Source organism: Bidens hawaiensis, unplaced genomic scaffold, assembly GCF_021521415.1.
Source record: "Bidens hawaiensis isolate Kalapana, Puna unplaced genomic scaffold, B.hawaiensis_p1.1 tig00025206_1, whole genome shotgun sequence".
Classification (NCBI taxonomy): domain Eukaryota; kingdom Viridiplantae; phylum Streptophyta; class Magnoliopsida; order Asterales; family Asteraceae; genus Bidens; species Bidens hawaiensis.
The window spans coordinates 105953-178041 of record NW_027494021.1 but is presented as its reverse complement, the minus strand read 5'-3'; the positions used below and the strand labels follow the sequence as shown (position 1 = coordinate 178041).

General features: G+C 37.5%; 5 protein-coding genes and 1 pseudogene across 6 annotated transcripts; 2 read left to right on the top strand and 4 right to left on the bottom strand.

Moving 5' to 3' along the window:
• The first annotated feature begins 17650 nt into the window (after positions 1-17650).
• LOC143571184 (serine/threonine-protein phosphatase PP2A-2 catalytic subunit-like) lies at positions 17651-22932 on the top strand. Its single transcript, XM_077056675.1, has 11 exons — positions 17651-17782; positions 19694-19750; positions 19842-19925; positions 20010-20081; positions 20321-20392; positions 20470-20510; positions 20653-20719; positions 21641-21832; positions 21906-21995; positions 22076-22183; positions 22758-22932. The coding sequence occupies exons 1-11, from the start codon at positions 17693-17695 to the stop codon at positions 22821-22823; spliced, it is 939 nt and encodes a 312-aa protein (XP_076912790.1). The 5' UTR covers positions 17651-17692; the 3' UTR covers positions 22824-22932.
• Positions 22933-23716: 784 nt separating this feature from the next.
• LOC143571176 (hypothetical protein At1g04090-like) lies at positions 23717-25718 on the bottom strand (annotated as a pseudogene). The gene is made up of 2 exons (XR_013142052.1): positions 25408-25718; positions 23717-25333 (listed from the first exon to the last, which is right to left on the bottom strand). The product of XR_013142052.1 is annotated as a hypothetical protein At1g04090-like (transcript).
• A 1719-nt stretch (positions 25719-27437) lies between these two features.
• LOC143571175 (hypothetical protein At1g04090-like) lies at positions 27438-29250 on the bottom strand. Its single transcript, XM_077056669.1, has 2 exons — positions 29129-29250; positions 27438-29030 (listed from the first exon to the last, which is right to left on the bottom strand). Exons 1-2 carry the CDS (start codon positions 29241-29243, stop codon positions 27475-27477), a joined length of 1671 nt encoding a protein of 556 aa, XP_076912784.1. The 5' UTR covers positions 29244-29250; the 3' UTR covers positions 27438-27474.
• A 33854-nt stretch (positions 29251-63104) lies between these two features.
• Positions 63105-65895, top strand: LOC143571183 (beta-hexosaminidase 2-like). The gene is made up of 3 exons (XM_077056674.1): positions 63105-63902; positions 64839-65823; positions 65858-65895. Exons 1-2 carry the CDS (start codon positions 63119-63121, stop codon positions 65789-65791), a joined length of 1737 nt encoding a protein of 578 aa, XP_076912789.1. The 5' UTR covers positions 63105-63118; the 3' UTR covers positions 65792-65823; positions 65858-65895.
• An 11-nt stretch (positions 65896-65906) lies between these two features.
• On the bottom strand, positions 65907-67460 carry LOC143571182 (uncharacterized). Its single transcript, XM_077056673.1, has 5 exons — positions 67397-67460; positions 67256-67305; positions 66372-66477; positions 66219-66277; positions 65907-66097 (listed from the first exon to the last, which is right to left on the bottom strand). Exons 1-5 carry the CDS (start codon positions 67448-67450, stop codon positions 66049-66051), a joined length of 318 nt encoding a protein of 105 aa, XP_076912788.1. The 5' UTR covers positions 67451-67460; the 3' UTR covers positions 65907-66048.
• Positions 67461-68523: 1063 nt separating this feature from the next.
• On the bottom strand, positions 68524-69966 carry LOC143571174 (uncharacterized). The gene is made up of 4 exons (XM_077056668.1): positions 69939-69966; positions 69144-69270; positions 68973-69045; positions 68524-68892 (listed from the first exon to the last, which is right to left on the bottom strand). Exons 1-4 carry the CDS (start codon positions 69964-69966, stop codon positions 68632-68634), a joined length of 489 nt encoding a protein of 162 aa, XP_076912783.1. The 3' UTR covers positions 68524-68631.
• Between the last annotated feature and the right edge of the window lie 2123 nt (positions 69967-72089).

Genomic DNA, 72089 nt, shown 5'->3' with positions numbered 1-72089 from the left:
AAAATATATCTGTGGTCCAGTGAAATCGGGTGATGGTTAAATTTTGGGATCTTATGGTCTCAGGTTCGAAATCCATTTAAACGGTTTTCCCATAGTATAGGTTTCCTCCTTGATGGTGTTTCTAGATGAGTCAAGCCTGAGGCGTTAAATTAGCATGGACAGTTGACATATCATATGCACATCACACATACATACCACGTATTTAATCTTTTTGAAAGTCACGTGGTATATATTGTTTTAAAGACCATTTTGTCTCTCGTTAACATGCTATAAAGGTAGCATATGAATCATTTAATATATTTGAAATTTAATAATTAATAGGCTCCATGAGTCATTAAGAGATGTAACCAAATAAACTAATTGTTAACGATTCAATTGTAGCCTTTTAATGGAATCATTAAGAGACTATCAACCAGCCTATGAGAATGAATTCTCAACGATGCTTTCACGAATGAGCAAGTCAACTTTGTATCACTATTTATGTGACAAATCAATGCACATAAATAGCAGTAATCGAACACTTGAAGTCCTACTACAATAATGTGCATTTAATGCCTATAATTTCAACAAATAGGCAAAGGGGAAAAATCAATTTTATAAAAACAAAATCTATAATTTGATTTTTATAAGTTTGCATCAAACAAAGTCGATAAAGAAAATTAAAAACATTTGGTTCAAGAACTGAGTCTTATAGTTTTCGTTAAATAGTTGATTTCAATTTTGTGTAGTAGGCCTGTGAAGAGGTAGGTCCCAGCAGAGCCCAGTTGGACCCGCAAGACTCACCTTGAACAGGGACGTCTGCGCAACGACCAACTGCTCCCGCAGGACCCACCATGCTCAGAGAAAACCTTACGCGCAGTACGCCAGCTGTACCCGCAGGGAAAGCCTCCCAATGGTGAAGTACCCCGCTTGTTCCCGCAGTTGCGGATACAAGCCATCAGGGAAGGCTACCCGCACTGACAGCAAGGCTACACGCACAAGGCACTAGCTACTTCAGTAGTCACATGAAGGAATGAGCAAGGCGGGAATACTCCCGCCTAAATGAGCCAGTCCGTATGCTTCTGGAAGATCTTTTGTACTATACCTACTAAGGTATGGGCAGAACAGACGATCTGACCAGAACAGCCCATGAACCAATCACAGGGTGACAGCTCACCGACAACAGTACGAGGAGGAGCACCCTCTAGTACTGTTTGTCACTATTAGCCGCTGCCTACTCACCAACCCTTACTATGGGACGTGCGCAGCCTACAGTTGGTGGAACAGTGCATAGCCGGCAGTAAAGGAACAGTGTACAGCCGACCTTGTTACTGTCGGCCGTAGTCTATCCACCAACTAGCATGGCCTGTGCGTAGTCCACTGTTGGTAGAACAGGAATACTATTCAGCCGGCTGTACCTTCTAGGAAACCTACATTCGGCTATAAATACTCCAACACCTTGGAATGGTAAGGACATCATCTGATATCTCATTCTTATCTAGCAATCTCTTAATATACACTTATATTCAGAGCAATCTAGTCTGATTCTCACGCCGAAGGGTGGTCACAAGGAGGAACCCCCCCCCCCTTCTCAGTGACGAGCTTACGGTGTCTGTTTTGCAGGTCACCTGAAGAACAACCTTCTCTGCTGGACCTCATCCTCGTGGGAAACATTACTTAACCCCCAGATTATCCGTAATCTGCCCCGGGTCACTTAGTGTTTCTTCATTGGCGCCATCCGTGCATAAAAGCTAGAACTAATTCTTAGTTTTTTCAAAAATTTCTGAAGAAATGGTTAACGTTACTCCGGTCCCAAGGCCAGTAAGCGACCAAGAAACCCCGGTAACCACAACCCCAGCAACTGGGGGGAACACCGGCGGTTATACAAATTTTACGAACACTACCCCGGTTACCCAAGCCGGGGCAAGTGCAGTAAACAATATTCCACTAGGGTTCACTGATGCCCAGTTGGAGAAACGAACGAGGGTCCCTCGCCAAACACTAGATCAAGTTAAGGCATGGGCCGAAGCACGTCAGAAAGAGTTCCAAGCTGAGTTGGATGAACGCTTGCGTTCAGTTCAACAGGCTGACGAATTCGGCAGTACTCGCCAACATCTCAATATGAACAGTGAGTGCGAGTACTCAGACGATGAGCGGGAAGAATCCGATACCGACGCAAACCCTCGCCATAAGGCAAAAGGGAAGCGTAAGGAAACGGACTTCCAACCGACAAGGAATTTTGGGGAAGCCTTTAAACCAACGAATGCGGAGAGAAACCCGCGTGACTTCTCCAAAACCTTTAGACCAACTGCTGCAAATGCAGGAAAGTCAAAGTTTGCAAGGGACATTGCGGAAGCAATCGCCCCGAGAAGTGCCAAACAAATGTCCAACATCGGCACTTATGATGGTCTATCCGACCCAGACGACCACTTGAACAGATTCATTGCGGGGGCAACCGTCAGTAACTGGACGGAACCCACGTGGTGTTATATGTTCCAGATGACTCTGGTTGGAGCGGCCATGGCATGGTTCGATCGTTTACCGGTCCATCACATCTATGATTGGGCGGGCTTTCAGAACAAGTTCAGCCAACACTTCAGCCAACAAAGGAAATATACTGAGGAACAGTGGACGATCCTCAACTGCGTTAGAGAGGAGGATGAATCTTTACTAGACTTCATCACTCGCTTCAACTCCAAAAAGCTAAGTCTGGGCAACATAAGTGAAGATCTTGTTCGCGCCGCTTTCATCCAGGGCGCTGAATACCCAGAGCTTATCCGCACATTGACGGGTAAGGACGGCATGCCATCCACATGGGATGCCATCATGACGGCGGCCAAGCGCTTTGCCGAGACGGAGAAGCAACTGGGAAGGGATCTTCCCCAGAGTACACACCTCTACACGCAAAGGACTAGAGAAAACAATGTTCGGATCGCCCTGCAGAACAAAAAGAGGAAGCTAGGTATTTGGCAGTTAAGGGTAAACTTTGACACCTCATCCAGCTCTCACCCTCTTGTTGGCGGAAGAAATAACACACACCCTTCAAGCCAAAAACACCGGTGGACGCCACTCACCAAAAGCGTCACGGAGATATTTGCCACTGAAAAACTACCATGGCCAAAAGCTCCAATGATCCGGCAGCGACCTAATGCGGATCAGAGCAAATCCTGTGACTTCCACGGGACAAAAGGTCATAGTACGGAAGAGTGTACATCCTTGAAGGATATTGTTGAAACATTCGTCAAGGATGGAAGACTTGCACACCTTGTGGCATCAATCAAGAAGGGAGGAAGGAACGATAACCGGTACCGAGGCAACGGACGAAAGCCCGTTGACATCAGCATCAACATGGTTCATGGTAAGATCAGAGGAAGAAAAAGGCGAACGACAGAACCATGCGCGTGGAAGGAAGCTGAGGTGCGCTTCCCGCGAGTGCCAGGAGGACCCAGCAAAGAAGGCCCTATCGTCATCAAAAGCCAGCTGGGGCACTACATCACTTCTCGCACTCTTGCTGACAACGGCGCCTCGTCAACGGTGATGTACAGGCAGTTCTTCGACAAGCTAGTTGACGAAGACAAGGAACGCCTGGAAACGATCTACGCCTCGATAGAAGGGTTCGATGGCAGCACAAACACCCCCCTGGGTATCCTATCTTTCCCCGTCACTCTTACGGACGGGAATCACTCACGCACAGAAGACGTGGATTTTGTCGTAATGAGGAAGCCACACCACACATACGACATTCTCTTCGGAAGAGACGGGATGGCAAGATTCAACGCCGTGGTATCCTCAGTCCACGGCATGATGGGATGACCAACAGCTGAGGGTGTAGCGATGATCACCGGCATTCCCCAGGTATGCATCGCATCTGTCTCATCTAAACCCAAACCAAAGATGGCTAAACCAACCATCACCGAACTAGAAAGATGGGCCTTCAACGGCAAATATCTTGACCAGGCCGTTTCAATTGGCCCAACAGTTGTTGATCCCACACGCACCTTACTCAAGCGCTTATTATAGAAAAACGCTGACATCTTCGCGTGGACACCAGCTGACATGACTGGTGTACCCCGAAGTAAGGCAGAGCATAAGCTCAAATGCGATCCGGCTGTTACGCCAATCGTACAAAAGCGCAGAGTAATGGGGCCAGAACAAACTAACGCGTGTAGAACCCAAGTCAAGGAACTCCTTGACGCAGGCATCGTACGCGTTAGTAGATATCAAACATGGGTTGCAAATCCCGTTATGGTACCGAAGAATAACAAACAATGGCGCATGTGCATAGATTTCAAGGACTTAAACAAAGCATGCCCCAAAGATTGTTATCCGTTACCCGAAATTGATCTTAAGGTGGATTCGTTAGCACCGTTTCGCCTTAAATGCTTCCTGGACGCGTATAAGGGGTACCATCAAATCCACATGGCCGTTGATGATCAGGACAAAACCGCTTTTCGGACGCCCGATGGCACATTTTGTTACCAAATGATGCCATTCGGACTTAAGAATGCCGGGTCCACATACCAACGCCTGATGGACAACCAGTTTCATGCCCAAATTGGGAGGAACTTGGAAGTCTACATGGATGACTTGGTCATCAAAAGCCCTGACGCAGAAGCGATGTTGAAAGACATCGAAGAAACTTTCAACACGCTCAGGAAGATAAACATGAAGCTCAACCCGAGCAAGTGTGCCTTTGGAATGGAAGAAGGGAATTTCTTGGGGGTCATCGTCACTAAAGATGGCTTCAGAGCGAACCCTGAAAAGGTCGAAGCCATTATCAAAATGGAATCACCTACTACCATCAAACAGGCTCAGACACTGAATGGACGACTAGTCGCACTTAATCGCTTTTTGGCAAACCACGCGGATAAGTCGTTTCCTTTCGTGTCAACGTTGAGAAACTGTTTAAAGAAAACGCACTTCCGCTGGACACCAGAAGCGGAAGCAGCTTTTCAGGAGATTCGGTCACGCTTGATCGAACTCCCAACGCTCACAGCACCAAAAGCGGGAGAGGAGTTAATCCTATACCTTTCCGCAACAGATAGAGCAACCGGGGCAGTCCTGCTAGTAGAGCGAAAAGGCATCCAGATGCCAATCTATTATGTCAGCCGTATCCTAACAGACGTAGAAACCCGGTACTCTACCCTCGAAAAATTAGTCTTAGCACTTATACACGCTTCACGCAGGTTAAGACGATATTTCCAGGGCCACCCAATCACCATTCTCTTCAACTTCAAACTTGCAAACGTTCTAGGCAAACCCGAGTTATCGGGACGCCTAGCCAAATGGGCAATTGAGTTGGGGGAGTACGCGATAAAGTATAAGCCAAGACCAGCCATAAAAGGCCAGGTTTTGGCCGACTTTATTGCGGAAGTGCCCGCATCGCGGGAAAAAGAGTGCCAGGAAGAGGCTCAACCCTCTCCAGCACAAGACATCAATGATGTCTGGCGACTCTACACTGATGGAGCAGCCAGTAACGAGGGTTCAGGCGCAGGGCTGAAACTAACCAACCCATCAGGCCAAGAATACACTTACGCTATTCGACTGGATTTTCCAAGTACGAATAACGAAGCCGAGTATGAGGCATTCTTGGCTGGGCTGAGAATTGCGCGTAAGATGGGAGTGAAACACTTGGAAGCCCACGTGGATTCCATGTTAGTAGCCAATCAAATCAACGGGACGTACACGGCCGTGAACGACACAATGACCCTGTACCTCGCACAAGCAAAAACCCTTATGCGCGATTTCAACGACTGCAAAGTCATACACGTCAAGCGTAGTGAAAACAAATCTGCGGATGCGTTAAGCAAGCTTGCATCATTAGCCTTCACCCACTTGGGAAAGGACATCCGCATTGAACTCCTCGAGGCACCTTCGGTCCCGCACAAGGAAATTTGTGTCATCCAAACCGGCACAGAAACGTGGATGACACCAATAATAAAATACCTCGCGACAGGTACACTACCAGAGTCAAAAACACAGGCAAGAAAACTACGCTGTAAAGCACTGAATTATCAACTCATCGATGACATCCTTTACAGACGTAACTTTCTTGGCCCACTCTTAAGATGCGTGGACAACCAAGATGCTGACTACCTCCTAATGGAAGTACACGAAGGCATCTGTGGAGTACACGCAGGTCCACGCGCTGTTGTAGCTAAGCTAAACAACGAGGGATACTTTTGGCCGGGGATGCATACGGATGCGCTGGCATACATCAGAAAATGCAGGTCTTGCCAGCTCTACGCACCCAACACGCACCGCCCGAAGAATGAACTTGTTCCAGTCACCTCTTCATGGCCATTTCAGAAGTGGGCCATCGATGTGACAGGCCCATGTCCTACAGCAGCAGGAAATGTTCAGTTCCTAGTGGTAGCCATCGACTACTTCACCAAGTGGATAGAAGCAAAACCCTTAGCCCAAACAACCGCGAAACATATCAAAAAATTTATTTGGGAATTTATTATTTGTCGTTTTGGACTTCCACAGAATTTGGTGAGCGATAACGGCACCAACTTTGCTGACAAGAAGCTACAACAGTGGCTGAAAGAACTTCAAATCACCCACACCTTTACTTCAGTGGCACACCCGCAAGGTAATGGTGAGGTGGAAAGAGCAAATAAGAGCATCGTCGAAGGCATAAAGAAAAGACTCTTGGAACACAGATCCGGCTGGGTGGACGAGCTTCCACACGTCCTTTGGGCAAACTGAACGCTGAAGAAGGCCAGTACGGGAGAAACCCCGTTCAGTCTCACTTATGGCACTGAAGCCATGGTCCCGGTCGAAATTGGTTTACCCTCACCAAGGGTCTTGATTCAGCCAGAAGACAATGATGCGGAAAAAACGGTTAGACCTTATGCTAACCGAGGAACGCAGAGACTTAGCCGCAGTGCGTGAAGAGAACTACAAGCGACAAATGCAAAAGTACTACAACACGCGGGTAAAACTCTGCAACTTCAATGTAGGAGACTACATACTGCGTAACAACGAGGCTTCGAACTAAGAACGCCCAGGAAAGCTGGCCCCGGTCTGGGAAGGGCCATACATTATCAAAGAAATTCTGGGAAATGGCGCATACCGGCTCGAAAGGCTCGATGGCACTCCCATCCCAAGAACATGGAATGGAGCTCAATTACGCAAATGTTATATGTAGATCAATTCCAAACTTGTAAAGAAAAGGCCTAGAGCCACTTCTAATGGAAATGATTCTCATTTCACAATGTGTTGATAGCCTTACCTTTATACTTATGAACTTCCCACACTGATGTGCCGGTATTCACCGCATAAATAGGGGAAGAAGTAAGTCGTTACGTGTGGAAGGCGGCAAAACCCGCATAAACACAATTTCAAGTTTTAAGGAAAACCTTCACGCAGGTTAGATGTAAGTAAAGTTTAGCCATCCTTGTAAGTGCAAGTGATGGTCTTACCCGCACAATCACGAACAAGGAGGCAAAACTTCAACCTATTATCTACCACGTCCAAAGGTTAACTTATTCTGAACACTTAGAAAATTTCAAAGGAAAAGATGAGGAAAACTTCCACGCAGGTCAGATATAAGTAAAGTCAAGCCATCCTACTAAGTGTAAGTGACGGTCATACCCGCACAATCATGAAAGAGGAAGCGAAACAAACTTATAATTTGCCACGTTGAAAAGTTAACTTATCTAAATACTAAAGAAATTGCTAAGTTAGATCAAAACATGCGTAAAATAAACAAGGCAAAGAATTAACACAATCTTTATTCCATCAAAATTCAAATATTACAAAGATTGCTGGGTGCATACCCGCATACAAAAGAAGCTATACAAAAACAAAAATCTACGCTAATGGTGGAAAGGGATCTTCAGGATCATGCTTCAGGACCACTTCCACTTGGACCCGCACCATCAGTAGAGCGTGGCGGTTCAAGGAAAGCTTTAAGAATAGCTAGCCCATCCGTAACCTTAGAAGTTACTATATGCATGAAAATTTTGTAGCAATTTTTATTTATTAAAAGACATGATGAGATACTACATGGTATGATCTGAAGGACTTGATGAGATTTTTAATATACGTGATTTTTATCAGGTTGAACCATATAATCCTTTTTGAGTGCCTTGTTGATGAGAAAAATCATAGCCTAACAAGACATGCTAAAGTCAACAATAACATGATTTATCATAGTCAAGGAAACATATTGTGTCTTTTTAAGTCATAAAACCAACCATAATCATGCCTTTCATATACTAAGTTTGACGACAACCATTTACTGAGATCTAGCATGTTGTTAAATGAGGCTGAGAGGCAACACCTCTCTCCAGTCTCCCCTGCTACACTTAAGCCCAAATAGATAATTACTTAAACCCAAGTATAAAATCGAATAACAAAACCCAAATAACATTATTGTTAAATGAGCCTACACTCCTGCGTTACCTAACTCGTTTAATCGGTAACGCTATTTCCTCGATCAACAAGTTAATTCAATAATAATATACTAAAATACATGTTGATAACATTAAAATTACCAACAACCCCTCCATCAAAGCCGCTTTAACTTGATAGTGAAAGATAATTTTATCTTAAGAAATTACTATTCCTATCCATTAGACCATTATAATTAACATATAGTACATGTATGCGTCTCCTGTGATGTTTCACCATCCTTGCCTAACAAGATGAAGAGCTGATTATTTTAACTCTAAACACAACTGCGTTAGCTTGATCTTCGGAAGTTGTTCTAATGCCTCCGGCTAGAACCATGGTTGGTAATATTTTATTTTTGCTTTTAAGAATTTTTTAGACATTAATTAAAAGTGTTCTTATATTCCAAAGTAAATGATGTTAGGAAGAAAGTAATACCTTAGAGGCTTCTCTTTATCTTATTTTTGGTCAGACGCCATTTTGTTATTTTCTTCTCATATATTCTGTAGTTTCTTTTTTATATGCTATTCTTATTATTTCAATATCTATATACTACTATCATTATTATTACTAAGTGTTATTATTAATTATATTACTGTTAAACTTTGATTGCCTTCTATATTCTCATGTACATATGATTTTTAGAGCTGAGGGTCTTTCTAAAAACCACCTCTCCATCCTATTGGATGGAGGTACGGTATGCCTACATCTCACTCTTCCCAGACTCTACTTATAGTTTTGCTATTGGTGAGATTTTCCACTTGGTACGATTGATTGATATTCCAAAGTAAAGTATATAATTAAAGCCAATGAGTTGGCAGTGGTCCTAGTGGAGTGGTAATAGAGAGACCTGGCGTTTCATGTGACCCACGTTCGATTTATGTCAAGCTAGTGAACACCACATACTCGTCTATTCTCATAAAATCTCCCGTTGCCACCGAAACTAAATAGTTGGTAATGGTCCTAGTGGAGTGGTAATAGAAAGACCTGGTATTTCATGTGACCCACGTTCGATTGATGTCCCTAACATTTTGTGAGACTAGGCGAGTATGTGACGTTCACTAGCTGGATCCTTGAACTGAAGTTTTATCTCACCGTATTGTCGTGTTTTCGGGCGAGTGCTCATGAGCAATGGCCTTAGGTGAGGGTTTTCCCGAATCGAAAGACGAATGTATCCCGATGTTTTAAATTTAAACAATAGTTTATCTGAAAGATTCGTTGGCCGCTTGAAAAAGAAAAGCAGGATATCATGGATATCATGCTATATAAAATGACTCGGATTGCTTATTTTAAGAATCCAAATTGTTTGGAGACAAATAAGAGATATTTTGATTTTGTGACCTGTCGCATGTCTGGATTCCACTTTCGGTTGAAAAGAATACGAAGGTTTGAGTGGTAGGCATATGATATGGCAATACTAGTAACCATAAAGTAAACCTTACGGCTTATGTGTGGGTATGTTGGCATTGAGTCACTTCTTATGCTAAAGGGTAACCATGTATACGTGTTTAATATATAACTATTTAATATTTACGGTTTCTATTAAATTTAATGCATCATTTCTCAAGCGTCGTAATATTATTATATATATTATTTTTGAAAGTTGTTCACACACACATAAACACTATTCCTTCAATTTTCTGCTTTGTGCTATTGTAATATATGCATGTTTTATTGTATATTTTGTGTTCACTTTACAGGTGTGCCCTTTATGTAAACTATGCAGGGCTTGCTTTACAGCTGCGTCCCTACGTAAATTATGCATTCTTTTCAACCCCTGCATTATACCTACCACCACCGGGTTAATTACCGTCTCTCTCTGGAGATTCTTTAGGTTCCCGGGGATGATAGGTGCGTTTTCTGTTGTGATCTTTTTCAGGCAACGACAATCATCGGGGCTTTAAATGGCGTCACAGACGGTGGCGTTTCGAGGGTTAGTGACGGCAGAATAATAAGGTTTTTAGAGGTTGTGGAGTCGGAGTTAGAGTACTGGAAGTCGTTGATATGTTGATGGCGGCTATGTTGGTTGACGAAAGAGCCATCGACATAGGAGGTTTAGTCCATCAGATTTATGTTGATCTGATCTCCTGATTGAACATTTGCAATGACATAAAATTGTATGTTTTTTATATTAAAAAATATTAATGCAATTAAGATTTTAAAAGATGATGTTTATTTCCTCATGTAAGGCAGCGTAGGATAAGTTGGCTTTATATTTGTTCAATTGTTCCCACAAACCGTATATATATTTATGGTGGTGGTAAGTTTTGGTTTGACCACTTTGACCACTACTTAGGCAAGATAACTTTTTAGAGACCACAAATAAAAAGGGTAGTTAGGGGTGATTCAAGTGCAACTTTAATTGTTAAGAGAAAATGACATGTTACATGGTGCTTTTTTTCTTATTTGTGGGTACATTGCTTAGTTGTTCTTCGTACTTTGATGCTTGGTAACGGAGTTGGTTTTCTTTAGAATCGATGTGTTGAAATTGTCATGTCTTTGTATTGCTTAAGTTGCCATCTTTGAATTATCATTTCCTCTCAGGCTTGCTTAGACACAATGGTTTTTTGATTTGGGGCCCAAATTTCTAGACACTAATGCGTCGCAAAGCTTTTCTTTAGCGAAAAAGTATCTTTGGGAGTTGTAGCAGCAGTTAGCGGTAAGCGAGTCAGTTTCATCATCACCATCGAAACCTTAAGCAAATATGTAAGTTGCAATGTGTTTGATTGATGCATGTCAAATGCCATTATATCCTCTCAGGTTGTTACGGACCCGTGCTACGTCACCTGCGCATTTGTTACGGACCCGTGCTACGTGACTCACGCGCGCTAAGTTGTAATGTGTTTGGTTGATGCCATGAGTTTGTATCCTCATGTTTTGTTACGGACCTGTGCTAGCTACGTGACCAGTGCGTTTGTGTTTGTTACGGATCCATGCGACGCGACCCGCACGTGTTTGTTTGTTACAAACCTGTGCAACGCGCGGGTCCTAAAAACTAGTTTAGGTATAAGGATGAAAATTTCGGTTATAATACGTATTTGACACAAAAATATTTGGCCCATAATTAGTCATAACAAGTTTGATAAGCATGTTTTGTTTTGAGTTCAACCTTTTCAGGATCATGTTCGAATTGTACTAAAATTATAGATTAATTTCATATATACTCTTCTAAAATTTATAAATATCATATATACCCAAACAAAATTCAAAATATCGTATATACCGTTATGTAATAACTTTTCACTTAGATGACAAATTTTACCTTTATTATGCCTATTTTACTTGTCTTTTATTTTTTTTTTCAACTTCCCTTTTACGTAGAATAAGAATTTTTTATGGTTATAGATTTGAAATTATTAACGACTGTGTGGAAACCATAGGCGACAATGGTGTTTCGGTATTTTTATGTTCATATTTTTGTGTTTGAAGAATGCATCCGTCGATTGAAAGATAAACACTCTTTTTCTCTTTGTAATTCTTTTCTTCTTCAATGATTAACTATATAAAACAATACGTTCACTTAGAGTTTACATATAAATGGAGTTTTTAGAATTTACTTCAAAACTGTTTGATTTTAATTTATTGGTTTCTACAGCAAATAAAAATAATTAAAATCATACAAGAAAGACATATGAATATGATATTAAAAAAAAAGGAATAATGTAAGGTAGTTAATAGTAATTTGATATTTTAATTTAGTTTAGAAGAAATGCTTTAGAAAAGTATGGGTAAATCAGCCATTTACTTAATTGTTTTTAGTAAATTGAGTATATATATATATATATATGATAATATTATTTTTGTAAGGGTTTTGTGGGGCTTATTTATATGATGAAGTCTTTTGTATTATTTTGTTTTATTATCGGTTATATTTTATGCTTTCAATTAATTGTCTATGTATGTTTGGGCTTGAAATCTTGTAAACAAAGCCCAAAGGGCAAATATAATGAAAGGTTGGATGTCATACTCAATCGCAGGAATTATCTTATCTTGACTGGATGAATCAAATGGGTGAGCTGATGCTGCCGACGAACTTTGCTAGGATGACGTTTGTGAATGAGAATGAAGCTTCAACAAGTGATGCAAATGGAAGCAGTCAAGCAAGCCCTGCCATTCCTGATGTACACACAAACTTATGCTCACAATTATGCATTGATAAAGTAGAAAACTATAGAGCCTATAATTCTAGCTTGTTAAGGGAGAACATTGGCATTAGGCGGAAAATGTTAATTAAAAATATTTACTTTCATAACAAAGGGAATTAAATACCCTTGATTGTTTTACAAAATTTACTTGTTTAAAAACAAGTTTAATATATGCATCATTACAAAATTAGCTGAGCCACCAGCTGCATTCTATGCCTAGTGATCCTCTATCTCCACTGGCATATCCATCTCTATACCTTACTCTTGATTACCTGAAAAAATTTGAAAATACGTCAGCTATATGCTGGTGAATACGCTGACTCAATAAAACATTTTCACAATTCGTAATGACACAACACCAATAGTGTTCAACGACTCAGTGGGTCTTAATCCCATCTCATCGGAACTAAGCATACGCACAAACCACATAATCGGACTTCACTCGCCCTAAAGACAGTCACTTGCCTCATGGTCAGTATGACTGTAGTGTGCCCACTACAGTACATATATGTAAGGATCCAGACACATGTGTATTTTAGTCTGAGTGTTTAGTACTACCTTGTATCAAAACGTTTTAGAGGATTTGAACCAACCCTCATGCAAATATTTCCATAACTCTTTTACATATGGATAATAGTCCATAGTTTTAAAGAGTAAATATCTTTTCAAAATATATAGTACATGGACTTATTCACGTCATAAAACATTTCACACTATAAAAAGGTTTGGACGTATTCACCTTTTGTTATATCACTGTATCTCACTGACAAATGCCTGCTCTTTATCTCGGACCTATAGTACGAGAATAATATTCTATAAATAACTAGATCCATGATCTAGCTTTAAACCTTTAGTCTATTTGCATAATCCTTACCTTTATATTTTATCTTATTTTACAAATCTATATTTCATTTATAGGCTGTTTATTCGTCATGAAGAAGCGTATATATCAAGTTTCTTCTTTCATAACTAATATCTTTATAAAATAAAGAACAACATTTTATCTATAATTTTAACTTATGAAAGCTTATATTTCACTTAATTAACTGATCAAGGTATAGACTATACCCTCGACTAGGGTCTAAGCTATATAAAATAATAATAAAATAATAGCTTAAGCAGAACCCCTACCTTATACGGGTATTTAATTTGCCTAAGCTTTGCACGGGCAGCACTTCTATTTCCTTATCACGTATTGAAGCTTAAACTGTCAGAGCCTTGTTTCGAACTCGCTTAACCACTCAACAGAGCGTTAGAACTTCAATTCATGCACGAATCACGAGAAGTCGGGACCTCGGAACCTCACAATGGTCGGGCACGCCTCCCAAGGTTGTGTGTGTGAAAGTGAGTGTGAAAATGGGACGAGAATGCTTCAAACCCGTAGCCCCCTTTTATAGGCAAAGTTTTGACCACCATCGCATAGCGCGATGGGGTTTCTCCCTGGCCATCGCATAGCGCGATGCCGCAATCCACCAGAGGTTGCCACGTGTTGACACGTGGTTGATCCGGTTACTTAACAGTGCAAAGTGCGCTATCAAAACGCCACATTACGCCCATCGTCCGAGTCCGAGTCCGTGTCCGTGCGCGTCAGGTGCTTCGCACCCTCCGCTAGGACTAGTGAGAGTGGTTAGCCCCATAAGAACATTACCATGGAAAACTCCTTCCTTATAAAGTGTTTTCAATTCTTTCCCACTTTCCATGTGGGATGGAGTTTACTTACTTATTCCTTTAACATATAATGCTTTCTTTTCTTTCTCTCATTTCTTCTCATTACTTATCTCATAATTATTTTTAGTCCTTTATCTTTATAAATTTGTGAAATTTGGGACCTAAACTTTGTGGGTGTTACAATCTATCTATCTATCTAAACCTAAACATCTGTATTCTCATCAACATTCGTATTGACGAACTCTATTTTTATACATGCCACAGGTTCAACTATGTGGTGTTATCAAGATCAAAGATAGTTAGTTTAGCCTTAGAATATTTAGTCAAAAATACAAATGTATGTTGTATTTGATTTGGTTATTGTAATTGTATACTTGTTTTAATGTTAATAAATTAAAGAATTATTATTGCTTTAATTAGTGTCTTTTGAGCTGCTGTTCGATCAATACGTTACGTCCCGGCATGTTCCGCCGCGTTGGTCGAGTGAGACCGCTGGTATCTGTAGATTTTTAGTTAACTTTAGGAGGTTGGCAGAGTAGCTAGAGCTTTTAACTGGTAATCATGTAATATATAATTTTTTAAAGTTAATGAAACTTTAGCAATGTCATACTCAAATTAAAGAGAATAAAATGCCCGTTTTTATGATGTAAATTTTTAAACAAAACATTTAAGTGTGAAAAGGTTACTCTTAAAAAGTCGTGGGGGTAGTTGGTTTTGAATAAATGTTAAATGAGTAACTATTATATGAATTAACAAAATATTATTGAAGTTCAAGTACCAAACTTTAACTATTTTTAAAAAAATTAATATTATATATAGTACATGTGTATACAATGACAAAAATGAGCATAACTAAAAAACATAATACTAAATATATATATATATATATATTTTGAAAGGTTATTTAAGTAATTTTAAATACTAAAAGCTTGTGGACTTTTTTTATTTAAACGCTACTATTAGGAGCGATCAAACATGGAGCACTTTCTCATAATCTAAAAGTTTCTAGCTCTTTAAACCAAACAAAGTTTTTTATTAAGCATGAATTTTTTCTTAAAAGCTTGAAACTAAAAGCTCCTAAAATTCCTACTAAACATGCCCTTCGCATGTGGAAAACTGTTGAGCAAACGAAACTATTTTGCATATGAATCCTAAAATTAATAATGTTGATTGTTATATTTCCTTAATCTATACATATGCATATTTATATAATAACAAAAGTGGAACTATGTATTGGTCTTTTGTACATTGTGCGCTCAAGGTTGTACCATGTAATATTCATTTTTATTTAACTTTCATTTTTTTAACTTTTGGTCCCTATACTTTCATAGTTTACAAATATGCCACAAAATATTTTTTAGTTTTAATCAATATTTTTTCACTTTCAACTTTGGTCCCCTATATTTTTCATCTTTTACAATTTTTTTTGTTTAATGTTTATGTTTGAATTTAACGAGTTAACGCGCTGCAACACATGTGTGTGGTTGAATGTTTTTATGTCTATTTTCCCGTTTAACGGCCCCATCGCAACGTGTAGATGTTAAGTTGACTTAGTTATTTTTTATATATTTTATGCTTCCGTCTAATTTTTGTGTGTTAACACGATGCAACAAGCGTGTGGTTCAACGTTTTTACGTCTACTTTTTGTTCAGTTTGCTTAATGGTTAACGTTAGTTACTGGCTGCGGGAGACGAGATAACGAACGAAGGCGGCGGCGGTGGTAACTTCATGCTTTTGAGCGGAGCGAATATGTATATGTAGATACACGGTTTTACACATCCGCCGCAACGCGGGGGTGTAAATACTAGTTATGCATATATGTTAAGATGCAAATTTAATAGTTCTGTTCTTTTGACTTTTGTCGAAGCACTTTTTTGTTTGAACCTTTCTCGCTAAAATTTCACACCCCTTTACCTTCTTCATACGTTTGTTCTTTTTTGAACTTTTATAAAAACTTTTAGACTTCTACAAATTGATCACAAAAAAACTTTTTTAGTTTTAGCAACACTTTTTTAAGCTTCAATTGCTTATATGGAGATAATTCAGTGATGAGGGCTAAAAACCTAACAAAAGAAAACATTGATTAGGCTTGTCGGATAAAGAGAGCCTCTTTTGCAATTACCGCCCGACTTGAGAGTCAATAGAGTGTACACGAGTTCCAAGCAGGTGAAAGTGTAATGAGTGATGTAAGTGATTAGCTCCCACTAGTTACTCCTAAAACTAAAATAAGTTTTAAAACAATTTCTTTGTTTACCAATTTTAATTAAAATAAACTACTATCTACTCACTATATAAGATTACACTATTAGAGCTCATCGTTCACACCGTTTCCATCATTTCTATCAATATCAGAAGCTTCTCTCTGCAGGTATGTAAGTTTTTCTCCCAATTTTCATTTAACAAGTTTACAATTACCTTTTCAATAATAAATACCAATAAATAAGGATTCTAGTCCTTTTATTATTTCACAGAACAATAGAGATTCAAACACATAACAAGAATGAAACTGACATACTCAGAACAACTCCATACACCATTAAGGTCCGAGTCTTATGGGTATGAACCATTAAAGATCGTAAACATGCCAATGAGGACTACTCTATTGAAGTGGTTGGTATTCATGGGTGAATCGACAATATTTTTAATCTTTGTATTTTGCTTCTTAACTTTTTATTAGTTATATAATTATTAAATCCGTATGTAAATTTTTTTATAATTATTCAGTTGTAATTAAAAGCAAGTTATCCCTTGAGTGAACTATGGTAATAAAAAGATTTTGTTATTCAAGCTTTGTGGATTGTTTTAGCATTGACATATATACTTTTAGTTGGTACATGCTTTCTTTGATCTCCTTCCCACAATCCACCAAGTAATATTTTATTTTTATATATGATTTAGTATACCGACACAAAGGGGTTTAGATGAAGATAATTATATAGTGCAGATAATCACAATTAAAGGACGTTGAGGACATAGAAGAAGAATATATACCTTTTAACCGCCGATGGAGTCAAAGTGTCCGTAGTGAGTAAGATTAAATTACTTCTTTGACCTTCTTGTTTGTCTTTGTATTTTTTTTTAAACAAAAACAACAATGTAATACCTTATAAATTTATAAAATTATCCATTTCTATATATATGTCATTTGCAACACATTAAATGTATAACGCATACGTATATATGGCGTTTTCGATAATTCCACCCGTGCTTAACACGGATAACTAACCTAGTTAACTAATATAACGCTTCCTCTGCCAGATAAAAAGAAAAACGAAAACACAGACGGACCGGAAGTGATATACCATTAAAACCGAGGGGCATGCACTTAAATATCCCCAAACAAAAACAACAATCTGGACCATTGGCGAGGGTTTCATTTCACCTTTTGCTTATTATTATTATTATTATTATTATTATTCAGCATTTGGATCGATTGAACGATTCATCGATATCGATCTGATTAATTATATGTATAATAATAATAATATCTGCAGAAGAAGATGAGTGTGGATCTAGCTTCGAACACTCATGGCAACCTGGACCAGCAAATCTCACAGCTCATGGAGTGCAAACCCTTAACCGAGCCCGAGGTTACCAATTAATCCATGTTTTTGGTTCATATTTTCAAATTAGAGTTGCAATTTAAATTATCTGTTACAGTTTTTCAACAATTGCTTTAGATTTTGTGATTTGGTTATGGATCTGAGATTTCATCTAATTAGGGCACAATATTATTATGTTCATATTTTCAGTTTGGTCACGTAAATGATGCGATTGGTGATTAGTTAATTACTTCTTTATTTATAAATTAAGAAACTGTTTTGAGTATTAGGAGTTAAATTATGATAATTTTGTAGTGTATTTTGTTAGTTTCTAAATGAACCTGTAAAAGAACCGAAATATTCGTTTGTGAGCGTTTGCTTGTGTTTATTAAAGTGTGTTCATTTATGTTTGTTTACGCTGGTTCACATATGTGTGTTTATTTTTGTTCAATTATGTTTGTGAACTGTTTGTTTAGATTTTAAACAAAGGAACATGAACTTGTTCGTTTTTTTAAACAAACGGGCATGAATTCGAATATTTGTTCGATTAAGTGTTCGTGTTCGTTTAAAGTTAAATGAATGAACATGCCCTTGTTCGTGTTCGTTTGGTTTGATTACAGGCCTTCGAACAAGTAGATTTATAAAATGTTACAAACAGAAGATAGATTGGTATGCGAAACTTTAAGCATGCGATTCCGCATTGATTTTACATTCTACAAATAGTCAAATACTAAATTTTTGGTAAGAAATTTAGCTAATGTTAGTTTTATACTAGAATTAGCTTATGTTGGTTTTATACTAGAATGACAGAGATATAAGATACTATCTTGAGCTTATATTTGTTGATCTTGATTGTACTTTGAATAGTCGTTACTGATTTAGTATGGAAGAACAATTCTGATAGTAATTGTAGTATAGAGTGTAAACGGGTGTATACATGAAAATAATCTACTATGGTGGTTCATCTATGTCTCTAATCAATCATTTAAACCTTGGACGCTTTATATTCTACTCCCCTGCTGAGTTGCTTCATATATGTAGTTATGTACTTTTGATAGATTAGTTTGATTCGGTGCTCTTTAAACATGTTGGAATGTGGTGTTATACTGTTATTGATATTTGGGATTTTCATTCAAAGCAAATTATGACTGCGTGAGAGATTTATAAATATGATATAAAATCACAAATCCCTGTGGCCTCCTGCACAATTTTGTTATATATTCATTTTAAATAACAAGGTTAGATGCTACTATGTACTATTCATTTTAAACTTGAACACTGTTTAAAACTTACTTAAAAGTTAACCGTGATGCACATGCTTAAGTTGTAGGTTCTTTAACTTAGATTTTAGACTTTAGGCATCCATTGGTCTTAATTACCCCAGAGAACTTTGTGATTTTCTATATGAATTGGTATTTTCAAAGGATTATTATTATACGAGTTCATTATTTTTAGACTTTTCTAAAAAGGTTTTTTTATGGTCATGTTTTATTGTAATTTGTTTGGAATGAGTCATATTATTAATTATAATTTTTACATACTCGTTAAATAAGTCTGAACATCAATATAGTTTTTATATAAACAATTGAGCTTTCCAAGCTGAGTTCAAGTCAATTTTGAACTCTAGAGCCAACCTTGCACTTGCAACATGTAGGCTCGTTGAGCCATTGACCCGAGCTTGAGCTCTGTTGGCCACTGGCTCGACTCATTTGCCAATCTATTTGCACAATCTTCCAAAAACTATGGTCGATACTACTGTGTATCTTTATAAGAAAAAAAGATATTCATGTAATATACTCTGTTATGAAAACTTAACTGGGTTCTACAAAGTAAACATGCAACCCACTGCGAAAATTCAAATAGGAAGTGGAAAGATTTACCGTCATGGAGTTTAATGGCAGTTAGATTTTAAAAAGCATTAGTATTAACTGTTAAATTACTTGCTATCTGTTCTTGTAGGTTAAGGCATTATGTGAGAAGGCGAAAGAGATACTTATGGCCGAAAGCAATGTTCAGGTATGAGTTAATATATCACATATATAAAATATGCTACTAAGATTTTAATAAATCAATTTGTCATTTTTCATTTTTTGGTTTTTTCTTGCAGCCAGTAAAAAGCCCCGTGACAATCTGTGGTGACATTCATGGGCAGTTTCATGATCTTGCTGAACTTTTCCGCATAGGAGGAAAGGTATTATTTGCGCCATCGTGTTATTTATTTGTTTCTTTCACGGTGTTACAATTTCACTTGAATATGTTGCATCTTCAATGACAGTGCCCGGATACTAATTACTTGTTTATGGGGGATTATGTGGACCGAGGATATTATTCAGTTGAAACTGTCACGGTAAGTTGAAGCTGAAACGTGTTATTTTCATATAATGTTGCATTTTATGTGGGACACAGGGAGTACAGTATAACATAGGGGAATCAAAGCTACTTGATTACTATGGAATTTATTCTGGTACCCAGATTGATTACAGTACAGTTTTAGTATCGACTTATTATACAAGCTTTTGGATTTTATTTGTACAAAAATATTTTATGAAATTGATGAAAATTGTTTTACCACTCAATTTTTTCCAGCTTTTGGTGGCTCTGAAAGTAAGGTATCCTCAACGGATTACAATTTTAAGAGGAAATCATGAAAGTCGTCAGGTATTTTATTTTGATTATGTTTTTATTTTTTAAACGGGTCAAACCGCTTTTAAAAAAAATATTATTTTTGTATACAGATTACTCAAGTCTATGGGTTCTATGATGAATGTCTTCGAAAGTGAGTTTCTTGCACTATAAAATAATTCAATATTTCATTGATCAAAAAAATGATACGTTTATAATAATATAAGTGGATTTTTGGTTGTTTTTTTTTCGTTTATTAACTATACTGTATAATTGTGGTTGTATCTGTCTCATAGGTACGGAAATGCTAATGTTTGGAAGACTTTTACAGATCTGTTTGACTATTTTCCATTGACTGCATTGGTTAGCATCCACATTCTTTTTATTCTATTTAATTTTAGGCCTTAAAATGAACCGAACGAACACTAATGAGGCTTGTTTGTGAACAGCCGTTTAACTTAACGGAATGGACATGAACGATAAACTAATCGATTTTCTTGTTCATGTTTTTTTATGTCCGCTCGATAATATTAACGAACGGTTTACGAACATAAAGCAACACAACACCAGTTAGAAGTAAACGTAAATATCTATGGTAAAGTTAAAAATACTCTCACCATTACGTTGTGTTCCCGAGTCTCAATTAAAGAGGGAAAAGAAAGGATTTGGAAGGATATTAGGATAAATCATGTTCCACAGTTTTTAAGGAAGAAATGGAGAGAATTGAAAGGAAAATTTATGTTTATTTTCTTCATTCCAAATTGAAGAGATTTGGAAGGAAAGGATTTTAAAACATAAAATCTTTACTTTCTTTCCATTTCCTTCGAACTCGGAAACATGGTAGCTATTTAAATCTTTCAATTCCACTCCCTTTTATTTCTCTCCTTAGTTCTCTTTCCATTATTTTCTTTTGTTTATTAAGGGAACAAATATCTAAACAAAAGGTTTCAAATATGAAAACTAAATTGATTTCTATATTAATATTAGTAATTACTAAAGTTGAATGAATATTTGAAAGAAAACATAAATGAATGTATATAAATGGACATAAATGAACGTTCACAACTGCAAATGAACATACGGCATGTGTATTCTGTTTAGTCAAATGAACAAAAATTTGTGTTCATGTTTGTTTGTTTATAAAATGAACAAACATAAATGAACTTTCCATTAAACAGTTCATTGAATGTTTGGTTCGTTTACAAGACTGCTATATTTATTATAAATTTAACCATTATTATATGTATAACATCAATGATTGAACTTATGTTTTCATCTATTTAGGTTGAGTCAGAAATATTTTGCCTTCATGGTGGTTTATCACCTTCAATTGAAACTCTCGACAGTATAAGAAACTTTGACCGTGTGCAAGAGGTTCCACACGAGGGCCCAATGTGTGATCTTTTATGGTCTGACCCAGATGACCGTTGCGGTTGGGGAATTTCACCACGTGGGGCCGGATACACTTTTGGACAAGTAACGTGTCTCATAATTTTCTTTTACTTTGAACAATTGAGTGAATATTTTATGACATGAAATTATTTTGTAGGATATTTCTGAGCAATTTAATCATACCAATGGTCTGAAGCTCATTGCTAGAGCTCATCAGCTGGTCATGGAGGGATTCAACTGGGGACATGTGATTACTTTGACTTTATTATAACTTGTGGTGTCTTTTGATTCGTGACGTATGATGATTTTAAATGGTTTTTATGACAGGAGCAAAAAGTTGTCACTATCTTTAGCGCGCCTAATTATTGCTACCGATGTGGGAACATGGCTTCTATCTTGGAAGTTGATGATTGCAAGGGCCACACATTTATCCAGGTTTTTTGTTCTTCTGACTAGGGCTGTAAACAAGCCGAGCCTAGCTGGTATGGCTCGTCTATCTTAACGAGCTGAAATGTTGAGCTTGGGCTCAGCTCATAAAAAGCTCGAACCGGCTTGTGGTTCGTCGAGCTTGTGTATTAAAAAAAAGTAACTTTGTATTTTTACACACACACACACACAAAACGGAAAAGTTATATTCTTCACATACAAACAAAGAATTATGATGTATATATTAAAATTTGTGTGATACTTTTAGGTATATATATTAAAATTTTTTTAAAACGAGCCAACTAGCTGGGCTTATTTTGGCTTGGACTTGGTTCGTTTACGAACAAGCCAATTTCAAGTGAGCCATGGCCTTTTTGCATAAAAAATGACTCTTGACCCATTTGACTAGTTTTTTTTTTTTAAATCTGTTCTTTTTAATAGTTATAAACTTTTATACATCAATTTTATAAATATGGTAGTGCAATATCTTCTTTTTAATAGTTATAAGCTTATACATCAGTTTTGTAAATTTGGAAATACATTCTCCAAAAACAGAGACTGAATAAAATTGTTTATTTTGCAGTTTGATCCTGCTCCTAGGAGAGGAGAACCCGATGTAACTAGACGAACGCCTGATTATTTTCTCTAGACGGTTCAGCTGAACGGATTTGTGGTCATTCATCAAAATTTGGGCCTTTTGATATAAAGCTGGGCCAAAGTTTGTCAGGTGAGTGCAAGAAAATGGCCGAATGGTTTGTAAAATGGATCTGTATGATTCATTTGTTTTAAGTAAGGGCTTTTATGTACCTGCAAAGAAAATGATTCAGATTTCAGGTGTTTTTGACTAGTTTTAATCTATATTAACATTTGTATTAAGCAATTACCCCTCTAAAAGGTTTGTTGATTTTGTTTACTTTGTTTCTATGCTTATTTTCTTCAAGATCACATTAACAATCCTGGGTTTCTATCGACCCGACCACTGTTTGATTTGGGATGAGTTGAAAGTGTATATATTCGGGTTTGTTCTGATAAGGGAGTTTTTACAATGCAAGTTTAATAAAGTCAAAAGGTAAAATGTTTGGGTGCACATGTGGAAACGTAACGTAATGGAAACAATTTGAATGTGCGCACTAACGAAATATGCTTTTAATCCTAACATTTGCTTCTTCATCCATCTAAGTTTGATTAAATATTTAGTATTTATATGCTTATTTAGTTCTTTTTTAAGCAAAAATAAAGTAATCAGTTTTGTGTAATAATTTAAGAGAACCATTAAAACATTGAATCAAAGACTGAATTTGATTTTAAAAGGGCTGCGAAAACTGAAATGTATTGGTTTTAGGCCTTGCGGGTATCAAGTTATCAAATAAGACTTTGCTTTTCCAAATAGTGATGGTTCAGTTCTCGTAGTCGTAAAAAGTGTAGTTTATGAGTATAGTTAGAGATGCGCGAGTTATCGAAGCGTATAATATGTAACTTAATATATTTATATATGTTTTGTATAATACATTGGTACAAGATTCAATATTTTGGAATAAAAAAATGTATAGAAGATAAATCATTTATGTTATTATGCCATCTCATTCTTAATTCTCATCTCCCGTCCAAGTGTTCTTCACTTTAGGCCCAGTGGGCCCTTCCTCACCCAACACTTCTCTAGGAATACTTTTCACAAACCGGTCAAAAGCCTTTTTCAACTTCCAAATCATTATCTTCTCCACTTTGTTAATTTCTTTATCAAGATCATAATCAATTTTTGGACCCCATTTTCTTTCATAGTTCAAACATGGTGGTTCGACCACGGCGGACCCTAAATACTCGACGGAGACCACCCCGCCCTGACTCCAGTGTCCATCACTTGACCGCCTTTAGCCGTATCATCTCTTAGTCCAATATTCACCCCTGAAGTGCCTATTAATACTAACCCGGGCTTTGGATAAGATGAGTGACCGTCTAGTGATGAGTACACAACCGGTTTATTACCATTTGCATACTCGAGACTAGAAGCACTCACCCATGATCCCCAACTATGTTGTGCGAAGAACATTCGGTTTAACTCACCATTAAAGTTACTTATCCTTAATGTCACATGTTCCCAATCACCAACATGTTCCCCTATCTTTCCCAATGAAATGTTAATGAACTCAACTTTGGCTCTTGATGCACCATTAAAAGGGTAAAATAGCCAAATGGCAATATCGGTAAATAACCCTCCATACATGGGTTTAACATGGAAATATGCACTTGCATCTTGCAAGTCACCTTTCTTGACCCTTTGCTTACTTGAACCATCTCTTGGAAGGTCTAGCCAATATGTGTCATCATTTGAACCACCTTGTGGGAGGTTTGAACCATTAGGGTCAATGGTGCTAGGGTTTGACTCATCCCCCTTGTGATAAAGCAATGCACCATTTTGAAAGAACCAATTAACAGAAGAAGGGAGGTATTGTTCATTAGGATGAAAATAAACCATAGGAGAATATGTTTGAATTAAGGTTTCAATTTGGTTCAAATTTGGCATGGAATTTACCAAACTACCCTTCAAGTTCTTCAAACAAGATAATGTTAATGTGTTTCCTCCCATCCCATTTTGAACCATAAAACCTCCTATAGATGCACCCATGGCTCCCACACCTCTATTTGTTGGCCTAGAACTATACACATTGAACCCATTAGCATTTAAACTTTTGCTCGGTCCCCAAATCCATTCGTCACTCTCAACAGTGTCCGTCAAGTCAGACCTGACACAACTGACCCTATTGAGAGCGGGTTTGTCAGACGAGCTTGTAACAACATACCCGACGGCCTTGTAGCCATTGGGTGGGTTCGGGAACCATATGTATCCATTACCATCTTTCTTGATATTAAGTGACACACTACTCCAAACAAGAGTGTAATCAATTGGTGACTTGAGAGTAGGGTTTAAAGAGTTATTTGTGACATCTTTCCCCACAAGAATGTGCCCAAATAGAGGCATATTGTTAGGTTGACTATAACACCCTAAAACCGAAAACCCTTGGGGGATTGAAACCGGATCATAAAACGTTGCACCGGCATTGCCTGGCCCTCCCTCGTTGGCCGACCAAATCTTGTTGAATGTAGTTACTTGACTCACAAGTAATCCACCTAAATCAATGGTTCCACCAGCAAAACCTCCACCTATAATAAATGATCAAGATTCTTGTGAACTCAAAAAATGAATTTTTATAAATATATAAAAAAAAAATACAAACCTGGAGGCCATTTTGGTAATGGAGAAGGAAGTTTGAAGGTGGTTTCAATCCCCGAAAGCTCTCTTCTTTGAGAAAAGGTTTCCGAAAACAACGATGATCGGTTCAATGATTCCACCATTGTTGTACCATTGAAGAGCAAGGATATAACAAAGAAAGTGAAGAAGATTATAAGGATTGAAGAATGCATCTTGAAGAGTTGGAAGAAACTATGAACTTGTTTTGTATATATGTTATGTGTGTATATACTAGGCAGGGTTTGTTGTGTGGTGTTTTGGATGTGCATGTGTGGTCACATATAATTATAAAGAGGGTATAGATGGGAAGTTGCCAGAACTTTGGGAGGGTGCCACTTTTATTTTCATGGGATAAAATATTTTATTGTTTCAAAGCTTACGTAACGTTTTTACGTTTGATATATCTATTTAATTACAATATTTAAACCAAGACTAAGTTTTTGTTGAGTACTATGTCACGGGTTATATTGAGCCTTGGGCGGAGTTCTCAAGCATTATGTCCCGTTTGTTGTTATGGTCTTGTTATGCATTGACGCATCAGTGAAGTGATCACAACTCAAAAGAAGTAAGAAACTTTGATGGTTCAATATAATTACATTAGATACAGTGTTTAAATATTTAACCTATTACTACTTAATTACTAGTTAGGATAGAAGTGTGAAACATTTTGTTAGTTCTGTAACTAATTGCTAAAGTTTATTAATTTAATTACATATTAATTATTATACTTTAATTTAAATCCTTGACCGATATTTTTTTTTTTTTTTTTTTTTGAGCCAAAAGGATGCATGAGTGCATTTATATGCTTTTTTTTTTTTTTTTTTTTTTCTTGCATATTTAATTTTATTTATTTCTACTGATGAAACATAGATATTACATCAATATAGCAGGTAGGCGGGCAACAAGCTGCGCCGCCACCCCTTTCTGAATTGCAAACCCTAACCTGCTAAAGACATACCCCTGCCCCTTTGGAGTCGACACATTGCTATGCACAACCTGTTGGACCCTGGTTAGAAAACGGATAGCTTCCGGTGCCAAGGAGCCAAATGTATCAAAAGCCAGAGGGACAAAAACATGTTGGTTCTCTTCGCAGGCTTTAGCATGTTTCTCCACCTTCTTCGTTTCAGCCCTTTTTATTGCTTGCCCAGCTACAAACCCATTATCCCTCAAACCAGCTAAGGGAGATACCCCTGTGAGGTCAACACAAGCGTGTTTTCCCCCGGCCCAACCAAAGACGAGCAAATCTGCCGGTCGTAGAGTGGATCTCCCTTCCGTGGGGTCTGTAAGGAAGTTTACGGGGGCTTCCTTTTTAGCTGATATCCCAGCTCGCCTTAAGATGTCCCAAAGAACGTCCCGCACCCAATCATGTCGTTTGAAATTTAAAATGTTTCTAGTGAAACCAATGTGAAATGAAAGTTCTTGTCAAAATCAAGGTTGAGAAACTTATAACTGCTACAACGTTTGTGGTATTAAAAGCTTAGTTATATGATGTATTAGTATTAATATATGGCTTCTAATTAAAATCATTAGACTTATAGAAGTAGGTATGATGGATTAAAAATCATGGATACAATATATTAATTAAAATGTGAACGGGGCATAAATGCATGGATTATAATTGATTTGTTATGTATAAAAATATTTGGAAATAATTTAGTTACAAATAAAAAAGTAGTAGTTATTATCAAATGAGTTGGCACGTTTCTCCCGAGCATGAGTTCAAACATTGTTTCGTAGGATCCAATGTTTAAGATTTTGACTTTTAGTCATATTCCAATTAGATGCCATTTCGTAATCATTGTATGAACTAGTTTTTAACAATAAAACAGAATACAATACCATAGAAACAAATTTTATTAATTATTAGATTAGTCGATCTAGCTGCAAGTTACAACTAAAATTAATAGAAATAGAAGTGAAAAATAAAATAAAAATGTATATAATTTTGAACTTCATACACAAATATAAGTATATAACCACACCATGCACCTTACATGACAAATAATTTTCCTTTTATACAAATACATATATGTTTTTAATAATTCATCATCAGTTAATATTTATCATCTCCATTCCAACTATTTTTCATTTTAGGACCAGAAGGACCTTCTTCCCCTAAAACCTCATTAGGAACACCTTTTACTATTCTCTCAAATACTTCTTTAAGTTTCCCTGGCAAAGCATTCTTCACTTTCTCTATCTCCTTTGCAATTTCATAGCTTAACTTTGGACCCCATTTTCTATTATAGTTCAACCATGGCGGCTCTACCGCGTTTAAATGATCCACGGCAACCACCACCGCTCTCACTCCAGTGTCCATCACCGCCTTCCCTTTAGCCGTGTCATTTCTAATGCCATTCCTCCCACTCCCTTGTAAAACAAGCCCCGGTTTTGAGTAAAATGCGTGACCATTTAAAGAAGCGTACGCGACCGGTTTGTTCCCATTTTCAAACTCTAGTTGTGATGCATCTAGCAATGTACCTCCACTATGTTCCGAAAAGTAGACACATTTTAAACTACCATCAAAGTTACTAACCCTTAGTGTCAAATGCTCCCAATCACCTACATGTTCTCCAATTTTTCCTAGAGAAATTGTGAGAAATTCCAATTTTGCCCTCGCTGGCCCGTTGAACGGGTAAAAGACCCATATAGCCATGTCGGTAAATGTTGCGCCGAACATGGGCTTTATGTGGAAATATGCATTAGCATTATCTAAATCACCTTTCTTGATCTTTTCCTTAGCCGAATCGTCGATGGGAAGGTCTAGCCAATACGAACCGTCGTCTGAACCACCTTGAGGGAGGTTCGAACCGTCTGGTTGGACCGCGCTAGGGGAAGTTTCTAGCCCTTTTTGGTACAACAAGGCTCCATTTTGGAAAAACCAATTAACCGTATAAGGAAAATATTTTTCATCCGGATGACAGTATATTATTGGTGAATATGCTTCAATTAAAGCCTTGATTTGAGATAAATTAGGCATGGAAAATAAGGTACTTTTGGTATTTTTTAAACAACAGGGTGACACGTCAGATGAACCACCTATATTTTGGACTAGAAATGAACCGGTTGATACACCCATGGCTTGAACCCCTTTATCCTTTGGCCTTAACCCATACACATTCAACCCATTAGGGTCAATCTCATCTTTTAACCCCCATATCCACCTATCAACTTCAACCGTCTCAGTAAAATCCGATCGAACGCATCGGATTCTTTCCAAAGACGGTTTTTCTGGTGAGGTTGTGACGACATAGCCGACGGCTTTGTAACCGTTAGGGGCCATTGGGAGCCAAATGTAACCGTTGTTATCTTGTTTTATCTTCTGAGACTCACTCGTCCACACGAGTGAGTAACTAGTTGGCAAGGCAAGTGACAAGGGGTCACTTGCACAAGGCTTAGCCCCTAGAACCCACCCGAATAGAGGATTGTTGTTGCATTGGCTATAGTGCCCAAGCAAAAAGAAACCGTCTGGCATTGAAGACGGTTCATAGAACGTCGCACCAACACCACCTGGTCCACCTTCACGGGTGGCCCATATTTTGTTGAACGTGGACACTTGACACACTTCTAGTCCTCCTAAATCAATAGTCCCCGTTGCAAAACCACCACCTATAGCCATATTAAACATAAAGCGTACATGATTAGCAACACGCCTAATGACCTAATTATCGACATATAAATTCATCACGATATAGAAAAAAAAATACCTTTCGGAAAGTCGGGTAGTTGAGTAGACAATCTTGAAATGTTTTCTATGGCTAATAATTTCTTCTTCTTCTTCTTCTTGAACATATTTGCCAACAGATTTCCCATTTTTGACATAAATGTTATTTGTGACATTTCCCAATTGGATATAGAGGTTCTTATGAATATATAATATGGAATTAAAGACATAAAGGAGAAGTGAATGGCGTGCAAGGTATCATGAAAATACTTATGTACCAGTCTAAGGCTTTCAACAAACCCCACTTGATAACTTTATTTTAGTACAAGTGTTATATGTACAAGTTAAGGTTTATATATAGTTTCATTTAATTGGATTTTAGTGGAAAATGACGAGTTTGTTGTTTACATCGGTCGATTCAATAGCTTTCAGTTAGTTACTCAAATAACTTTATTCTTTTAAATTCTCTACTTTAGGTATTTAGTCTATTAATTTTTTCTTCCTTTTCTTTTACGTGCGAAACCATCGAAACAAGTAATCGATAGCATAGGCTACTTAATGAGCTAGCATAGCCGAGCCAACTTCAGTTTGGACTTGCACTCAAAGTTATACAAATTCAAAGTCCGGCTTGTAAAATATTGAGTCAACTTATTACATTTATTTTAAATATTTTAAGTAAAAATTAATATTATGGTGGTTTCTAGAGAGCTCACTTACCATATTACGTGACCTTAAAACGTAATCGAGTTATAGCCATAAACATTAAAATGTGGGCTTATCTTGGACGAACAAACGAGAGAGCCAATGAGTTGGTTTAGCTTGGCTCATGCTCAGACTCAATTTATTGTGTGTATCCGAAAAAGCATATCCAATAAAGCTACATTATACTTTTTCACCTAAGTTTTTCTTTATGTAGCTCAACCTTAGGCTACCTGTTGTGAGCAGCCAACGAAGCCGCAAACGAGGGTGGCGCGACCACGTAAATCGTGAACACCGCAACGGGTGTAAGCGAGGGGTGGCGTGATTGGAGACCCGCGATCTGGCTAGTGGCAGTGAAGGAAAATTAGAAAGTGGGGAAAGGAAAGTTGGGTCTTGGATGTCGTGCAATTGGTTGTGTTCATCCCAACTTCCATTTTTTTTTAGTTTAATAAAAAAAAAATCAGAAAAGAAAAATGAAGAAGAAGAGGTTGTAGGGCACTGCTAGAGAAGAATGCATGCTTATGAAGAAGATGAATAAATGGAGTTTTTAAGTTAGGTTAAAAAACTTTAGATATTTTAATATATAACCTTTCCATCTTTACTAATTTACATTTTGTGTCTAAGCTAGTAAATTTACAGTGGGAAACACATGCTTTAGTAATCACGTAACAAATTTATGGGTGTTCATTGTTTCGCTTGAAACTGTGAAACCGTTTGCTGGTTTCGGTTTTACGGTTGAACTGAAGCTACCCGTAAATATTGAATGCATTTTGAAATTTTAATTATTTACTTATGCATTTTGAACTTTATTTAAGCTGGTTCGGTTTCACGGTTGAACTAAGCAAATTTTATTTAATACGAGTAAGCCTGTTTATTATAACTTTAGTTTAGCTTAAATTCTGGTATGATTTTTTGTCGGTTTTGTAATTGTTATGATTTTGTCTTCTATTTATTCCAATAAGGTTTATCATTTACGTGGCCAAAATTATCTTTGTTTATATTGTGATTCTCTTAAATAGCTTATTAGTTGCTGTTTAATTTGAAATGAATGAATAGATAGATTAATAATTCTTATTTTAAATTCAATTTATTATCGAAGTGCAAACCAAATCAGAACCTAACTATTGGTAATGGTTTGCCTTGGTTGGGTTTCAATTTTCAACGGTTCAATTTCGATTTTTGATGAGAAAAATGTTACTAACGGTTTGGCTCATGGTTTATTTTAAAACCATCAAAACCGGACCGCAACACGCCCAATGCAATTTTTGTTAACTTTGAAAACTAAAACAAAATGATAATCAAATTAAAGAGAATAAAATACTCGTTTTTATGGTGCAATTTTTTTAAAAAAATATTAACGTATGAAAATGTTATGACCGTTTAATAATCATGGGTAAAGTTGGTTTAAAAATGAAATTATAAGAATATATATGTAAAAGATAAATGACCAATGTTGTAACCATTATTTAAATTTATAAAATTTTAGGGATTAAAATTGTAACTATTTTGAAGAAACAAAAAATACACGTGAGATTTAAGATAAAAATGACTGTTATACCCTTAATGAAGATGATACCATATGCTTCATTGGTTGTAAAATAATTAAAATAACCTTCTTAATTTACCCTTTAGTTATATATTATACTAGGTTAGAACTCGTGTGACACACGGGTTGGTCAAAAGTATAATAAAACAAAATAAAAAAACATATATATACATAATGATATAGATAATGGGTTCATATTATAGAAACAATTATAGTACTTAAGTAAAAATATAAATTATAATTCTCTAAATATTTCCTTGAATTTGGTTTACAGTCATTGTAATATATGTATCAGAAAATTTTAATGTATATCAATTAAATTTCAATAAAACTATTTACAATTATTTTGAACTAAATATGAACCCAAGCCGATCATTTAATTACTTACAATTAACTGTATGATAAGGGTGATATAAAGTTGCATTACGATGTGCAGACTGGTAAGATATTTGGGATTCTTCTTTTTGTTATCACAAACCATTTTTCTTATCCTACGATTTTCCTTTAAGAAAGCTAAACTTTAATATATATATAATATAATAGTGATAGTAACAAGGCCACTTAAAGAAACTTACAATTTGTGATCAATCTTTATTGTGTTATTTGTTGTTTAAAGACTAAATTCTCATTGGTGATACCTATATAAAAAAAATAAAAAATTAAAGACGAACTAAATAAATAAATAACTATTATGTAATCAGTAACAAAATAGAGTTTAAAGAAATATACCATCATTAATATTAAATAGAGATATTCGCAAGGTAGTATTGCTAAATGTAGAACACACAATCTCCTTAAAAACAATAAAAAGTCCGTAGTTCTTCAAAAACAATCAACTAAGAATAAAAATAATTCAAACATTGCATATTCGAAACACTTACTCGTTAATCTATTAGATATTGAATCTTGTATTATATCAACTTGCTTTTTGGATATTTTATTGTGTGTTTTTAAATATTTAAAAACAATAAAAAGTTCATTGTTCTTCAAACACAGTCCACTAAGAATAAAAGTAATTCAAGCATTACATATTTGAAGATATTTACTCGTTAATCTATTAAACATTGAATTTTGTACTATATCAACTTGCTTTTTGGATATTTTAATGTGTGTTTTTAAAGATAATATGTACGTATTTAAATAATACTTATCGATAACTGATGGCATACTTTATTTTGTTTGTAATATATCTTTAAGTAAAAAAGTGATGTTATATAATGATCAAAGAATTAGAGTTTCAATTGAAAGACAACGGATTACATATAAACCAACTACGTGAATCAGATTACATGATTCGGATTAAATAAATCGCATTAAGAAGATTGATCAATTGAACCTATGAATTGATTGAATTCAATTGAATATGTGAATCAGATTACAAAGGTTTGATAGTTACCTTAAATACTGATGAATTTTAGTGTAATAGGTAGATAGTGGTTGCTATGGTTAACATGTGAATTGGGATGAAAAATAATTTGAATTTGATAGGCATTGCAAATTTGATTTTGAAATTGAATTAAAGTAATTAAAAATAATTAAAAAATGTCATGTAGGACTTAAGAAATTGTCATGTGGCACTTTGAAGCCTCCTTATTAATTATAAAAAAGGAAGGTTTCTTAAAAACCCACTTTTTTATTATATAGGTAGATAACTATAAAGTAACCTATTTACATATATATAAATTTATATAAATTTGTAAAATTATAAACAAAAAGTACTCAAACCACCATGGCACATCATCAACCTACAAATATTAGTTAACAAATTTATAAAAAAAAATAAATAAATAAAATCAGAAAATTCGTTGAAGCCATTGTTTGTCTGAATCACAACAGGCTTAGGTGGCTTCAGCAGAGTCTTTAACGAGTGTCCAGTCAACATCTAGTCAGCACTGCATGGCACAATATTATTGGATGAATTCATGAGATGACTTCAACGACAATATGCAGTCTTAGTGTTAAACATTTTGAGTTATTATAGTCCTTCATCACTAACATTCACTCGCAATCAATAATTACAACAAAATCTAAATGACTTATCTATAGAATTATCAACGTATTTCTTCTTCCCCAACTCTAGCAAGACATAATCTCATTTTAAGTCTTTAGAAGGTTCTCAATCCATCATCAATGTGTTTAAAGGGCTATGGCACATTACTCAAACCACCATGGCACATCATCAACCTACAAATACAGTGCCTCTGAAAAGAATACTCTATTGATTTTTATTAATCTTAACTATTATTTTTTGGTTCATGCTGGCCCCAACTAATGAATTGGCTGATAACGATCCCATCTTTTATCATGCTAGTTCCCAACGGTCCACGACTAACAGAATTCAAATGTCGTTAATTGTAGGTCTCCAGAAAAAGTTTATTTTTGCCAAAAAAACACATATTTTTTGGGAAAAACTCAACATTTTCGTCCCAAACATCTTCGTAACCATGGATTAGACCTTTAGGAACCTTTTTCTATTAAAGCCCCAATTATCGAGGTCGCTGAAACCCTAGAGCCATCATCGGAATCGATTGGTGGTGCTCAAGTGGTGACGGTTGGTTGGTGGTGTTCAGGTTGAGTTTTTCGGCAAAAAAATGTGACTTTTCCGGCCAAAAGCGTTTTTCCACCGACCCCTGAGCAACGACATTAGGATTCTGTTAGTCGCCGACCATTGGGAACAAATACGCTAAAAGATCCAATTCGTTAGTTGGGACCGACAACAACCAAACTGATAGTTGAGATTAACAAAAACCAATATAACAAATGAATATGCATATTTTCTACAATATGGTATTGTTGCAAGTTAGATTCTTGGATCCTTGTCCCGACCCACCCATTCCCGATCGCTCTTTGTTTTGAGCAACACGACAATCCTTCTTGAAATGTACAAGTTTGCCACATTTCTGATAAGGCATTTTGGGTTTCGTATTGGTGTACTCAAAGTTCTTTTCTTGTCCTTGAGTTTGTTATTTTCTTTCAAGTGCCCATCCTCTTTATCATATTCACTAAAGAAGACCCAACCATGTCTTTATTATTGGGCTTATGCCATTCTTGAGTCCTTAAAATTCATCAGTAATAATATTACTTACAAGTTTAATCAAAGTCACTTCCTCATTCATGTTTTCCATTCCAACATGTTCTTTAAATTTTCCAAGATGGAGACTGTTTATCAATTATATTCAAGACCAGGATGAATACGCCCGTCTTCATGTTATATTAAGCAAACTGTCCAATAGAAGAATTCATTTACTACTTCACATTTTCAAATAAATAAGGAAATTTCAATAAGATGAATTTTGTAATGTGATTCATTAAGATTTTATACAATATAAATAGGTTGTTATTATGTGTAATATCATTTTCAAAGTATTTTTATATATATGAACTTATGAATGGGACATTAACCCAACAGATTATATTGGTAAAAAAGTGAAATAATATAAAATTGGGTTAAAGAATCTCAAAAGACTCAAACTGTTGGATATACTAACCCAAGGTCGCAAGTTTTTTATAACTCAATTGGTCTATATGACCCAATTAAGAGCACAATTTGAGATGAAAATACAATCAACAAGTCAATCACCTGTCTAGAGACGAGAAAACTGTTACCAAACCAGTAAACCGGTTTAGAACCCGACCCGGGACCGGTTTGGGCCAAACCAGTCTCCAAATCGACCCAACCCGATAGTTCGTGTTGCGGTTCAAACTTTGAATAACCAAACTTATATAAATTATAGATTATATAGAAAAAAACCCAAGTTTTTATATATGACAGCCCAAACATTACAAATTATAATAAAACTTGCCCAAATCAAAATGAAAAAAAAATGGCCCAAGTCTAAGCCCACTAAAAATTAGGTTAAAAAAACTTTTTTTCTTTTTTATCTTTCTTCTTCTCCATCATCTTCTTCTTCTTCACTTCTTCACCAATTTTACAAAAAAAAAAAAAAAAAAAAAGACAAGACTGGCAACACCATTCTCCCTTTCAGCAGTCGCTACCCGGCTCGCCATGGTTAGCGCCAGGCCCGTCGCGCCACCTTGTTGCAGTGTTCATGGCCGACGTGGCTCTTGCCAGACCGCTCGTGGCTGTGGTTGGGGCCACAACGGACAGTCTTATGGCTAGGCTAGGAGGGGGTATTGTTTAAATTTTATGCAAAATAATTATATTTGGTATCCATTTGATGGGTTTTCATAAAATATCAACTTTATTGGTGTTTTTATGTTAAACTAACTTAACCATTAAATTCCCTACAATACTAGCCAAAGATATAAATTTTTAGATATGGTTGGGTTTGGGCTTTTAGATATGTATCGGCTTCTAATAACTTATTTTCAACTTTCTTGGCAAAGTACATTTTTAATGTATTTTTTTCTTCTTTATTTTATATAATGGCTACCCCGGAAAACATTTGTTCTAGCCTGCACTACACCGTCAACTTTTATTCTAGATTAGTCACTAAAGTACTCTGTACAAAAGTGAAAAAATAAGATAGTGTTGCTTTTTATAAGGCGGTCCCATGGTAATTCAGTCTGCAATTGGTGGGACGTTAATCTACTAATGTAATAAAACAAACTTGTTTTTTTGGCAGGTGTCATGCACACAAAAGCCCCTCCTTTTATTTTCACCGCCCTATTATTATTATGACATGTCTTCACCGAAGTACAAAACGTAAAGAACGGGTTTAAGCAGAGGTTGAGGATGATTTATAAGAAAACCTTTTCTAAGTCAGTTTTAATCCTCCACGCCTCATTCTTCTTTTATCTGCTGTTGCAACCTGCATCAACACACCATTTTAAGAAGAACATAGATCGAATTACCTTACTCAAATATAATCACGCACAATTCAGTCATCAATTGGCGCACGTGGTTCTTCAATCGTTCATCATTGTCCATGGGTTGTCATTCATCATCGTCTTCCCTAATATGCAGTTTCTTTTTTGCGTCAAGTAGTTGCAGACGGTTTTGTAGAAAGATTCGGATTTAATTTATTCAATCGAGAGGGAATTCAGAGGTTAATTATGTGTGCCAACTCTAGTTCCAATCTATATTCTAGTCTATGTCGATGATATCATCATTACAGGTCCTAATTCTTCCCTCATTAACTCCTTTATCTCAACTCTTGCTAATCGCTTCTCCTTAAAAGGATTTAGGCAATCTCTTTTACTTCCTTGGTGTTGAAATTATTCACCAATCTAAGGCTTATTTACCAATCTAAATACACCCATGATTTTCTCCATAAGGCCAACATGAGTGAACGTAAACCAGCATCCACACCTGTGTCAACCTCGGTCCATTTAACCACCACTGACGGCACCCCTCTACCTACACCTACTGATATTTGTGGGGGCACTACAATATTTGGCATTAATCCGACCCGATGTTTCCTACATCGTAAACAAACTATCTCAATATATGCATAACCCTACCGACATGCATTGGGCTACCCTCAAACGGTTACTACAATATCTAAACGGTACAATCCACCATGGCATTCTTATCTGACATGACTCCCCATTACAGCTTCACGCCTTCACCGACGCTGATTGGGGTGGTGACAAACAAACTTATTGGAGTACCACAGGTTATATCGTTTATCTTGGAGCAAACCTGGTAGCTTGGAGCTCAAAACAACAACCCATCTTAGGTCGTTCCTCCACCGAAGCCGAATTTAGAGTTGTTGCATCAACAACAACCGAAGTTTAATGGACCATCAATCTATTGTATGAACTCGATTTTATTGTGATAATCTAAGTGCTACTCAATAATCTGCAAACCCAATTTTTCATTCACGAATGAAACATTCAGCAATGGATTTCCACATTGTTCGTGAAAAAGTACAAGAAGGCTCTATACGGGTTACCCTCATCAAAGGTGATGATCAACTAGCGGATGCTCTAACCAAGCCTCTACTAAAAGACTTCTACCAAAATCTTCTATCCAAGATTGGACTTATTTCAAGATCGTCCATCTTGCGGGAGTATATTAGCAATAATAATATCCCTCCAAAGAAATAAATCAAATTATTTCAAATCCACAATCTGTAACGGTCACACCCCAACCTAAGGCAGAAATGCCGGGGTGTGAGCCGATTGTTCACAGCTCAAAGGTACCATCATAAATAAAATGACAATATCTATTAAATTAATTATTTCAAATTACAGTGCACAAATATTCATAACACAAAACAAATAATTTAAAACAAATAATCCAATCAAGATTTAAACAATGATAGTCTTCATTAAATTCCCTATGGTCTTTTCTAGACGTCCTTCACGTCAAACTTCAATTCAAAAGGCAACCTGCATATGGTAGAAAATAAATAGAGTTTGTCAACAACACATGTTGAGTGAGATGATCACCAATTTTCATGAATTATAATAGTATATATATAATATATGATAAATGTTAAATGCGCAAACAAACATATGCTAGTAATAATCAATCAAACCATAGACATATTAGTGTGCCATTTAACTGCTGCCTTGCGAAATGGGCATTGGTTACAATAACTGACTGAGATTGTCGATTTACCATCGCCATGCGAATGGGCTTTGGTTACTACGACGGCATTTGATCATACTGACTTGCTAGACTTAAAATGGACCTCTTCGAGACTTGATAGAATATAAACACATAAGCACATAAACAAATAACAAATAGCAATTGATCGAAATACACACAATCATTCGTTTGCTAATTTTGTGTAAGTATTTGATGTAAAATATGAATAGGTACGCATATGTCCCCAAAACGTTTAAAAACAGTCAAATAAAGGGGAATGATCAAACTCACCTTATTGCGTAAGCGAGTGAACAAGAATATGAATAAATGATAAACAAATAAGCAAGTCGTCTTCTAACGCGTCGAACCAAGTGAGTCAAATAAACTTGAAACTTTGAGATAAAGAAACATGAGAAAAACCGAACTCGTTTCCACTGGAATCGTTCCAAACGGATGTCTAGAACTCCGGTTATGATAGATTAAACGTTTAAGCGAGCTGGTACTGACCAGAATCCGTACAGCGAGTCGGAAGTCGGGTTTTGGTCAGTAGCCTTAAAATCTCGTTACGAAATAAAATTCTTCTGGACCGAACGTCGGTTCCGACCAGAAGCATGAGAAAACGAGTAGTCAAACTTGTTGACTATTTTGCCCTTGAACGGGTTTTAATCGATTTGACCAGTCAACACCCTTCAATCACAGAAATTGATTGAAGGTTATTGACTAGGGAATATGTATGAATAACTTTACAGAATACAACTTACCCGGGTAATGCTTAAATCGATGAGAAACGGAAGTCAAAGGTTGAGAATGCTTGAAAGTCAAACACTAAAGCTTGATTATTCGAGTAATAAAGCAAAAACGTAGAAGATTATGTATGGCAGAGGTAGGTGACGGCTGAGAAGGTATAATTACAATTTACGAAAGTTTGTGGCAGAAGAAATAAGTCTTGTTTATATAGAATACTCAAAAATGAACCAAATATAGTTAATTTACTCGTTTAAGAAACCAAATCAAGTTTTAATGACCAAATCGATATTATATGCCGTAAAATTCGTTCTTGGGGAAGGGGTAATGAATATGGACATGTACTTATGTGACATTTTAGCCAAAACAAGGTACACCTCAGTACGTATTTACCGATTAAGCAAATAAATGCCTTTTGCGTAACAAACGAACGATTAACCGAACGGGTCGGGTTATGACCCAGATATCTCGGTGGGGCCATCTATAAGTGATATACGTTTAATACAAGCTAAAATATTAGTAATATGGCCTTAGTTCGATAACAAACAAGTTAAATGAAAACATGCTCGTTTAACTACCCGCTATAGATTTAAACGCGAAAGATAGTTACAAACCAAGCATTGTATCATCCGTTAAGCCGAAAAAGACTTACCAAACACTTATTTGAAATGTTTTAAGCGATCTGCGAAAATATTTTTGATTTTTACAAACATATAGTATGTTTTTATAATTTTACACAAAACTAGCCGAAAAACACTCGTTTTTCGCGCTGTTTGTCGCACCCGATAAGTTTTTTGCGCCAAAAACCAAACCCGAACTAAATTTGGACTGGGCTTTTCGTGTTTGGGCTTGTATAACCAGATCATTGGGCCAAAACAGCCCAAAATGGGCCCATAAGGAATTCCGATCGGCCTAGTAAACCCCACCCCCATTTTTTTTTATAAAACTTGTTACCTAAGCTTTTTATTCATTTCACTTGATAAAAAACTGGAGTCCAAGCAGCTGCAAGTCACTTTTCCAGAAATCTTCCAAAACACTAAGGTAACAACTTAAATAAGTAGCTTTTAAACTTGCTTAACCTTGATTAATACCATAAAAACATGTCTTAATTGCTAAAAATCATTCCTAACCATGTAAAAATCCTAAAAATGGTCCATAAACATGTTTTGATCATACACATGGTAAGGAACCTGTTTTGATAGTTTTTTTGGCCATAAACACGGATTAAAGGGTTGAAACGGCGTTTTTACGGTTCAAAAGTTCGTTTTTGTGCACTAGCCGAAACCCTAAGTTAAAGGGTTGTTCTATTGATGAAACCTGCTTGGTTTGTGATATTGGACCTGTACCTAGCCTACATAGGAGCACAAGAGCTTGAAAAGTTGATTAGAAAGGCGGAAACGAACCAAAACCGCTAAGGTAATGCCGAAACACTCGCTTAAAGGCTGTTTAGGTTAAGGTTGTGATGTGCATATTATTAGGCCTTGAAATTTTTCAGGGACATCAGGGACCATGTCAATGAGTCCCTATTCAAATTTGGTAATTTTTCCGACCATCCGAGAATATTTGGCGAATTTATTACCGAATTGGGACGTTTATCTTGGAAAAAATAGCTAAAATACTTCAAAAATTATGAACTTTTTCTGCGAACTCAGATTTGATGTATTTTGATCACATATGAATTTTGGGATCATTTGGAGAAGTCTAAAGGTGTTTTGTGTATATGCGTTCGTGTGAATTTTTATAGCCGAATTTGGGTTGAAAAGAATATCGCACGAGTTTTTTATATTCTGGAATTGATACAGGTTGTTTTGGGACATTATTTGAGCCTTTGGGATTTTTGGTGGAATTTTTGGAAATTGTTTGGAATAAACGGATGATTTTCAGGCGGAATATAGCTGATAAAATGAATTTTTATAAATTAATAAATCAGTAAAAAAATTCCAAAAATATTTTTATAAAAATCTACATATTTTAATTGATAAGTGGCTAAATTTTCATAATTTAATGATTAACGGTTAATTAATTATACTAATTTAAAGATTAAACAAATTTAGTTTTCATAAAAACCGGCAAGTTCGCGATTAACGAATCTGCGGGAATATCAAAACACCAAGAGTGATCAAAAATCATATTTTTGGACTAATTAAGTAAAAAAAAATTTTCTATGAGAAACCTGGACAATCCGGGTGGATTGTGCGCGTTTCTTCTCAAATCAAACTGAATAAACGGAAACGGGCCCCGTGGCTAATCTGGGACCCTAGTATGTGATCCTTCTTTAGAACTTAATCATTTTGTTGACCAATACATTTACCCAAGCTTATTTTCCCATAACTGTTTTCTGAACGCGTAAACGAACAACTTGGCCCAGCTGGGAAAACGGGAATCTGAGCCAAGTTCAGTTCTAAGTATTAGACATTGAACAACATCACAACCTAAGTCTATTGCCACTTTCTTGGCATTCCAGCTATACCCAGATTAGTTATACAGCCCAGTTTAGTATTGAGATTATAATAATATTAAAATATTAATATTATTATAATATTGATTATAGGAACTACTGATAGCGGACCGAACAAACCACGAGCTGATACAGTACTGATTATCTACTAAACCGTGAGTTTCATGACCCCGCTTCTAAACTGTTTTACGAACTTTTGGGGTGAAAAGCATGTTTGATTACATATACATACCTGAAACTTGTAATGATGTGAATTATCTAAGTGCTAACATACGAAAGTCCCCACGATCATAGTGATTAACTTCGAGCCGGTGGCTTGTGAATAGTACTATTGGTTTGACAAACCCAAACGGAATCGGCCTGGTTGCCGTGTCACATAGCGCCGTTTGCACATGACCATATTTATACAAACAGGCTATGTAGTGTTAGACATAGCTACCAGGGCATGTTGTGGGCGGAAAGGGGCCACAATGGTTGATTGAGCGTGGGAAATGAATGCACGCAGTACATACAGTCAAGGCTTCACTGTAGCTTATCATAATTACATCATTTACATACATACATACTTATTTCATGATTACAAGTGTTAACTTGTGAATACTCATTACTGTTTTCTTGAAACTCGTGAAACTCACCAACTCTAGTAGTTGACCTATTTTAAACTGCTTTTCAGGTGTACCTAAATCGGAATGATTTGGTGATCTGTTACTTGCCCAAGGTGTGTGGTTGATGCTATATGAATAGAGGCAAGGGTGTTGGTAGTAAGAACGTATAGTTAACGAACTAGTTTTGTTTGTATCACCTAGACTATAAAACAATGATAGAACAAAGAAATGTAATATATTGTAAATTAGTTTGTAATGTTTCTTTATAAACAATGTGTTGATACCAGAGGTGTCTGTTACATTCCCGTTTTACGCTTCCGCATTGTGCTAGTCGGGGTGTGACAACTTAGGCTATATTACTTTTCTTGGGGCTTAAAACACTCTATATAGTCAAAAAAAATAAAATAAAAAAATAAAACGATTTTGTGCCAAAAACGAACTAGGAAACAATAATAAACAAAACGATCCGTGTAAGTGGGTGAAGGTGGTGCGTGACCACAAGGGGTGGTTGCCACCGTGCAACGCCCCAGGTCCAAAATGGAAAAGTTTGGTTTTTGGAAATTTAAGTCCTTGTATGATCAAAAGTGTCTATTTCTTGTTTATTTTAAAGTTTAAACAAAACATGACAACTTTAAGAACATAAAGGGTATAAAATGGGTCGATGATGTGGCAAGTTCGGATCGGATAGGTTTTGGCACAAACGGATTTTGGATTGGAACTAGTTCTGTTCAAGTTTTGGCTCGGAAAAGGTTTCGCGAGATGGGTTCATTCGGTTTTGGTTTCGTTTTCGTCGATTTTTTCGGTTTCGGCTAATTTATCGAGTTTTACTTTTACGAGGACAACGGATAAAACATTTTAGTTTTTTTTTTTTTTACTTTTTTTTGTTTTTAATTTATATTTTGAGTTATGATTTTTTTTATTATTTTTTTAAAATCTTTTTAGGGGTTTTTGATCTTAATAGAAACCTCTCAAAAAAATAATAAAAAAATCATAAGTCAAAATACAAATAAAAAACTAAAATTCTAAAAAAACTAAAATGTTTCCGCCGTTATCCTCGTTAAGAAAAAAAAATGAAACCGTCTGACCCAAACCAAAACAACCTTTTTTTTAAATTGACACGTTCTGACCCTTAACCCATTCCGACCCAAACCCGTTTCAACCCATGACCTATTCGACCCAACCCAACCCATTTGCCACTTTGATTTTAGTCATATTCTTAACCAAAGGTAACGAGCTGAGCTGCTCGCGAGCTACTCGAGCTCGGATCGATAAAAACCTTGAAATGAGCCGAGCTTTTTCAGCCCGAGTCTCAAATAAAGCTATTTCAATTATCGAGCCTGAGCTCAATCCTTATATGAGAAGCTCGTTTAGGCTCGTCGATTTTGTTCGATTAACGTGTGATTTCAAGTTGATTGGTTTCGATTTTGTTCGATTAACGTGTATGTATATCATGTGCCACTGTATCATACCTGGTCTGTGATTCTTCTTTTCATCTATGCATCTCTGTATTAACATGTAAGTTGTTTGCCAATTTTTTTGCCTTGCCGCCCAAGGTATGTTCACATCTGGTTATAGTTTCATGTCCGCATGAATCATGCCATTTTAGCTTCAATCATTATCTCACGGCATCTGAACTAACTTTCCTTTCTATACCTTGAATTATCAGAACTAATAAAATACGATAAGGAGTCATGTTATTATTTTCAGGTTTAGATGCATATTCTAATGTGAAGGACATTTGGATTAACCTAGAAATATCAGCTGCATGTGTAAGTGCACACTTTTTTATGTACTTGGGTTTATACATAACATGTATTTTTTTTTTATCATAGTCACTTTCTTTGAGATTTGCAATGCATCACATGTGGGTTTCTTTTATAAAACCACAAAATCCTTATAAACACAATGTTCAGTGGAAGCTTGTGTAGTTTTTATCTTTTGGTAAGAAATGATTATAATGAAGTCTTTCCCCCTTTTTTCTCCCTTTTATTTTAGGTTAAGCCCATTCCAAGCCTATATGCTGGTAACTATGTAACCTGTTTGTGGCCTATTTGTAGCCTATGTAACCTGTTTGTGGCCTAAAATCATTTTTTATCCATGCCTTAAAAGTAAAATAATCAATGTGCCCTAAAAGGTTAAAAAAACCTTTTATTAAAACCATTTCGAGTGATAAATGACTCACTTTGCACTACAGCATTTGGAAGACATGATTAAGTCTTGCATTTCAGGTATTCAGTTATTAATTAACAAAACTTTAGCTGATCTTGAAGCTGAATTGAGCCATCTTGGAAAGCCTATATCTATTAATGTTGGTGTAAGTTTATGTCGCATCTATTGGATAAAAAAATATATCTAATGATCTACTTTAGTTGGCCTTGATGGTTCACTACAAAAATGCAGGGAAAGTTACCTTTGATAATTGATATATGCGGGACTTTTGATCGCATTCGAAGACCATCTAGATGGGACGTATGTATATGATCCTAACCGGTCAAGTAGATTAAAAGTAGATAAATAGGGAACAAGTTAAAATCACCATATGTGTACTTTTAGGTGACCCTTCTATATTGCTAATTATATGTAACATACTTTCAAATATGGTAAAACTTTTTTTTTTTCATTTTTGCAATAACAAAAAGGTTTTACATTTTGCAACTCGTGTTAATTTCTTTCTTTCATGCCCAATGATAGGATGGATGATTCAACTGTCATGATGAGTCTCACTTGTGGTAGTCTTTTGGGCATTGCTTCATCTACAGGTAAGCATGTTTAATTACAACTAACATAACCGTATAATTATCTTTGTTCAACAGCCACATTTTCTTTGAATCTTGTGACAAGAAGAAAGTAGTTGGAATGAGGCGGTGGACGGGTCAAACCACATTTTAGTAAACGGGTCAAGGTTACCGACTGATTTTAATTTCTGTTAACCTGTGATTATTGAAGAAATAAAGAATCATTATGAAGAGGTAGGTCCCAGCAGAGCCCAGTTGGAACCCGCAAGACTCACCTTGAACAGGGACGTCTGCGCGGTTGGACCCGCAAGACTCACCTTAAACATGGACGTCTGCGCAGTTGGACCCGCAAGACTCACCTCGAAGAGAGACGTCTGCGCAGTTGAACTCGCAAGACTCACCTTAAAGAGGGACGTCTGCGCAAAGACCAACTGGATCCGCAGGACCAACCATGCTCAGAGACGCGACGTCCTTACGCGCAGTACGCAAGCTGTTCCCGCAGGAAAAGCCTCCCAATGGTGACGTACTCCGCCTGTTCCCGCAGCTACGGATACTAGCCATCATGGAAGGCTACCCGCACAGCAAGGCTACACGCACAAGGCACTAACTCTCAAATAATTCAGTAATGTCACCTGAAGAGGGAATGAGCAAGCCGGGAATACTCCCGCCCAAAGCCGGGAATTCTCCCGCCCAAATGAGCCAGTCCGTACGCTACTGGAGGACCTTTTGTACTATATCTGCCAAGGTATGGACAAAAGATCTGACCAAAGCTGCGACAGCTCACTGACAACAGTACGACGAGCAGCACGCTCTAGTACTTAATGTCACTATCAGCCGCTGCCTACTCACCAACCCTTGTCGTGGCACGTGCATAGCCTGCAGTTGGTGGAAAAGGAATAGTACACAGCCGGCCATGTCACTATCAGCCGCTGCCTACCCCCCAACCACCAGCACGGCACGTGCGTAGCCCACAGTTGGTAGAAAAGGAATATAATACAGCCGGCTGTACCTTCTTGGACACCTACCTTCGGCTATAAATACTCCAACACCTTGGAATGGTATAAACACATTATCTTCTCTCTAGCTATTTCTCTTAATATACACTTATATTCAAGAGCAATCTAGTCTGATTCTCACGCCGGAGGGTGGTCACAAGGAGGTACCCCCCCCTTCTCAGTGACGAGCTCACGGTGTCTGTTTTGCAGGTCATCAGAAGAACAACCATCTTTGCCGGACCTAACCCTCGTGGGAAACATCTATTTAACCCCCAGATTATCCGTAATCTGCCGGGGTCACTTAGTGTTTCTTTATTGGCGCCATCCGTGCATAAAAGCTAAAACTTATTCTTTTTCAGTTTTTTCAAAACTTCTGGAAAGATGGTTAACGTTACTCCGGTCCCGAGGCCAGCGAGTGACCAAGAAACCCCGGTAATCACAACCCCAGCTACTGGGAGGAACACCGGCGACTACACAAATTTTACGAACACTACCCCGGTTACTCAAGCCGGAGCAAGTGCAGTAAATTTTACGAACACTACCCCGGTTACCCAAGCCGGGGCAAGTGCAGTAAACAATCATCCCCTGAGATTCATTGATACCCAGGTGGAAAGACAACGGACGAGGCTCCCCCACCAAACACTTAAACAAGTTAAAGCGTGGGCGGAAGCACGTCAGAAGGAATTCCAAGCTGAGTTGGACGAACGCTTACGTTCCATCCAACAGGCTGACGAATTTGGAAGCACTCGACAACAGCTCAACATGAGCAGTGAGTGCGAGTACTCGGACGATGATCGGGAGGAATCCGACACCGACGCAAACCCTCGCCATAGGGCGAAAGGGAAGCGTAAGGAAACGGACTTCCAACCGAGAAGGAATTTCGAAGAAACCTTCAAACCAAGGAACGCGGGGGGAAACCAACGTGACTTCTCCAAAACCTTTAGACCAACTGCTGCAAATGCGGGAACGTCCAAGTTTGCAAGGGACATTGCGGAAGCAATCGCCCCGAGAAGTGCCAAACAGATGTCCAACATCGGCACTTATAATGGTATATCCGACCCAGACGATCATTTGAACAGATTCATAGCGGGGGCAACCGTCAGCAACTGGACGGAACCCACGTGGTGTTATATGTTCCAGATGACGCTGGTTGGAGCAGCCAGAGCATGGTTTGACCGTCTACCGGTCCACCACATCTACGATTGGGCAGACTTCCAGCAGAAGTTCAGCCAACACTTCAGTCAACAAAGAAAGTATACCGAAGAGCAATGGACGATCCTCAACTGCATCCGAGAGGAAGATGAGTCTTTACTAGACTTCATCACGCGCTTCAATTCAAAGAAGCTAAGTCTGGGCACTATTAGCGAAGATCTTGTTCGCGCTGCTTTCATCCAGGGCGCGAAGGACCTAGAGCTCATCCGCACCTTAACGGGTAAAGACGGCATGCCATCCACGTGGGATGCCATCATGACAGCAGCTAAACGCTTCGCGGAAACGGAAAAGCAACTGGGTAGAGATCTTCCCCAGAGCACAAACCTCTACACCTAGAAAACAAGAGAAAACAATGTCCTCACCGCCCGACTAAACAAAAAGAGGAAGCTAGGCATTGGCAGTCAAGGGTAAACTTTGACACCTCATCCGGCTCGCACCCTCGGTTAGGCGGAAAGGATAACATGCAGTCAGCGAACCGGAATTCCAGATGGACGCCACTCACCAAAAGCGTCACCGAGATATTCGCCACCGAGAGGCTCCCATGGCCAAAGGCTCCAATTATCCGACAGCGTCCAAACGCTGATCAAAGCAAATTCTGTGACTTCCACATGACAAGAGGCCACACCACCGAGGAATGCTTAGACTTGAAGGACATCGTCGAAGCATTTGTCAGAGATGGGAAACTCACGCACCTCGTGGCGTAATGAACGCTGAGCAGGCTAATGCGTGTAGAACCCCAGTTGGGGAAAACACGAATGAAACTGCAGCTTCAATGTTGGAGACTACATACTGCGTAAACAACGAGATTCCGAACCAGGTGAATATCGGCTCGAAAGGCTCGATGACACCCCCATCCCAAGAACATGGGAGTTCAATTACACAGGTTGCATGTAGATCAATTCCAAACTTGTAAAGAAAAGGCCCAGAGCCACTTCTAATGGAAATGATTCTCCTTACCACATTGACGCTGATGGTCTTACATTTATACTTATGAACTTTCCAGACTGATATGCCGGTATTCACCGCATAAATAAGTGGGGAAGTAAGTCGTTGCGTGTGGACGGCGGCAAAACCCGCATAAACACAAAAAACGGCAAACCTTCACGCAGGTCAGTTATAGGTAAAGTTTGGTCATCCCACTAAATGAAAGTGACGGTCCTACCCGCATAATCATGATAGAGGAAACTGAACACTAACCTATTGACAACCGCGCGTCGAACGGTTAACTTATTCAAAACACTGATGCCGGTATTCACCGCATAAATAAGTGGAGACGTCGTTGTGTGTGGACGGCGGCAAAACCCGCATAAACACAAAAAACGGCAAACCTTCACGCAGGTCAGTTATAGGTGAAGACTGGTCATCCCACTAAATGAAAGTGACGGTCCTACCCGCACAATCATGATAGAGGAAACTGAACACTAACCTATTGACAACCGCGCGTCGAACGGTTAACTTATTCAAAACACTTGGAAAATTGCTGTTAAACTAAAGTATGCACGAGCGAATCATATATTGTTTATGCGGCAAAACAAGTGCCAAATTAAGCTATAATATGCATGAGCAAGTCATATAACGTTTATAAAGCAAGTCATCCAGTGAAATTGGCGGTCCTACCCGCACAAACATTTATATTTCATAAAAAATTCAAGCATTACAAGAATGGCCGGGTACCTACCCGCCTACAGAAATATAAATCTATCCTAACGGTGGGAAGGGATCTCAAGGTTCAAACTTCAGGACCACTCCCTCCAAACCCACTTGTACCCGCACCATCAGTTGGCTGTGGCGGTTCAAGGAAAGTCTTGAGAATGGTTAGCCCATCATCAGCAGCAGCAATTTCGTTCACCTTCTCCACCACCAGATGCGGGAAGGCAGCATACTGGTTCACTGCTTGGTCATAGGCAGCTTCAATGTCCATGTCATAAAGAGGGAAGTTGGAAGGCGGGATGCCCTTCTCAACAAACCCCAGACCAAGCAAGAAACCAGCCTTTTCCCCATCCTCATGGGAAGCGTTGAGGGCTGCGCTCATGGCATCGTCATAAGATGTGTTCGTGAAAATCCGATGCACAACCTACAACAAAAAAAAATACAAAGTATCAAAACCTTTTCTAAGTACAAAGAAAAGCGTAAAGATATTACGAAGCTACGCATACCTGCGACAACGCTTCTCGTAGAAGCCATTCCTTGGTGATCAGAGCCTCCTGGAGGGCAGCTTGAGCTTGGTTACGGGCGCGTTCGGCTTCATTTTTGTTAAGGTTGGCAAGCAACACTTCCTTAGCAGCAGCCTCTTCAACGCCCTTTAGCTTACGCTCAGTATGGTCAAGCATACCCCTTTGGTCCAAGATCTCTTGAAGCTTATTGGCGTCTTCCATGGCCAAGGCATCATGAGCCTGCTGGAGCCTCTCTAGTTTGGCTTTAAGCTCCTCATTCTCGGCGCGCAGAGGTTCAGCAACAGCTTCAGCCTTGGTGGCCCTCTCGGTCGCGTTCCGCGCAGTTTCCTTAGCCAACCGAAGCTGTTCGTTAACAGCTTGGGCATCCTTGGAACGGGCCTCGAGACGGGCCTGAACTTCAACCTCGAGGGCCTTGAAGGCCTTTTCCTTCTCCGCAGCAACGGCGGAAAGTCTCCTGTTCTCCTCTCGGATGGCCCGCGCCTGAGCCACTTCTTGGATACGCGTCGCCTTTAACTTGTCGTTTTCACGACAAAGCAACTCGACGCGGCTGCATCCGGGCAAGGAGAATCCGAAGCTCATTTGTCAGCCTACCCTCCTGGTAGCTGGACATGGCTTCCCCAACGCGCCACTCGGGGCCGCGTGACGCGCCCACTCGACGCGGTCCACAGCCGTCCGAAGGGTTGTTCCCCGGCGGATGTTCCACCGTGGAACATACACCTCATTGGAATCCGACATTGTAAAAACAAAAAACAGTTAGGAAAAGATGATAAAAAAAGAGGCCAAAATAACCCTACGCACCTGTAGGGTCGACAACATGCCGGTAGCCGCCGAACCCATCACCCGAACCTAAGGGATATCCATCCAAGAGGTCAGGCAGATGGGAAGGAGGCAGAGATTGGCTAGAAGCCCCAAACATACCTGCTGAACCGGCCGGAGACGAGGTAGTCACCGGTGTCGGAGGCACGGTTGAAGCCGCCGCGGTAGAGACCATCGGAGGTGAACTCACGGGAGGTGAACTCACAACCGTGGCCGTCGCTGCGGAGGAGCCCGCAGAAAAAATCACCGCCGGCTCAGTGAAGGATGCAGTGAAGATGGCACTGACAGCCGGCGGAGATGACGTCACAATTGGAACAGTTGCCTCAACCGGGTGAGCAACTGAACCAACACTTGAAACAGGCGCGGCCGCCTGGGTCATCGCCTCGGGTAGGTTGACCAAACCTACCGTCATGGGTCGAGAGACGCTCCTCCCCGCTCCACTCTGGAATGCGGTAGCATCCACGCCTGCATGAAGACGAGATATTAAAAACAATGGCAGAAAGAATTGCGGGTAAGATTAATTTACACTTACGAGTTTTCTTGAGATTGAAGGTTCTGACAGGCGGGGACGAACCCGATGGAGCCGGCCTCTTCACGCCGGTCACTGTCTTCGTACTGGGTGGATCGGAGGTGACAGCTGTCTAAACCTCCGGGACAGTTGTCTCACCACCACCAGGGTTCCCCGCCACCTCCTCACTTTCGGTCTCCGACTCAGACCGGTTCCCCTGATCGGCAGTGGAGGCAACCTTCGCCTTGCCCTTCACGCCGGCAGCTTTCTTCTTCCTCACGAAGAAAAGACCATCTGTGGATTCCTCATCAGAAGATGACAAAATTAGAGGAATTCCAGCAGAGGTTTGAGCATTGAGAGGGCGAGGGTTAAAGAGTCCCTTACCGGGCCGCCTGGCGCTCAGAATCTCGTGGCCCGGCGGGTAGACCTCCACAAACCGATCCGCCATTTGCTCCAAGATGGGCAACTCGTTCTCGTCGAGAGCACGAGTACCCAGCCGAGCGGGACCACCGCTCTCACGCGGTTGCAGAAGCGACTGCAAATTGTTCCCCTCTGAAAATAAACAGAAAAGCAGTTAGAAGAAAAACCCTAAATCAGCAAAAAGATATGAAGCATACCGTAAGGGATAGAGTTCAAACCGTATTCGAGGACGATGGGAATCTGTGGCGCCTCTGCCCCAACATCCTTCCATACCCGGCTCATCCCAAGCATCACCAAACCAGACTCCGCAAAGCGGTAAACCGGAGTCTGGATCTGGGAAATCATGGCGAACCATTCCGCCTCTTGGTAATTGGAGGCGTTAAGGCTAGGGAGCGCCCTCCCGTTATTGAACGTCATCGCAATGGGGACGACGCGAGCAGAGACATATAAAAACTCCCGCTTCCAAGAACGAAGACTGCGCTCGGTAGCGCAGATCTTCAAACCCTTGATCCGATTGACCAAGGTATACCAGCCCTGGATGCACCTCCAAGAGTAGAAGGTCATCAGGCGGTCGACGCGGGGCTCAACGCCCAGAATATGGCACACCCATTCAAAATGACGAACCTTTGCGATCGCCATCGGGTGCACCTCCGTTAGGTGTACACCGTGTCTCTCCAAAACACGGTACACAAACTTCGTCAATGAGAATCTGAGATTCCCATAGATGAAGAATGCAGCATACACCCCTATCTTGCCCTTGGGGGCATCGTACACCGTCTGGTGAGGCTCAGGAAACTCAGGCTCGAGGGGCTCGAGCATGAACTTCATGACGATGTACTGATAAACGTCGACGGAAAGAGCACACTGGCACTCCCCAGCAGTACTCTTATCGTCCTTGTCAGACGTCGGGTTCTCGATGTACACGTCGGACTCCTTGGCAATAGCCTCAGGATCACGAATGGAAGACATGTTTCGGAGGATGGAAAGAAGAACGATTTCAGGAGAATGCTCGACAAAAGTTAGAGTATTCGCCGGAAATCGCTTAGAAGATGAAGTGAAACTGTGAATTGAGATGCATCCTCTCCTCCCTTCATATACTCATCGCAATGAATGCGATGAATTTAATGCGGGAGAGACGGAAAAGCGCAGGTGCAATGAAACTATGACATGTGGAATATGCAAGCTGGCAACAACTGTCGACAGGACGCGCGCCGTAAACTTCGCGGCCACGCGCCCGAAAACTCGCGCCCACGCGCTTGAAAAAGCATCTGGAATGACCATATACTGTCACGTCGCCATAACTTCATGCACGTCCTGAAACTGTCAGAAGAAACTGTCAGACCACGCTGACGTCCCTTCAACAGTTGGACTGTTCTTATCCTTTCACCAACTCTTCGAATTTCAAAAAGATTCAAAAAGATTCAAAAGTAAGCGGGACTTTACCCCCTTACCTTGGCAACCAAGTAACTATAAGACAGGTGCGGGTATAGTGTCAAGGCAAAACCCTTCACATACTTAGCACCTGCAGGGAATTGAAGCCAAGAATACCTCGGCAACCAAGTAACTATAAGACGGGTGCGGGTACAGTGTCAAGGCAAAACCCTTCACATACTTAGCACCTGCAGGGAATTGACGCCAGGAATACCTTGGAAGTAAAGTAACTATAAGACGAGTGCGGGTACAGTGTCAAGGCAAAACCCTTCACATACTTAGCACTCCGCAGGGAATTGAAACCAAGAAGGATCTTCTGGGCCATGCTTGCGGAAACGGAAATAACATCCCCGCATAGCGGGAACGTTGACAACTAGATTGTTTGAAGCTCCAAGATGGAATTGGTTGTTTAACATAATTGATCACTATGTTTAAAACTACCAAAACCTCATGGAGAATCTACACAAGTGGAACTCAACGCTCCTGACTTGCTAGGAGGTTACAGACCTACCCGCATCATACCCAAAGATCAAGCAGAAAAGTCGGGAATTTCTGCACGTGACATTAGGACTTCCGCGGGAAGAATCCCAATGGAAAACCTTAAAACTAAACCCTTTTCAAAACCCCTTGCTTAAGTCCAAAAGTTCACCTCACTTATTAACAATTCATGAGAAGAACATTGGACTGGGGGGACTTGAAGAGGTAGGTCCCAGCAGAGCCCAGTTGGAACCCACAAGACTCACCTTGAACAGGGACGTCTGCGCGGTTGGACCCACAAGACTCACCTTAAACAGGGACGTCTGCGCAGTTGGACCCGCAAGACTCACCTCGAAGAGAGACGTCTGCGCAGTTGAACTCGCAAGACTCACCTTAAAGAGGGACGTCTGCGCAAAGACCAACTGGATCCGCAGGACTAACCATGCTCAGAGACGCGATGTCCTTACGCGCAGTACGCAAGCTGTTCCCGAAGGAAAAGCCTCCCAATGGTGACGTACTCCGCCTGTTCCCGCAGCTACGGATACTAGCCATCAGGGAAGGCTACCCGCACAGCAAGGCTACACGCACAAGGCATTAACTCTCAAATAATTCAGTAATGTCACCTGTAGAGGGAATGAGCAAGCCGGGAATACTCCCGCCCAAAGCCGGGAATTCTCCCGCCCAAATAAGCCAGTCCGTACGCTACTGGAGGACCTTTTGTACTATACCTGCCAAGGTATGGACAAAAGATCTGACCAAAGCTGCGACAGCTCACTGACAACAGTACGACGAGCAGCACGCTCTAGTACTTAATGTCACTATCAGCCGCTGCCTACTCACCAACCCTTGTCGTGGCACGTGCATAGCCTGCAGTTGGTGGAAAAGAAATAGTACACAGCCGGCCATGTCACCATCAGCCGCTGCCTACCCACCAACCACCAGCACGGCACGTGCGTAGCCCACAGTTGGTAGAAAAGGAATATAATACAGCCAGCTGTACCTTCTTGGACACCTACCTTCGGCTATAAATACTCCAACACCTTGGAATGGTATAAACACATTATCTTCTCTCTAGCTATTTCTCTTAATATACACTTATATTTAAGAGCAATCTAGTCTGATTCTCACGCCGGAGGGTGGTCACAAGGAGGTACCCCCCCTTCTCAGTGACGAGCTCACGGTGTCTGTTTTGCAGGTCATCAGAAGAACAACCATCTTTGCCGGACCTAACCCTCGTGGGAAACATCTATTTAACCCCCAGATTATCCGTAATCTGCCGGGGTCACTTAGTGTTTCTTCACATTATCTATTGACTTATTACAATAAATAATAATGTATCCCTAAAAGTTTTACATGTCTCAACTGCTGTTACATGAAAGTTGTGATATCACTCATTTGAAAGTCACTTGCATAGACGATTGCATCGACTTTCTTATGTTTCTCATTGTAACCAAATAATGTCTTTCTTTATTGCAAAACTGAAGTATATGTTGTGAGGTTTAATTATCAAAATTACATGAACAATTAATATTGACAATCACCTGTGTTGCAAGACCCCTCTTGGTTCGCCATTCACCATTTCGTTTGTTTATTTGGATCTTGTATTGTAACTTTAATTGTTAAAGTGGTATAAACTGTGAATGGAAAGTAGAAGTGGATGATATGACAGCTGATAGCGAGATTTTTTTAAGTAGCATTCTGATCGAAATAGGAAAAGATTTTGAACAATTTAGTATACTAGCTAGTGTTTGTAAGTTGGAAATGTAAATAAATACGGAAATAATATGTATTTGTTTGTTATTAAATTTTATTAATTTTAGCATTTTATACAACATTTTTTATACTCAACCCCGTGTAGTACACGGGTTTATAACCTAGTTTTTTTTAATAATGTAAAGTATGCCTAAAATTTATATATGAAAAAAAAACTGCACTGGGGGTGCTTCATGCTTGAGTAATTTAATTCAACTGTTCGCCGGCACCCTCCATTTAACAAATGCACACTCCTTGTGCAAATTTGACTTATTTCTCTTTTAATGTCATCAAATACAAGACATATATGGTTTTATATAGCAAACAAACTTATAAAGACAGTGACGGGTGCCCGATGTGGTACAGAATTGGCATTTAGCATTGGCATTTATATTGTTTGGATTGATGAAAAATCGAATATACTTTTCGTTTGTTTGTTATGTCTAGGTTTTGACGAGAACGTCGGGTGATGGTGGGAAGGGGGAGGCAGGGCCATCCCTGGCCCTCACTAAGCTTCGCCCATATCTAAGACCGTTCATTGAGCGGGTTAGAGTTGAGGCAGCACCAACCCAAAATCCCAAATCAAGCCGGTAATTATTCGAGCTATGCTAGCTTGACTCGGTATTTCCTACCAAAGTTAGAAACTGAGCTCGTTGAACTTATGACTAGATGAGTTAGCCATTTTTTCCTAGTGTTGATTTTGCACGCATATTTCTTTTATATATATATATATATGTATATGTGTATATATATATATATGTATATATATATATATAAAGGCTAAGTATAAAATGAAAACCCACTTGAATTGTGAAAACTCTAGAAACTCATTCTCAACCACATATTTTTAATTAATGTTTAAATCTTGTGGTCCACAATTAAAGTGAATAAAAATGTAAATATAAATATAACTTTTTCTCTCTCCTGAAAACATATATAAAAATTAGTAAAAAAATGTTAAAAAATAACAAAACATTTTTTTTTGATGTTTCGATGTTTTGTATTAAATGTTACAACATATATTACATGTAACAAAAAAAAAAAACGATGTTACATAGGGTTTTCGCAGGTTTTCACAACTCAAATAGGTTTTCATTTTAACCTTACCCTATATATAAATGTCTCAAATAACAAAGCAGCTTTATATAACCTAACAAACAAGTTATTCAAGATAAATCGCTTTGAGTTTTTATACGAGTGAAACGCCTTAAACTTCAAATAGGCGTTATACGGCCTAACCAGCGAGCTACAAACATAAGCTATCTGCCTGTCTATACTACAGTTGATTATTGACATCTTTCCTGTGAGTAAATTATATTCAAACCGAGTTATTGATTTGATTGAAATGTAAATGTGAAATAAAAAGAAGAAAAGAATAATTTTTTGTATAAGATCTAAGAGTAGTCATATTAAGTATCGAAATGTTATGTAATACAGATTTATTATAAGGAGAATATAGGATTGACATAGAACTTGAGGAATGACTTGTCATACATGTGCACGTCACTCTTTTTTAACTGCTTAAACTGTACATGTTGTTTGTTTTTTTTTTTGTCTCTTATGCGATTTGAACCGTCATCACGTGAAAATGAAAAGGGTTATCCAAAACCTTATACTGCTAGGCCAAATTATTTTTATTTTTAAAAATTATTAGCAAGTGCAGGATTTTTATTCAAAATGATGAATTTTTCGATCTTATTACCCTACCATTTCATCGTTGGATACAAATTCCACAAGTCATTTTCTTAACATTTAATAGTTTCTTATACTCTTAGCAACTAGATTTTAACATATACTAATCTGGTTTATCTTTCTTTATATTATAAAATATAACTTCTATTTGAACTTGTAACATAGGAATTTTGATTTGTAACATAAGAATTTTAATTTAAGGAGATTTAAAAATGTTAATCAAAACATAAAACTAATAAATTTGGTCATGAATTGGATTGAATGCATGACTTGAATAAATAACAAAACATGATTAAAGTTTGTAATATGGAACTTATGATAAATTAAGAGAAGTAAAGGTATAAAATGCATAAAAGATAAAAAAACTATGAAATGAAACTTGTAATTAATTAGATTATAATAATGAATTTTAACATCATAAATAAAATAAACAAATCCAACTTTTATTAATAAAAACGGATCTGGATTTTATTGAAATTTTAAATGGGGTAGGTTTCGAGTTTGAAAAATGACGAATGTCACAGTGATGATTTTAATGTTTGGTTTGGAGTTGTACAAAGAAAGCGGCAGATGTTTACCTATAATCTAGGGTTCATGAATTAAAAGTGCAAAAATAGTCCCTCATGTTTGGTTTAAGTTCAAATTGCTACCGGACCATTGAGGTTTTCTAATTGTCTAAAATAGTTTCAATCCTGTTTTTTACTTGAGGGGTTACCTATAGCAGTTCCAGTGCCAGTACCGCTCGTGGTACTTGTAAGGCCCGAACCCGAGCACCTTGCCGAACGTTGGATTTACTCATGAACTCAGTTTAACATCAGAGATTTACACTTTCAAATGCAGCAGAAACTAAAACTTTTACATAAACACTTTATTTACTAATCTATTCTTCAATATGGATAGTCTCGTACGCATTTCAAGCTCACCACGCCATTTGTTAAAACATGCATGCATACTAAAAGTCAGCTACACACTGAGTGAGTTATAGTTTATGTAATCAATAGATTCTTCTTTATCATTCTTTTCATAAAATACGATTCATAATAAAAATCACATCATTCAAACATTCATACATGACTCATTCATTCTTTAATAGTTCTATGTTGGTATACCAATTAATCCATAACTAGATTCATACATGTTTGCTCATTTTAAGTAAAGTTTGAAACTTTCTTAATTTAGTGTACTCGATTTACCATCATGACGAGTTTCGCGTCAAACCGCTTTCGTTTACCCATTTTTTATGAACTGAACTCTACTCGCTTAACAGACCCAACTCAACTAACTCATTTATTATCAAATTGGTTACTCTATCATTAATCGTGATCTGAACTATCATCCTACCAACTTTCAAGACAAATTGACATTAAATGAACCACTTTTTTTATAGAAAACCTGCATTTTTGTCATTGTGTTAAAAAACACTCGAATAGCCCAAAACTATATCAACCAGCTCCAATTTAAGTGATTCAAAAGGCCACGTGATTGTCTTGATGTGATCTACAAATACCTATGCTCGCCGCCACCGGAAACCGCCACGACCGGCGTTGAAACCCTAAACATTCACTAGAATTTGCTTTTATGCATTTTACGGTTCTAGCGTAAAAACCTACTTTCAAGCCTTTGATTTAAGATTCAAGTGGTTAAAGTCTTCATTTATATACTTGAAGGTGTGGTTAAAATTTGAGAGTGATTGGATGGCTAGATCTCTGTAATCATTCGATCTCTGCTGGTTGTTCACTCTAAAACGGGAATAAGGTTGGTGATAAGGTTTTTCTCCCTTACACACCCTTTCTCTCTCTACGCCATCTTGGTGGAGAAGTAGAATGATCCATAAGTTTATAATTTCGTTCTTTTATTCAAGTTTTAGAAATAACACAATCAAACCCCAAACTTTCCAAGTGATGTAAACGAACCTCTTCAGTTAATTCATATCAAAGGTGAATTGAATTTGGGATGTTATAGTACTGTTCCTGGTTCCATTGCCATTGTTCTGATCTTGACTGCGGTTAGTATGTCGGTCAATGTTCTATTGTACTAGAGCAACGTTAACATGTTGTGCAATCAGTTGAGCTAATTCTTCCTGTGAGGTCGGTGAACCTGTTCGGGCTCTTACGGTGTGTTGTATCAGCTTTTACTCGTTTATTTTCAGCTTTCTCGTTGAAGTACATTTTTAGTGCAGTTTTTTTCTTTTTAATTTTACGTTAGATAGATACTCATGAAAAAAAAAATTGTTTTAGCCTTCAACTTTTATTCTAAACTTGTCATTGATATACTTTGTTTAAAAAAGAAATTAAGATTGTGTTGCTTTTATATAAGGCGGTGCCATGGTTATTTTGCAAGGACGTCAATCTTTTAATAGCGTAAAGTATGTCTAAAATTTTATATGAGAAGAAAATTGCACTGGACGTGCTTGAGTAATTTAACTGCTCGCCGGCACCCTCCATTTAATAAATACACACTACTTGTGCAAATTTGACTTATTTCCCTTTTTAATATCATCATATACAAAACGGGTGCGTTCGTTTCACGGAATGAAATGGAATTGGAATTGGAAGGATTTGGAATCAGAACATTCCAATAGGAATTGGAATTTGAAGGAATTGAAATCCAATTTCATTCTTGGTGTGTTTGTTTGACAAAGGAATTGAAATCGAGTTTTTTTTTAACGAGAATCACGACGGAAACATTTTAGTTTTTTTAGATTTTTTGTTTTTTATTTATATTTTGTGTTATGATTTTTTTAATGATTTTTTAAGGGGTTTTCTATTAAGATCAAAAACCCTTCAAAAAAATATTCAAAAATAATAATGAAAAAATTATAACTCAAAATATAAACCGAAAACAAAAAAAAGTAAAAAAACCAAAATATTTTATTCGTTGTTCTCGTTAAAAATAAAACAAAACAAAAAAAAAACAAAACTTTAGAAAAGAGTCCAACAAATTCACTTGAAATCCTTCACATTTTGGAAGAATTTAGAATCCCATCATTTAAAAGAATTTGAAGGAATCCAATTCCTTGACAACTGAACGCATCAAAAGGAAATTAAGATTCCAATTCCAATGAAAAGAACACGCCATGTCGTGGGATTTTAATTCCAATTCCTTTGAATTCCCATGAATTCTGTGAAACGAACGTGCCCGACATATATTTTGAGTCGGAGTCTCACCGGAAGCAGTCTCTCTACCAATACAGGGTAGAGGTAAGACCGTCTACATCTTACCCTCCTCAGACCCTATCATAGCTTTGCTATTAATAGAATTTACCGAGTACGATAATAATGGCAATACATATTGTTTTATATAGCAAACAAAATTATAAAAATAGTGACGGGTGCGATGTGGTGTAAGAATTCGCATTTAGTACAACATGAAACATTTTTATTTATATTGTTTGGATTGATGAAAAATCGAATATACTTTTCCTTTGACACCTTTTTTTAAGTAAATTATGTTTGAACCGACTTATTTTGGTTGAAATGAGTTGTTAAAACAATTATATTAATGTAAATGTGACGTAAAAAGAAAAAACAATTGTATAAGATCTTAGAGTAGTCATATTAAGTATCGAAATGTTAAGTATGTATTACGGATTTATAATAAGGAAAATATAGGATCGACAAAGAACTTAACGGATGATTTGTCACACATGTGCGCTTCACTTTATTTTAACTGTTTACATTATACACTTTTTTTGTCTACTATGAGATTTGAACCATTATTACACAGAAATAAAAAAACGTTATCCAACACTTTAGTATTACTAGGCCAAATTATTTTTGTTTTTTAAAATTACTATGAAGTGCGGAATTTTTATTCAAAATGATGAATTTTTCGATCTTGTTACCCTACTATTCATTGTTTGATACAATTTCCACAAGTCATTTTCTTAACATATAATAGTTTCTTATACTCTTAGCAACTAGATTTTAACATATACTAATCTGGTTTATTTTTCTTTATATTATAAGATATAAAACTTCTACTGTCACATGAATTTTGTCCGATAAGCCAATAAATTGTGCTTGTTTTGTTATGAAATATTTTTCATATTGTTATAAAGTATATATTTTTGTATGTCGTTTTAATAATATATGATTTATTTAGACTTTTAGAGTCATGGAATTGAATGTTAAGTTTTGAACAATATTAATATAAAATCTGGAATAAAATGTTATCATTCTCACACTGTCACTTTCGTCTTTCAAATTTCAGCACAAATGAGATACATGTACCCTTCTCGACGGTTACAAAATAGGTTTCTACACCTATAATATATTTTCATTTCAGACATGAGGAAAATGTTAAAATACAAAAGATAAAAGCGATAAATGTGATAAAGATTTGTGAGCTAAAAAATAACCTTAAAAAAATCTAAAAAAATAATAAAAAATTAATAGCTCAAAAACAAAAAAAAAGTAAAAAAATCAAAAATGTTTCCCACATCTTTCTCGTTAAGAAAAACACACATGAAAAAGACACGATGTCGAGAAAAAAAACACAATGACGAAAATAAACAAAAAACACAATGATAAATAAAAAAATAACATAATAGATCTTAAATATAACACAATGCCGAGCAAAATGTGACACAATATCTAGCTAATATATTAAAGCAACACAATTTTGTCCAAATGTCATTCACCTAGGTTGTTCGCATAGGCTTCCATGTCATCAACCTTCCATAAATCTAATTTCCACATATTTTCACATATTCACAATAAAATTTTAATCAATGATATTGACTTTTATATTTTTGTAACTTATTAATGTAATTATGATATTAATTATTCTAATTAATATTAAAATTAAAAGACTTATTAAATTTGTTTGGTTTAAATTGTTTATCGTTTCTTCTTTAAAAGGCACATGTTTTGTTCAAAAATCATAACGCTCCCCATCATTTGTAACCAGATTCTTCGTCTCATCTATAACCGGTTCTTCATGATTTGTCGGTTTCATAATCCAAACATCATCAAATATGTTCATCGTTTGCAATTATCAAGTATGATTTATATTTTAGTGTTTAATCGATTTTTGTGAAGAACAACATCAAATCGATTCACTATTACTGGATTTAGGGTTTTAACTGCATGATTTTTTATACCAACGGTTAATAGATTTGATATTTAATCTATTCCTATTATCGATTTATGTTTTAATATATTTAAGGTTTAAAAGTATGATTTCTTTTAAAAAAAAAATTATCGGTTAATCGATATGATGTTCAATCTGTTTGTTACTTAAAATTTTGTTTATATATTGTGATTTTTGTTCTTAATACGCCTAATTTGACTACATGTATTAGATTCCTCATTTTTCGTTATGTGGGCATCCAGTAAGCGAGAGATCTCATTTTAAGGATTCATGTGAATGATGTAGTTCAAGTACACATGAAGGTTGTTTGAAAAAAATACTTGGTTTTAAATGTGAATACTCTTCATGTGATCAGGTATGTGTAGCGGTTTAATTCATATAAACTACGTATTTGTATGACTCTGATCTAATTGTTTTTTTTTTCTAATGTGTCTATATTGAAATTTACATAATGTTTATTTTTGCTGTATTTTAATTATTGTGTATGAGACATGACATTTTGGATGCTGATTTTAGTTAGACGATTAACTTTCAATTAATATGTGTTTTTTGTTCTCGTGTTATAAGTTATAAAGATGTTTTAACTTTTTATTTATCATTGTTAGTATTTGTATGTTTTTGTATTTGAATTAAAATACAATTTAATGCTCATAATTTATGTAAATGTATCATTTTTTATATAAATATGACATTTGCATTTTACTAAATTTATAATATATACATATATATATATATATATATATATATATATATGACGTTTTAAATATTTTTACCCGTGTGTAACAAGGGCACTATCCTAGTTGTATAATATAACACAAAACTAAGAAAAAATGACACAGTATCATGAAAAAAAAAAGACACAATCAATGATGAAAATAAACAAAAATACACAATGATATATCTCTTTTCCTCAACGTTGTGTCGTTTTTTAGAAAGAGGAAGACTGGGAAAACATTTTTGTTTATTTTTTTTTTACTTTTTTATTTTTAATTTTTAGTTATGAATTTTTTTATTATTTTTTTTGAGAGTTTTTTTCTTCTTTTTTCCCCTTATATTATTCTCATCCTTCTATTTTCATCCCCCTTTATATAATAACCTGACCCTCAAACACGATTTATATTGTATAATGGTTATCTTTGTAAAATCTTTTTAACATACCACACAATGTTAATTTACAATGATCAATGTTAGTCTTAAATCATACTATCAATAATCTTCAATCAAATACAAAGATTGATGATCTATATGATTATTGATCGATACTATTAAGCATGATATGTATAGATCAATAATCATTTAATTTGGATGGAGTAGGTGAAGGTGAAAGTGGGACAAGTAGCGGGACTAGCAGAAACACCTGCTCGCTACCATTGGTACAGAGCATAGTGCCATTTCGAGGGCCAACTCCATGCTCCTCTTTCAATCTCTTGTACTTTGCTCTATTACTTGTAACACATTGACATAGTTTTTTTGAAAAACCGTATAGATTAAAACTAAAAAGGAGAGACCTAGTAAAAAAAACTAGGCCTCCAAGAACATACACGCATCGTACAACATTAAAACACACAATGAAAAGGGGTGAAAGTAATTAGGAAAATGTATTGTAAGGTTTAGAGATGGGTAATTGTAATGTAAGGCTTAAAGATGGGTCAGATACAGAAACATAAAATTTTGATCTGCCGATATGAACGTATGAGGGATGCGTTAAATTCGAGAGATGCAAAAGGTGCATTCCTTTCATCTTTAATAGCAATGTTATGGTCCGATCTCTAGTTTTTAGCTTTGATAAAATTATATTAAGTAGGACTCGTGTATGCCCAAAATTAAGTAATTAAGAATTTTTAAATGCAAGTTAACATATTCTTATAAGAATTAATAGGTCATTATCTCTTCTTTTGATTTAAGATTGCTAATTACTTTCTTTGTTTCCATCGATTACCACACTTGTAAGTTTCACTTGGAATTCTACTACAATATAAAAACAAAACGTTTTTGTTAAAAAACACAACTATTTCACTAAGCCTATCACAACACAACAAATGAAAAAAACAAAATCAAATAAAAAAAAACCAAAGTTCTTCCTTCCATTTGACTCACCACATGACTATATATCTATATAAACATCATCCCATATCATTCATCACACTCACACTTGTCACAAAAAACATCTTCCAAAATGTCATTTCATATTCACACTCTTTTTATTTCACTACTAACACTTTCAATCTCAACCGTCGGATCCCCATCTCCGATCAACATATGGCCCACCCCACGATCCTTAACATGGACCACCCCGCATGCAATCCTCCTCTCTCCATCCTTCACCATTAACTCTCCGTCACACCGTTACTTAACTCCCGCCGTTAACCGTTACCTCCGTCAAATCCAAACCACCCACTACACCCCTTTACTCCCTCCACCACTCAACCTCACCGTCACCCCGCCGTTACAAACGTTAACGATCTCCGTCAATGACGTCACCGCCCCACTCTCCCACTCCGTCAACGAGTCCTACACTCTCACCATCCCTAACCACACCACCGGCATGACGTCACTCTCCGCCAGCATGACGTCAGAGACGGTGTGGGGGGCGATGAGAGGATTGGAAACGTTCTCCCAGCTGATATGGGGCGACCCGACCCGGATTGCATCGGGGTTGGTGGTAACGGACTGGCCCGTGTTTGAGCACCGGGGGGTGATGTTGGATACGGGTAGAAACTATTACCCGGTGGAGGATTTGATGCGGATGATCGGGGCGATGAGTGCGAATAAGTTGAATGTGTTTCATTGGCATATAACGGATTCGCAGTCGTTTCCGTTGGTGTTGGAGTCGGAGCCTGGGTTGGCGGGTAAAGGGTCGTATGGGTCGGGTATGGAGTATTCGAGGGAGGATGTGGAGCGGGTTGTGGAGTTCGGGTTGGAGCATGGGGTCAGGATTGTGCCGGAGATTGATATGCCGGGTACGTTAAGTCTGTTTAAATTATTATTATTTTAATGATTCAAATAAGATTAATTAAATAGGTAACAACACCCTTTTATGTAAACTTGGTTGGAGGCATTTGAGAAAATATCCGATGTTTATTTAAATATTGTCAGACTCGTCATGTTTGCACATGTTCTATGGCAGTGCTTTTTATCGATTACAAGACGTCAAATGAAAATTTATTTTAATTTTTTTGAAGTGTTGCAAATCACATTTAAATTGGTCGGGACTTGAAAAGAATTATCTTCGGGCACACATTAATTTGGTTGGATTCGTCCACTCACTAAAATTGGTCTGGATCACAAAAGATATCGTCGGTCCTCACATAAATTCACACAGAACCCACAAATAATATTAACGGATCATAAGAGTTGGTCGGGACTCGCAAAAAATATCATCGAATTTTTAGAAACTGGTCAAATCAAGCAAATATTTTTTATACGGTGACGTGTGATTTGTTGAAAACACCGTCATTTTCCTAAAAAGATCGAATCGGGATAACTCGGGATAACTGTACTCATGGAGAAACCGACGGTTTGATTTTAGGTTTTCATAAAATTGAATTTTTGGTTTGGTTAACCGAACCAAAATTATGAATTTTCATTTTTAATTTTGAATGCTAAGTAATTAATAAAAATATAATAAATAATGTAATCCATATAGTTTTCCCAAATATATAATAATTAATTAATCATTACTTAACATAAATATTTAAGACCAAGTTTTTTATTTTGGCTACTTTTTTTCCCTCAAAATTTCAGCCCAAATTGTAAATGGGAATCCAAACAATAAAAAAACCGAAACCAAACGGTTTTCTTGGTTTTTGATTCGGTTTGAACCCAAAACCGACCTATAAACGAACCGACGCCCTCATGTTTATTTTCTTCAAATAGAAGTTGCTTTTTGTTTGCAGGACACACAGGGTCATGGGCAGAAGCTTACCCGGATATTGCAAGTTGTGCCAACATGTTCTGGTGGCCTGCTGGTGCACAATGGGAAGACCGGTTGGCATCCGAGCCAGGAACCGGCCACCTAAACCCGTTAATCCCCAAAACCTATGACGTGGTAAAAAACGTAGTCAAAGAAACAACGACGCTATTTCCAGATTCATTTTATCATGCTGGAGCCGATGAGATCGTCCCAGGTTGTTGGAAAGCAGACCCGACCATCCAAGCCTTCCTCGCCAATAACGGGACCCTCAGTCAAGTCCTTGAGATTTTCATCAACAATACGAATCCATACATCGTGTCGCTTAACCGGACCACAGTGTACTGGGAGGACGTTATTCTCGACACAGGAATCAAAGTCAACCCGTTGACTCTCCCACCCGAGACCACAATCATGCAGACATGGAATGGTGGGCCCGACAACACAAAAAGACTTGTGTCAGCCGGTTACCGAACAATCGTGTCATCGTCGGATTATTATTACTTGGATTGCGGGCACGGTGATTTCACGGGGAACAATAGCGCGTATGACCAACCGCCTGGGTTTGACCAGAAAAAAGGCGGGTCCTGGTGCGGGCCGTTCAAGACATGGCAGCTGATATACAATTATGATATTACTTACGGGCTGAATGAGACCGAGGCAAAGCTGGTTTTGGGTGGTGAGGTGGCTTTGTGGTCCGAGCAGGCAGACCCAACGGTTCTTGATTCACGGGTGTGGCCTCGGGCTTCGGCTTTGGCAGAATCATTGTGGTCCGGGAACCGGGATGAGACGGGGAAGAAGCGGTCCGCGGATGCCACTGACCGGTTAAGTGAGTGGATACATAGAATGGTTAGCCGCGGGGTGAAAGCCGAACCGATTCAACCGCTTTGGTGTATTAGAAATCCTGGCATGTGTAATACTGCTAACCCTATCTTTTAAACCATGTTCAATAAATACTGCATTCTAGTACTGTAATGGGGAATTTTCATTGTATATTTATTGTAGATTATATTGCAATGAAATTGAAGTTCTTTGAATAGGCATAGGCATAGACAATTAACAAAGTACAATTGTTTAAGCAACAGGTACAACATGACAATCTTTACACAAACAAACTGTTTTATACCCTTAAAGATTACATTTTTCATGTGTTTTTGCAAACAACAATTTAGCCATCAAATTGTCTGGAATGGATTTCACTCAAAAGAACCTTTAACACCTTCCAAGCTCTCTCCCAAAGACAATCTTGAAAAACGATTAATAATAAAACTGTTAAGTGACTAAAATTACAAGTGTACAAATTTTCATTTAGGAATCTATTAACATATTACTTTGTAACTAAAGTCATAAGTGTAATGGATCTAACCTGTGCATACAGTACTTGTACTCCTGACTTCTAACATAATCTCTCTCCCCTTCTTCCAGCTGATACAAACATCATCAAGCAATAAATAAACAAGAGTCCTAATAAAAAAAACAGTATCATTCAGAAAATGTACAAAATTTGAGTGTTGCTTACAGGATCACTCTCATAAATAAGCTCATAGCAAGCAGGTGACAAGCATTTTAAAGCACAATTCTCCTTTTCGACCATCGAAGACTTGCATTTTGCATCCCAATATCCACTTTCCAACCCACAAATATAAAACCAAAAATCAATATGAATGGTAATGAAGACATAAAAACTTGGTTAAAAAGGAAATGGGCCGATCGGACCAAAAATCGCCCACATTGTACTTTTAATGCATAAAACATTTGCTTTACGCAATAAAAATATTAATATTGGAACTATATGGGCTTTGTAATAATCTTTAACACAATAGTTATTTACAAAGAATTCATAAAACTTTGGATAAAAATGTTTTAGGTCGACCTAACCCAGCCCGTATCGAATTACCAAACTAATGAACTCATATGGACTTAGCTTATTAAATTACTGTATGCTGAATTTAGATGTGTTTTGAACTAAAGAAGGTGAAAATTTCATGAACTTTACTCGAGCTTGGGCTCGGCTCGTTTTGTTTCAAGCTCTTTTTCTAAAGCTTGAACTTGGCTCTCGCAAGTCATTTTTTTAAGCTTAAGCTCGGGCTCAGCTCGTTTATTATTTATTTATTTATTAAATAACCTATATACACTTTTATTTATGATTATATATTTTGCGACATACCTTAAAAAGCTTAAGCTAAGCTCAAGCTCGTGTGCAGTACCTTAAACGAGCCAAAGCTCGGCTCGAGCTCATCAAAGAGTTAAAACTTAAAACTACACAAGGCTCGTTAAAGCTCGACGAGCCTAAACGATCTTCCCATACAAAGCTCGGGCTCAATAACTAAACAAGCCCTAAATAATTAAGGTAGCTTGATAGTAACAATTTGGGGGAATTAAACATGAGAGAATTGAGCTTACAGTTCAACTTCTGCGTAACAATTTTGCTTCTTTTCTCGAATCTCAGTGTCCTGAATACAGTACAAGCATCAATTAGCAGAATTTAAGCAAACCCAGATGAGAATCAACAACAATTTCATTATAATTGGACCAAATGTTTACAGAAATTGGGCGGCGAGATGACTTTGAAAGAACTTCAATACAACATATAAACATTATACATATACATATACAAGAGGATTGGATTTTATAAATATTGGCCATTGAAATTGAATTGATTGAAGAAGAAAGATTGAAAGAATGCTGGTTGCTTTAGTTGCTGTCATGTTATTTTATTCTATTGGAGATTTGGAGGTACAAGAGGATTGGGCTTTAAATGGGCTGGGCCGAGCCCATATTTTAGATGTTGGGTCTCGAGACTAATTAGAAAGAACCGACTCAACTCGTAAAGTGAGATTTGAACTCGGGTTGGAACGCTATGCGTTAAAATTTTGGAATCGTTTGGAACCGGGCTTTAAAGTGGTCAATTCGATTCTTTCACACGTCAGAAGCGTGTTCCAACCCAACTTGGCATTTGGTTTGGTAGAGCTTGGTTTTGACTTTTGTTGACACGATCTGAAGCGGTTTGGGCCAGAGCCAGATTTGTGCACCTCTAGTAGAGATTCTTTTTACGATTCTTGTTTTTAGTTTAAAAAATTGGTAAATCGGCATGGATTAAACATCAAATATGTAATTAACAAGTATAAAACATAGTCGAGTTATTAGTCATATAATTGATGCACACCATGAGTGCTTAATATTTATATTTTTGTACCATTTGATGTTTTAAATGCATACATTATAACATACAGTTTTATGGATATACAAATTATATTTATGTTTTAAATCCATACATTGCATATAGTATTTTTAATGAGATACAAATTATAAAAATATAATGTGATTAAATAAAACAAGTCAAACTTATTCTATGTGTAGTGAAGTGGCGCACAATGCCAACTCACCCAACAAGGGGGCTATGAGGCGTTAAGGACTGAGGCGTGAGAGTGGCAACGGTTTGGAATCAATCCAAAAATTCCACGTGGCACACAATGCCAACTCACCCAACAACGGTAGCACGCAGCCTTTGATTTTGAAATCAAGAATGATAAAAACTTCTTTCAACATTTAAAACACAACAAGCTTATGAAACCAACTTCCTTCCTGTAACAACTTATGATCCATCTTACAACTTATGTACATACTAGTATATTGCATAGATCTTACAAATATACAAATACCCTTCAATACCATTTATGAGTTTTACCATTCCATAATTATTGTAGTCACAAATACAAAACATAAACAACACCAAACAACACCTTGAAATTGAAATTTCATCACTACTTTTTACTTATTTACTCGTTTGCCTTTTGGATCATCATAACTCCCAAAGTAATGAGACCTGCATATACCGAACTGGGTATTTTCTGCACCACTTTTCCAATGCCGGGAACACCCTCGGTCGATCTCTTTGTGGCCATAGCAACTGCTGGTGCCATAGCCAGAGTTATTATCAGTCCTTGAGTAACATACACAAACGTATCGGCTGTCATCCTTTTCACAAATTCCTCAAATTCTTCACGGTTTAGTCCCCCGTCGAGATCCAAATCACATTCCTAGGTTAAAAATAAAAACAAATTAACTAAAAAGCATAAAGTTAATTAACTTGTTAATTGTTGTAACATTAATATTATACCTTCATCAAGGTTCTGATTTGATCCTTCGTTGGCGGATCAAAGTGGGGCCCGGGCAAACGTTTATTGATATCACTACAATCAAAACGAATCAACTGCATAAGTACCCGATTACATTGCTCCTTAATATAAATAAAAACCAACAGTTGGAAACCGAAAGTTAATCATCTTACTTGTATACGAGTAAGACAGCTATGTATAAGTCTTCAAATGACATCGTTGCGCGCCCGGAATCATTCTTGTAATAATCAAAAACCTTGTCACTTATTTTTCTTATTTGTTTTTCTCTCCATTGCTTACCTACACCAAATGTTCAATCATCAAATTAGGGGAGTACATGAAACCGAAAAAACCAACGGTTTGGGTGTATGTGTTCGGCTTTGGTTTTGCATATAATAAAAACAAAAAACTGAACCAAAATTTCCTTTTATTTTAAGTAATTTTATAAGAATTTAATAAATATTTTGCTCAAATATTTTAGCCCAAATATATTAGAATCAGTTACTTATTAATTAACATAATGATTTCTTTAGGCTCAAATTCATTATATCTGGCCAAGTTTTTTTTCACCCAAAATTTTCAAGCTTGACAAAACTAAAATTGAATGGTTTTCAAAATTTAAAAACCAAAGTTTCGGTTTTAGCCCAAAATCGACCCAAAAAGTGATAAAAAAAAATCACATGATATTGAACAAAAAGTTAAAATAAACAGAAATAGTGTCTAGTAAAAGGGCAAAATCTTTAAACAGGAAACAAAGAATTCAAATTACTTCAAAGCTTACATATTTATCACCAAAAGATCATACAGAATCAATTAATCTACAAAAAATAAAAAATAAAAAAACCCAAATCCAAAATGATATGTGTGTATGAGAACGGAATTAATTGATCTTCAAATTGATAAATCAAAAACGATGGATCTTCAAATAAATCTAAATTGATATTAATTAAGAAAGAAATGAAGATTACCTTGAAGCTTTTCTAGCGCTTGACCCATATTTGTAAGGCCCCGTTACCGGTAACCCTACTTTCGTGTTGGATTTACTCATAAACACAGTTCTAAATATCAGAGTTATTTAAAACATTTACGCGGAATGTAAAACTTTCATAAAACATTACATAATTCATAATTGGTCTCAAAACATTCATTGTCTTTCACATTAAAGCATTAAAGTTAACACATCACAAGTCTTCAGATGCCAGACTCTCGTTCAGTGCCATGTGTCCCCTCAAGCGAGCTGCCTCATTCTACTCACCTGCGTGCATACTAAAAGTCAGCTACGCTGAGTGAGTTCTAGATAATCACATAATCATACCATTCACATAACAATATATTCATCCTTTCATTCATACTTTTATACTTTCATACTTTCTTACTTTCATACTTTCTTACTTTCTTTTGTATTAACTTACTTTCATATCTTATGTTATAAAGAGCATTACGCCCTACATTCCTCGAGTATTATTAGGGCTCGGTACCCTCCTTCCTCGAGTATTATTAGGGCTCGGTACCCTCTTTCCTCGAGTATTATTAGGGCTCGGTACCCTCCTTCCTCGAGTATTATTAGGGCTCGGTACCCTCTTTCCTCGAGTATTATTAGGGCTCGGTACCCTCTTTCCTCGAACATTAGTAGGGTTCGGTTCCCTAGTTCTCGAATATTAGTAGGGTTCGATTCCCTCTTCGTTACCATACAACCATACATTATCATTTCTTTCTTTTATTATCTTTATCGCGTTCATACACGTAAACATACATATCATACTTACCTTACACATAGCGTTACAACCTGACAGTACGTGCAATATCCGAAGATCGTTCACGTAACATCAAGCAATCATTCATACATATCATATCATTCACATAAGGCATACACTTATCTCTTAGGATAAGCGTATTAACAACATATTGAGTATGCACACAGCCCCGAAAACATAACACATAAGGGGGCTAGAAACTCACCTGAACACGGTTACGTTCTCCGTTGATTGTAATTCCTTTCTTTAACTGGGCTCGGCTAACTGTATAATATTTACACATATCAATTAACTACTGCTACTCGTTTGTATTTCTATCTATATATGACCCACAACGAACGGGGGTCCGGGGGCAGCGCCCCTGGCAGCGGGGTTCTAGGGGCGGCAGCCCCTAGCGGGGTCCAAGGGGCAGAGCCCCTGGCTGGGGTTAAGCTGCCAGGTCAGCTTGGAAAAATTTTATTTTCGATAACTGCCTTAACACATTTTCCATTAGGTTTTTAATTCATTTTATAAACGAACTTCACTTCAGGCGAAGTTAAACCTTAGGCGAACTTGGAAACAACTTGGTTCTGGCTTGATTCGATCGAATAGGGACATATTCGATCGAATCTGAGGCACACTCGATCGAACTAGACACACACTCGATCGAACCAGCTGGGAAAACTCGTTCGATCGAACATGGCACTCGTTCGATCGGATAGATACTCGTTCGATCGAATACGGATCTCATTCGGTCGAATGAGGCGGAGACCATTCGGTTGCTTTCTTATTCGATCGAATGGACTGGTTCGCTTGACTCATTCGATCGAATGGACTGGTTCGATTGACTCATTCGATCGAATGGACTGATTCGACTCCTTCAAGCTGGGCGACGGAGAAACCTACGGGTTTTTCCGGATTTTCCAGATTTCGACCCAAAATCGAAGTTTTTGACATGGAAATGCTCGGGATTGAAAGGGCTATCGATTCCTAGTACTTTTAAACACAAAAGCTTGCATTTTGACACCAAAACAAGGCGGTTTTTGACCCGAAAACTCAAGTTACGAAAATGGGAGTTTTTGCTCGATTTGAGGTCGAAAATGGTTATGAAAACGGATGATTCTCGAGAGGGACTTACCAAAAACGATTAGGAACAAGATTGTGGACTCGGATTTGTGATTAGAGAACTTTCTCTCTCTAGCTTCTCTCTCTAGAAATGAGAGTGTTTGGGTGGGTGTAAGTGAAGGAAGATGGTGAAAATGGTGGAAGTGTCAAGAACTTTCGTTTATATACTACGGGTTTGGTTAGGCTCGGGTTGGCTTCCTACGGGTCGAGACAGGCCGAGTTCATAAAATAACTAAGCCCAAGACCCGTTCCTTACTCGAC

Coding starts and splice junctions, on each gene's coding strand:
- LOC143571184 (XM_077056675.1), top strand. CDS start 17,693: ATGAGTGTGGATCTAGCTTCGAACACTCATGGCAACCTGGACCAGCAA. Junction 19,926..20,009: donor TTTTCCGCATAGGAGGAAAG/GTATTATTTGCG, acceptor CTTCAATGACAG/TGCCCGGATACTAATTACTT. Junction 21,833..21,905: donor CCGGATACACTTTTGGACAA/GTAACGTGTCTC, acceptor ATTATTTTGTAG/GATATTTCTGAGCAATTTAA.
- LOC143571175 (XM_077056669.1), bottom strand. CDS start 29,243: ATGTCAAAAATGGGAAATCTGTTGGCAAATATGTTCAAGAAGAAGAAG. Junction 29,031..29,128: donor ACTACCCGACTTTCCGAAAG/GTATTTTTTTTT, acceptor ATATGGCTATAG/GTGGTGGTTTTGCAACGGGG.
- LOC143571183 (XM_077056674.1), top strand. CDS start 63,119: ATGTCATTTCATATTCACACTCTTTTTATTTCACTACTAACACTTTCA. Junction 63,903..64,838: donor GCCGGAGATTGATATGCCGG/GTACGTTAAGTC, acceptor TTTTGTTTGCAG/GACACACAGGGTCATGGGCA.
- LOC143571182 (XM_077056673.1), bottom strand. CDS start 67,450: ATGTTTATATGTTGTATTGAAGTTCTTTCAAAGTCATCTCGCCGCCCA. Junction 66,278..66,371: donor TTATTTATGAGAGTGATCCT/GTAAGCAACACT, acceptor TGTTTGTATCAG/CTGGAAGAAGGGGAGAGAGA. Junction 66,098..66,218: donor TACAAGTACTGTATGCACAG/GTTAGATCCATT, acceptor TCGTTTTTCAAG/ATTGTCTTTGGGAGAGAGCT.
- LOC143571174 (XM_077056668.1), bottom strand. CDS start 69,966: ATGGGTCAAGCGCTAGAAAAGCTTCAAG. Junction 69,271..69,938: donor AGCGCTAGAAAAGCTTCAAG/GTAATCTTCATT, acceptor CATTTGGTGTAG/GTAAGCAATGGAGAGAAAAA. Junction 69,046..69,143: donor GCTGTCTTACTCGTATACAA/GTAAGATGATTA, acceptor TTTTGATTGTAG/TGATATCAATAAACGTTTGC.